General features: G+C 42.8%; 16 non-coding genes across 16 annotated transcripts; all 16 read right to left on the bottom strand.

Moving 5' to 3' along the window:
• Positions 1-37,423: 37,423 nt before the first annotated feature.
• LOC134988191 (U1 spliceosomal RNA) lies at positions 37,424-37,586 on the bottom strand. The gene has a single exon (XR_010193703.1). It is a non-coding gene; the product is annotated as a U1 spliceosomal RNA (small nuclear RNA).
• Positions 37,587-37,731: 145 nt separating this feature from the next.
• LOC134988196 (U1 spliceosomal RNA) lies at positions 37,732-37,895 on the bottom strand. The gene has a single exon (XR_010193708.1). It is a non-coding gene; the product is annotated as a U1 spliceosomal RNA (small nuclear RNA).
• Positions 37,896-38,555: 660 nt separating this feature from the next.
• On the bottom strand, positions 38,556-38,718 carry LOC134988193 (U1 spliceosomal RNA). The gene has a single exon (XR_010193705.1). It is a non-coding gene; the product is annotated as a U1 spliceosomal RNA (small nuclear RNA).
• A 152-nt stretch (positions 38,719-38,870) lies between these two features.
• LOC134988184 (U1 spliceosomal RNA) lies at positions 38,871-39,034 on the bottom strand. The gene has a single exon (XR_010193697.1). It is a non-coding gene; the product is annotated as a U1 spliceosomal RNA (small nuclear RNA).
• A 14,983-nt stretch (positions 39,035-54,017) lies between these two features.
• On the bottom strand, positions 54,018-54,180 carry LOC134988195 (U1 spliceosomal RNA). The gene has a single exon (XR_010193707.1). It is a non-coding gene; the product is annotated as a U1 spliceosomal RNA (small nuclear RNA).
• Positions 54,181-54,332: 152 nt separating this feature from the next.
• On the bottom strand, positions 54,333-54,496 carry LOC134988185 (U1 spliceosomal RNA). The gene has a single exon (XR_010193698.1). It is a non-coding gene; the product is annotated as a U1 spliceosomal RNA (small nuclear RNA).
• A 671-nt stretch (positions 54,497-55,167) lies between these two features.
• LOC134988197 (U1 spliceosomal RNA) lies at positions 55,168-55,330 on the bottom strand. The gene has a single exon (XR_010193709.1). It is a non-coding gene; the product is annotated as a U1 spliceosomal RNA (small nuclear RNA).
• Positions 55,331-55,482: 152 nt separating this feature from the next.
• Positions 55,483-55,646, bottom strand: LOC134988186 (U1 spliceosomal RNA). The gene has a single exon (XR_010193699.1). It is a non-coding gene; the product is annotated as a U1 spliceosomal RNA (small nuclear RNA).
• Positions 55,647-56,317: 671 nt separating this feature from the next.
• LOC134988194 (U1 spliceosomal RNA) lies at positions 56,318-56,480 on the bottom strand. Its single transcript, XR_010193706.1, has one exon. It is a non-coding gene; the product is annotated as a U1 spliceosomal RNA (small nuclear RNA).
• A 152-nt stretch (positions 56,481-56,632) lies between these two features.
• LOC134988198 (U1 spliceosomal RNA) lies at positions 56,633-56,796 on the bottom strand. Its single transcript, XR_010193710.1, has one exon. It is a non-coding gene; the product is annotated as a U1 spliceosomal RNA (small nuclear RNA).
• Positions 56,797-57,466: 670 nt separating this feature from the next.
• On the bottom strand, positions 57,467-57,629 carry LOC134988192 (U1 spliceosomal RNA). The gene has a single exon (XR_010193704.1). It is a non-coding gene; the product is annotated as a U1 spliceosomal RNA (small nuclear RNA).
• Positions 57,630-57,781: 152 nt separating this feature from the next.
• Positions 57,782-57,945, bottom strand: LOC134988199 (U1 spliceosomal RNA). The gene has a single exon (XR_010193711.1). It is a non-coding gene; the product is annotated as a U1 spliceosomal RNA (small nuclear RNA).
• Positions 57,946-58,615: 670 nt separating this feature from the next.
• On the bottom strand, positions 58,616-58,778 carry LOC134988189 (U1 spliceosomal RNA). The gene has a single exon (XR_010193701.1). It is a non-coding gene; the product is annotated as a U1 spliceosomal RNA (small nuclear RNA).
• A 152-nt stretch (positions 58,779-58,930) lies between these two features.
• Positions 58,931-59,094, bottom strand: LOC134988187 (U1 spliceosomal RNA). Its single transcript, XR_010193700.1, has one exon. It is a non-coding gene; the product is annotated as a U1 spliceosomal RNA (small nuclear RNA).
• Positions 59,095-59,769: 675 nt separating this feature from the next.
• LOC134988190 (U1 spliceosomal RNA) lies at positions 59,770-59,932 on the bottom strand. Its single transcript, XR_010193702.1, has one exon. It is a non-coding gene; the product is annotated as a U1 spliceosomal RNA (small nuclear RNA).
• A 152-nt stretch (positions 59,933-60,084) lies between these two features.
• LOC134988200 (U1 spliceosomal RNA) lies at positions 60,085-60,248 on the bottom strand. The gene has a single exon (XR_010193712.1). It is a non-coding gene; the product is annotated as a U1 spliceosomal RNA (small nuclear RNA).
• Between the last annotated feature and the right edge of the window lie 9,704 nt (positions 60,249-69,952).

Genomic DNA, 69,952 nt, shown 5'->3' with positions numbered 1-69,952 from the left:
GCCTGTGAGTACTATTACATGGGGGGGGGGGCAGTGTGTGTGCCATTAGTGTGTGTGTGGGGGGGAGGGGGGGCAGTGTGAATTAGTGTGGGGGTCAGTGTGGTTTTTTTCCCCGTGGGTAACTGATAGCGTGCCTTGAGAATTTTAAAGGCTTGTTAGGCGTGCCGCGAGTCGAGAAAGGTTGAAAATCACTGGCCTAACAGGAGGCTTTAAAATGTTATTTCTAGTGTCCTTCGTTTGGGAGAAAAATGCAAAGGTACAAGACAGCTTTTCCTTGCCAATATCTCTCTTTTGCAAAGAGCTACGCATTGGAAAATTCAGGGCTATACCATGTAGATGAAGCACTAACAGGAGGCTTTAAAATTTTCATTCTAGTGTCCTTCGTTTGGGAGAAAAATCCAATGGTACAAGACAGTTTTTCCTTGCCAATATCTCTCTTTTACAAAGATCTGCGCATTGGAAAATTCAGGGCTATGCCGTGTAGATGATGGCCTAACAGGAGGCTTTAAAATTTTCTTTCTAGTTTCCTTCGTTTGGGAGAAAAATGCAAAGGTACAAGACAGCTTTTCCTTGCCAATATCTCTCTTTTGCAAAGAGCTACGCATTGGAAAATTCAGGGCTATACCGTGTAGATGAAGCACTAACAGGAGGCTTTAAAATTTTCATTCTAGTGTCCTTCATTTGGGAGAAAAATCCATTGGTACAAGACAGCTTTTCCTTGCCAATATCTCTCTTTTGCACAAAGCTGCGCATTGGAAAATTCAGGGCTATGCCGTGTAGATGATGGCCTAACAGGAGGCTTTAAAATTTTCTTTGTAGTGTCCTTCGTTTGGGAGAAAAATGCAAAGGTACAAGACAGCTTTTCCTTGCCAATATCTCTCTTTTGCAAAGAGCTGCGCATTGGAAAATTCAGGGCTATGCCGTGTAGACGATGGCCTAACTGGAGGCTTTAAAATTTTCTTTCTAGTGTCCTTCGTTTGGGAGAAAAATGCAAAGGTACAAGACAGCTTTTCCTTGCCAATATCTCTCTTTTGCAAAGAGCTGCGCATTGGAAAATTCAGGGCTATGCCGTGTAGATGATGGCCTAACAGGAGGCTTTAAAATTTTCATTCTAGTGTCCTTCGTTTGGGAGAAAAATCCAATGGTACAAGACAGTTTTTCCTTGCCAATATCTCTCTTTTACAAAGAGCTGCGCATTGGAAAATTCAGGGCTATGCCGTGTAGATGATGGCCTAACAGGAGGCTTTAAAATTTTCTTTCTAGTTTCCTTCGTTTGGGAGAAAAATGCAAAGGTACAAGACAGCTTTTCCTTGCCAATATCTCTCTTTTGCAAAGAGCTACGCATTGGAAAATTCAGGGCTATACCGTGTAGATGAAGCACTAACAGGAGGCTTTAAAATTTTCATTCTAGTGTCCTTCATTTGGGAGAAAAATCCATTGGTACAAGACAGCTTTTCCTTGCCAATATCTCTCTTTTGCAAAGAGCTACGCATTGGAAAATTCAGGGCTATACCGTGTAGATGAAGCACTAACAGGAGGCTTTAAATTTTCATTCTAGTGTCCTTCGTTTGGGAGAAAAATCCAATGGTACAAGACAGCTTTACCTTGCCAATATCTCTCTTTCGCAAAGAGCTGCGCATTGGAAAATTCAGGGCTATGCCGTGTAGATGATGGCCTAACAGGAGGCTTTAAAATTTTCTTTCTAGTGTCCTTCGTTTGGGAGAAAAATGCAAAGGTACAAGACAGCTTTTCCTTGCCAATATCTCTCTTTTGCAAAGAGCTGCGCATTGGAAAATTCAGGGCTATGCCGTGTAGATGATGGCCTAACAGGAGGTTTTAAAATTTTCTTTCTAGTGTCCTTCGTTTGGGAGAAAAATGCAAAGGTACAAGACAGCTTTTCCTTGCCAATATCTCTCTTTTGCAAAGAGCTGCGCATTGGAAAATTCAGGGCTATGCCGTGTAGATGATGGCCTAACAGGAGGCTTTAAAATTTTCTTTCTAGTGTCCTTCGTTTGGGAGAAAAACGCAAAGGTACAAGACAGCTTTTCCTTGCCAATATCTCTCTTTTGCAAAGAGCTGCGCATTGGAAAATTCAGGGCTATGCCTTGTAGATGATGGCCTAACAGGAGGCTTTACAATTTTATTTCTAGTGTCCTTCGTTTGGGAGAAAAATGCAAAGTACAAGACAGCTTTTCATTGCCAATATCTCTCTTTTGCAAAGAGCTACGCATTGGAAAATTCAGGGCTATACCATGTAGATGAAGCACTAACAGGAGGCTTTAAAATTTTCAATCTAGTGTCCTTCGTTTGGGAGAAAAATCCAATGGTACAAGACAGTTTTTCCTTGCCAATATCTCTCTTTTACAAAGAGCTGCGCATTGGAAAATTCAGGGCTATGCCGTGTAGATGATGGCCTAACAGGAGGCTTTAAAATTTTCATTCTAGTATCCTTCGTTTGGGAGAAAAATGCAAAGGTACAAGACAGCTTTTCCTTGCCAATATCTCTCTTTTGCAAAGAGCTGCGCATTGGAAAATTCAGGGCTATGCCGTGTAGATGATGGCCTAACAGGAGGCTTTAAAATTTTATTTCTAGTGTCCTTCGTTTGGGAGAAAAATGCAAAGGTACAAGACAGCTTTTCCTTGCCAATATCTCTCTTTTGCAAAGAGCTGCGCATTGGAAAATTCAGGGCTATGCCGTGTAGATGATGGCCTAACTGGAGGCTTAAAAATTTTCTTTCTAGTGTCCTTCGTTTGGGAGAAAAATGCAAAGATACAAGACAGCTTTTCCTTGCCAATATCTCTCTTTTGCAAAGAGCTGCGCATTGGAAAATTCAGGGCTATGCCGTGTAGATGATGGCCTAACAGGAGGCTTTAAAATTTTCTTTCTAGTGTCCTTCGTTTGGGAGAAAAATGCAAAGGTACAAGACAGCTTTTCCTTGCCAATATCTCTCTTTTGCAAAGAGCTGCGCATTGGAAAATTCAGGGCTATGCCGTGTAGATGATGGCCTAACAGGAGGCTTTAAAATTTTCTTTCTAGTGTCCTTCGTTTGGGAGAAAAATGCAAAGGTACAAGACAGCTTTTCCTTGCCAATATCTCTCTTTTACAAAGAGCTACGCATTGGAAAATTCAGGGCTATACCGTGTAGATGAAGCACTAACAGGAGGCTTTAAAATTTTCATTCTAGTGTCCTTCATTTGGGAGAAAAATCCATTGGTACAAGACAGCTTTTCCTTGCCAATATCTCTCTTTTGCACAAAGCTGCGCATTGGAAAATTCAGGGCTATGCCGTGTAGATGATGGCCTAACAGGAGGCTTTAAAATTTTCTTTGTAGTGTCCTTCGTTTGGGAGAAAAATGCAAAGGTACAAGACAGCTTTTCCTTGCCAATATCTCTCTTTTGCAAAGAGCTGCGCATTGGAAAATTCAGGGCTATGCCGTGTAGATGATGGCCTAACTGGAGGCTTTAAAATTTTCTTTCTAGTGTCCTTCGTTTGGGAGAAAAATGCAAAGGTACAAGACAGCTTTTCCTTGCCAATATCTCTCTTTTGCAAAGAGCTGCGCATTGGAAAATTCAGGGCTATGCCGTGTAGATGATGGCCTAACAGGAGGCTTTAAAATTTTCTTTCTAGTGTCCTTCGTTTGGGAGAAAAATGCAAAGGTACAAGACAGCTTTTCCTTGCCAATATCTCTCTTTTGCAAAGAGCTACGCATTGGAAAATTCAGGGCTATACCGTGTAGATGAAGCACTAACAGGAGGCTTTAAAATTTTCATTCTAGTGTCCTTCGTTTGGGAGAAAAATCCAATGGTACAAGACAGCTTTTCCTTGCCAATATCTCTCTTTTGCAAAGAGCTGCGCATTGGAAAATTCAGGGCTATGCCGTGTAGATGATGGCCTAACAGGAGGCTTTAAAATTTTCTTTCTAGTGTCCTTCGTTTGGGAGAAAAATGCAAAGGTACAAGACAGCTTTTCCTTGCCAATATCTCTCTTTTGCAAAGAGCTACGCATTGGAAAATTCAGGGCTATACCGTGTAGATGAAGCACTAACAGGAGGCTTTAAAATTTTCATTCTAGTGTCCTTCGTTAGGGAGAAAAATCCAATGGTACAAGACAGCTTTTCCTTGCCAATATCTCTCTTTTGCAAAGAGCTGCGCATTGGAAAATTCAGGGCTATGCCGTGTAGATGATGGCCTAACAGGAGGCTTTAAAATTTTCTTTCTAGTGTCCTTCGTTTGGGAGAAAAATGCAAAGGTACAAGACAGCTTTTCCTTGCCAATATCTCTCTTTTGCAAAGAGCTGCGCATTGGAAAATTCAGGGCTATGCCGTGTAGATGATTGCCTAACAGGAGGTTTTAAAATTTCTTTCTAGTGTCCTTCTTTTGGGAGAAAAATGCAAAGGTACAAGACAACTTTTCCTTGCCAATATCTCTCTTTTGCAAAGAGCTGCGCATTGGAAAATTCAGGGCTATGCCGTGTAGATGATGGCCTAACAGGAGGCTTTAAAATTTTCTTTCTAGTGTCCTTCGTTTGGGAGAAAAACGCAAAGGTACAAGACAGCTTTTCCATGCCAATATCTCTCTTTTGCAAAGAGCTGCGCATTGGAAAATTCAGGGCTATGCCGTGTAGATGATGGCCTAACAGGAGGCTTAAAAATTTTCTTTCTAGTGTCCTTCGTTTGGGAGAAAAACGCAAAGGTACAAGACAGCTTTTCCTTGCCAATATCTCTCTTTTGCAAAGAGCTACGCATTGGAAAATTCAGGGCTATACCATGTAGATGAAGCACTAACAGGAGGCTTTAAAATTTTCATTCTAGTGTCCTTCGTTTGGGAGAAAAATGCAAAGGTACAAGACAGCTTTTCCTTGCCAATATCTCTCTTTTGCACAAAGCATCGCATTGGAAAATTCAGGGCTATGCCGTGTAGATGATGGCCTAACAGGAGGCTTTAAAATTTTCTTTGTAGTGTCCTTCGTTTGGGAGAAAAATGCAAAGGTACAAGACAGCTTTTCCTTGCCAATATCTCTCTTTTGCAAAGAGCTGCGCATTGGAAAATTCAGGGCTATGCCGTGTAGATGATGGCCTAACTGGAGGCTTTAAAATTTTCTTTCTAGTGTCCTTCGTTTGGGAGAAAAATGCTAAGGTACAAGACAGCTTTTCCTTGCCAATATCTCTCTTTTGCAAAGAGCTGCGCATTGGAAAATTCAGGGCTATGCCGTGTAGATGATGGCCTAACTGGAGGCTTTAAAATTTTCTTTCTAGTGTCCTTCGTTTGGGAGAAAAATGCAAAGGTACAAGACAGCTTTTCCTTGCCAATATCTCTCTTTTGCAAAGAGCTGCGCATTGGAAAATTCAGGGCTATGCCGTGTAGATGATGGCCTAACTGGAGGCTTTAAAATTTTCTTTCTAGTGTCCTTCGTTTGGGAGAAAAATGCTAAGGTACAAGACAGCTTTTCCTTGCCAATATCTCTCTTTTGCAAAGAGCTGCGCATTGGAAAATTCAGGGCTATGCCGTGTAGATGATGGCCTAACAGGAGGCTTTAAAATTTTCGTTCGAGTGTCCTTCGTTTGGGAGAAAAATGCAAAGGTACAAGACAGCTTTTCCTTGCCAATATCTCTCTTTTGCAAAGAGCTGCGCATTGGAAAATTCAGGGCTATGCCGTGTAGATGATGGCCTAACAGGAGGCTTTACAATTTTATTTCTAGTGTCCTTCGTTTGGGAGAAAAATGCAAAGGTACAAGACAGCTTTTCCTTGCCAATATCTCTCTTTTGCAAAGAGCTGCGCATTGGAAAATTCAGGGCTATGCCGTGTAGATGATGGCCTAACAGGAGGCTTTAAAATGTTATTTCTAGTGTCCTTCGTTTGGGAGAAAAATGCAAAGGTACAAGACAGCTTTTCCTTGCCAATATCTCTCTTTTGCAAAGAGCTACGCATTGGAAAATTCAGGGCTATACCATGTAGATGAAGCACTAACAGGAGGCTTTAAAATTTTCATTCTAGTGTCCTTCGTTTGGGAGAAAAATCCAATGGTACAAGACAGTTTTTCCTTGCCAATATCTCTCTTTTACAAAGAGCTACGCATTGGAAAATTCAGGGCTATACCGTGTAGATGAAGCACTAACAGGAGGCTTTAAAATTTTCATTCTAGTGTCCTTCATTTGGGAGAAAAATCCATTAGTACAAGACAGCTTTTCCTTGCCAATATCTCTCTTTTGCACAAAGCTGCGCATTGGAAAATTCAGGGCTATGCCGTGTAGATGATGGCCTAACAGGAGGCTTTAAAATTTTCTTTGTAGTGTCCTTCGTTTGGGAGAAAAATGCAAAGGTACAAGACAGCTTTTCCTTGCCAATATCTCTCTTTTGCAAAGAGCTGCGCATTGGAAAATTCAGGGCTATGCCGTGTAGATGATGGCCTAACTGGAGGCTTTAAATTTTTCTTTCTAGTGTCCTTCGTTTGGGAGAAAAATGCAAAGGTACAAGACAGCTTTTCCTTGCCAATATCTCTCTTTTGCAAAGAGCTGCGCATTGGAAAATTCAGGGCTATTCCGTGTAGATGATGGCCTAACTGGAGGCTTTAAAATTTTCTTTCTAGTGTCCTTCGTTTGGGAGAAAAATGCAAAGGTACAAGACAGCTTTTCCTTGCCAATATCTCTCTTTTGCAAAGAGCTACGCATTGGAAAATTCAGGGCTATACCGTGTAGATGAAGCACTAACAGGAGGCTTTAAAATTTTCATTCTAGTGTCCTTCGTTTGGGAGAAAAATGCAAAGGTACAAGACAGCTTTTCCTTGCCAATATCTCTCTTTTGCAAAGAGCTGCGCATTGGAAAATTTAGGGCTATGCCGTGTAGATGATGGCCTAACAGGAGGCTTTACAATTTTATTTCTAGTGTCCTTCGTTTGGGAGAAAAATGCAAAGGTACAAGACACCTTTTCCTTGCCAATATCTCTCTTTTGCAAAGAGCTGCGCATTGGAAAATTCAGGGCTATGCCGTGTAGATGATGGCCTAACACAGCGTTTTTCAACCGCTGTGCCGCGGCACACTAGTGTGCCGTCAGCGGTTGCCAGGTGTGCCGCAGCCTGCCGCTCACCGACCACCAGCGATGCCCTGCACAGTGCTCCGCCGCCCGCCCACCAGTGCTCCACTGCCGCACTCCAGAGATACCTGGGTCCTCCTCCTCTTGCCGTCATCCACGGGCAGCACATTCAGCTCTCCTGCTGCCCGGCCTGTGACCTATGATGACATGCTGTGACACGCTGCCTTCCCGCCCGTGCTTGGTGCTGGTGTGTGCTGCAGCCTGCCCTGCTCTGCTCGTCCTATTCCAGCTGGGATATACACGACTCCAGGCTGACATTACAGTGGGGGCTGTGAGTACTTTTACAGGGGAGGGGGGGGGAGTGTGCGTGTGCGTGCCATTACTGTGGGCCTGTGAGTACTATTACATGGGGGGGGGGCAGTGTGTGTGCCATTAGTGTGTGTGTGGGGGGGAGGGGGGGCAGTGTGAATTAGTGTGGGGGTCAGTGTGGTTTTTTTCCCCGTGGGTAACTGATAGCGTGCCTTGAGAATTTTAAAGGCTTGTTAGGCGTGCCGCGAGTCGAGAAAGGTTGAAAATCACTGGCCTAACAGGAGGCTTTAAAATGTTATTTCTAGTGTCCTTCGTTTGGGAGAAAAATGCAAAGGTACAAGACAGCTTTTCCTTGCCAATATCTCTCTTTTGCAAAGAGCTACGCATTGGAAAATTCAGGGCTATACCATGTAGATGAAGCACTAACAGGAGGCTTTAAAATTTTCATTCTAGTGTCCTTCGTTTGGGAGAAAAATCCAATGGTACAAGACAGTTTTTCCTTGCCAATATCTCTCTTTTACAAAGATCTGCGCATTGGAAAATTCAGGGCTATGCCGTGTAGATGATGGCCTAACAGGAGGCTTTAAAATTTTCTTTCTAGTTTCCTTCGTTTGGGAGAAAAATGCAAAGGTACAAGACAGCTTTTCCTTGCCAATATCTCTCTTTTGCAAAGAGCTGCGCATTGGAAAATTCAGGGCTATGCCGTGTAGATGATGGCCTAACAGGAGGCTTTAAAATTTTATTTCTAGTGTCCTTCGTTTGGGAGAAAAATGCAAAGGTACAAGACAGCTTTTCCTTGCCAATATCTCTCTTTTGCAAAGAGCTACGCATTGGAAAATTCAGGGCTATACCGTGTAGATGAAGCACTAACAGGAGGCTTTAAAATTTTCATTCTAGTGTCCTTCATTTGGGAGAAAAATCCATTGGTACAAGACAGCTTTTCCTTGCCAATATCTCTCTTTTGCACAAAGCTGCGCATTGGAAAATTCAGGGCTATGCCGTGTAGATGATGGCCTAACAGGAGGCTTTAAAATTTTCTTTGTAGTGTCCTTCGTTTGGGAGAAAAATGCAAAGGTACAAGACAGCTTTTCCTTGCCAATATCTCTCTTTTGCAAAGAGCTGCGCATTGGAAAATTCAGGGCTATGCCGTGTAGACGATGGCCTAACTGGAGGCTTTAAAATTTTCTTTCTAGTGTCCTTCGTTTGGGAGAAAAATGCAAAGGTACAAGACAGCTTTTCCTTGCCAATATCTCTCTTTTGCAAAGAGCTGCGCATTGGAAAATTCAGGGCTATGCCGTGTAGATGATGGCCTAACAGGAGGCTTTAAAATTTTCATTCTAGTGTCCTTCGTTTGGGAGAAAAATCCAATGGTACAAGACAGTTTTTCCTTGCCAATATCTCTCTTTTACAAAGAGCTGCGCATTGGAAAATTCAGGGCTATGCCGTGTAGATGATGGCCTAACAGGAGGCTTTAAAATTTTCTTTCTAGTTTCCTTCGTTTGGGAGAAAAATGCAAAGGTACAAGACAGCTTTTCCTTGCCAATATCTCTCTTTTGCAAAGAGCTACGCATTGGAAAATTCAGGGCTATACCGTGTAGATGAAGCACTAACAGGAGGCTTTAAAATTTTCATTCTAGTGTCCTTCATTTGGGAGAAAAATCCATTGGTACAAGACAGCTTTTCCTTGCCAATATCTCTCTTTTGCAAAGAGCTACGCATTGGAAAATTCAGGGCTATACCGTGTAGATGAAGCACTAACAGGAGGCTTTAAAATTTTCATTCTAGTGTCCTTCGTTTGGGAGAAAAATCCAATGGTACAAGACAGCTTTACCTTGCCAATATCTCTCTTTCGCAAAGAGCTGCGCATTGGAAAATTCAGGGCTATGCCGTGTAGATGATGGCCTAACAGGAGGCTTTAAAATGTTATTTCTAGTGTCCTTCGTTTGGGAGAAAAATGCAAAGGTACAAGACAGCTTTTCCTTGCCAATATCTCTCTTTTGCAAAGAGCTGCGCATTGGAAAATTCAGGGCTATGCCGTGTAGATGATGGCCTAACAGGAGGTTTTAAAATTTTCTTTCTAGTGTCCTTCGTTTGGGAGAAAAATGCAAAGGTACAAGACAGCTTTTCCTTGCCAATATCTCTCTTTTGCAAAGAGCTGCGCATTGGAAAATTCAGGGCTATGCCGTGTAGATGATGGCCTAACAGGAGGCTTTAAAATTTTCTTTCTAGTGTCCTTCGTTTGGGAGAAAAACGCAAAGGTACAAGACAGCTTTTCCTTGCCAATATCTCTCTTTTGCAAAGAGCTGCGCATTGGAAAATTCAGGGCTATGCCGTGTAGATGATGGCCTAACAGGAGGCTTTACAATTTTATTTCTAGTGTCCTTCGTTTGGGAGAAAAATGCAAAGTACAAGACAGCTTTTCATTGCCAATATCTCTCTTTTGCAAAGAGCTACGCATTGGAAAATTCAGGGCTATACCATGTAGATGAAGCACTAACAGGAGGCTTTAAAATTTTCAATCTAGTGTCCTTCGTTTGGGAGAAAAATCCAATGGTACAAGACAGTTTTTCCTTGCCAATATCTCTCTTTTACAAAGAGCTGCGCATTGGAAAATTCAGGGCTATGCCGTGTAGATGATGGCCTAACAGGAGGCTTTAAAATTTTCTTTCTAGTTTCCTTAGTTTGGGAGAAAAATGCAAAGGTACAAGACAGCTTTTCCTTGCCAATATCTCTCTTTTGCAAAGAGCTGCGCATTGGAAAATTTAGGGCTATGCCGTGTAGATGATGGCCTAACAGGAGGCTTTAAAATTTTATTTCTAGTGTCCTTCGTTTGGGAGAAAAATGCAAAGGTACAAGACAGCTTTTCCTTGCCAATATCTCTCTTTTGCAAAGAGCTACGCATTGGAAAATTCAGGGCTATACCGTGTAGATGAAGCACTAACAGGAGGCTTTAAAATTTTCATTCTAGTGTCCTTTATTTGGGAGAAAAATCCATTGGTACAAGACAGCTTTTCCTTGCCAATATCTCTCTTTTGCACAAAGCTGCGCATTGGAAAATTCAGGGTTATGCCGTGTAGATGATGGCCTAACAGGAGGCTTTAAAATTTTCTTTGTAGTGTCCTTCGTTTGGGAGAAAAATGCAAAGGTACAAGACAGCTTTTCCTTGCCAATATCTCTCTTTTGCAAAGAGCTGCGCATTGGAAAATTCAGGGCTATGCCGTGTAGATGATGGCCTAACTGGAGGCTTTAAAATTTTCTTTCTAGTGTCCTTCGTTTGGGAGAAAAATGCAAAGGTACAAGACAGCTTTTCCTTGCCAATATCTCTCTTTTGCAAAGAGCTACGCATTGGAAAATTCAGGGCTATACCGTGTAGATGAAGCACTAACAGGAGGCTTTAAAGTTTTCATTCTAGTGTCCTTCATTTGGGAGAAAAATCCATTGGTACAAGACAGCTTTTCCTTGCCAATATCTCTCTTTTGCACAAAGCTGCGCATTGGAAAATTCAGGGCTATGCCGTGTAGATGATGGCCTAACAGGAGGCTTTAAAATTTTCTTTGTAGTGTCCTTCGTTTGGGAGAAAAATGCAAAGGTACAAGACAGCTTTTCCTTGCCAATATCTCTCTTTTGCAAAGAGCTGCGCATTGGAAAATTCAGGGCTATGCCGTGTAGATGATGGCCTAACTGGAGGCTTTAAAATTTTCTTTCTAGTGTCCTTCGTTTGGGAGAAAAATGCAAAGGTACAAGACAGCTTTTCCTTGCCAATATCTCTCTTTTGCAAAGAGCTGCGCATTGGAAAATTCAGGGCTATGCCGTGTAGATGATGGCCTAACTGGAGGCTTTAAAATTTTCTTTCTAGTGTCCTTCGTTTGGGAGAAAAATGCAAAGGTACAAGACAGCTTTTCCTTGCCAATATCTCTCTTTTGCAAAGAGCTACGCATTGGAAAATTCAGGGCTATACCGTGTAGATGAAGCACTAACAGGAGGCTTTAAAATTTTCATTCTAGTGTCCTTCGTTTGGGAGAAAAATGCAAAGGTACAAGACAGCTTTTCCTTGCCAATATCTCTCTTTTGCAAAGAGCTGCGCATTGGAAAATTCAGGGCTATGCCGTGTAGATGATGGCCTAACAGGAGGCTTTAAAATTTTCTTTCTAGTGTCCTTCGTTTGGGAGAAAAATGCAAAGGTACAAGACAGCTTTTCCTTGCCAATATCTCTCTTTTGCAAAGAGCTGCGCATTGGAAAATTTAGGGCTATGCCGTGTAGATGATGGCCTAACAGGAGGCTTTACAATTTTATTTCTAGTGTCCTTCGTTTGGGAGAAAAATGCAAAGGTACAAGACAGCTTTTCCTTGCCAATATCTCTCTTTTGCAAAGAGCTGCGCATTGGAAAATTCAGGGCTATGCCGTGTAGATGATGGCCTAACAGGAGGCTTTAAAATGTTATTTCTAGTGTCCTTCGTTTGGGAGAAAAATGCAAAGGTACAAGACAGCTTTTCCTTGCCAATATCTCTCTTTTGCAAAGAGCTACGCATTGGAAAATTCAGGGCTATACCATGTAGATGAAGCACTAACAGGAGGCTTTAAAATTTTCATTCTAGTGTCCTTCGTTTGGGAGAAAAATCCAATGGTACAAGACAGTTTTTCCTTGCCAATATCTCTCTTTTACAAAGAGCTGCGCATTGGAAAATCCAGGGCTATGCCGTGTAGATGATGGCCTAACAGGAGGCTTTAAAATTTTCTTTCTAGTTTCCTTCGTTTGGGAGAAAAATGCAAAGGTACAAGACAGCTTTTCCTTGCCAATATCTCTCTTTTGCAAAGAGCTGCGCATTGGAAAATTCAGGGCTATGCCGTGTAGATGATGGCCTAACTGGAGGCTTTAAAATTTTCTTTCTAGTGTCCTTCGTTTGGGAGAAAAATGCAAAGGTACAAGACAGCTTTTCCTTGCCAATATCTCTCTTTTGCAAAGAGCTACGCATTGGAAAATTCAGGGCTATACCGTGTAGATGAAGCACTAACAGGAGGCTTTAAAATTTTCATTCTAGTGTCCTTCATTTGGGAGAAAAATCCATTGGTACAAGACAGCTTTTCCTTGCCAATATCTCTCTTTTGCACAAAGCTGCGCATTGGAAAATTCAGGGCTATGCCGTGTAGATGATGGCCTAACAGGAGGCTTTAAAATTTTCTTTGTAGTGTCCTTCGTTTGGGAGAAAAATGCAAAGGTACAAGACAGCTTTTCCTTGCCAATATCTCTATTTTGCAAAGAGCTGCGCATTGGAAAATTCAGGGCTATGCCGTGTAGATGATGGCCTAACTGGAGGCTTTAAAATTTTCTTTCTAGTGTCCTTCGTTTGGGAGAAAAATGCAAAGGTACAAGACAGCTTTTCCTTGCCAATATCTCTCTTTTACAAAGAGCTGCGCATTGGAAAATTCAGGGCTATGCCGTGTAGATGATGGCCTAACTGGAGGCTTTAAAATTTTCTTTCTAGTGTCCTTCGTTTGGGAGAAAAATGCAAAGGTACAAGACAGCTTTTCCTTGTCAATATCTCTCTTTTGCAAAGAGCTACGCATTGGAAAATTCAGGGCTATACCGTGTAGATGAAGCACTAACAGGAGGCTTTAAAATTTTCATTCTAGTGTCCTTCGTTTGGGAGAAAAATGCAAAGGTACAAGACAGCTTTTCCTTACCAATATCTCTCTTTTGCAAAGAGCTGCGCATTGGAAAATTCAGGGCTATGCCGTGTAGATGATGGCCTAACAGGAGGCTTTAAAATTTTCTTTCTAGTGTCCTTCGTTTGGGAGAAAAATGCAAAGGTACAAGACAGCTTTTCCTTGCCAATATCTCTCTTTTGCAAAGAGCTGCGCATTGGAAAATTTAGGGCTATGCCGTGTAGATGATGGCCTAACAGGAGGCTTTACAATTTTATTTCTAGTGTCCTTCGTTTGGGTGAAAAATGCAAAGGTACAAGACACCTTTTACTTGCCAATATCTCTCTTTTGCAAAGAGCTGCGTATTGGAAAATTCAGGGCTATGCCGTGTAGATGATGGCCTAACAGGAGGCTTTAAAATGTTATTTCTAGTGTCCTTCGTTTGGGAGAAAAATGCAAAGGTACAAGACAGCTTTTCCTTGCCAATATCTCTCTTTTGCAAAGAGCTACGCATTGGAAAATTCAGGGCTATACCATGTAGATGAAGCACTAACAGGAGGCTTTAAAATTTTCATTCTAGTGTCCTTCGTTTGGGAGAAAAATCCAATGGTACAAGACAGTTTTTCCTTGCCAATATCTCTCTTTTACAAAGAGCTGCGCATTGGAAAATTCAGGGCTATGCCGTGTAGATGATGGCCTAACAGGAGGCTTTAAAATTTTCTTTCTAGTTTCCTTCGTTTGGGAGAAAAATGCAAAGGTACAAGACAGCTTTTCCTTGCCAATATCTCTCTTTTGCAAAGAGCTGCGCATTGGAAAATTCAGGGCTATGCCGTGTAGATGATGGCCTAACAGGAGGCTTTAAAATTTTATTTCTAGTGTCCTTCGTTTGGGAGAAAAATGCAAAGGTACAAGACAGCTTTTCCTTGCCAATATCTCTCTTTTGCAAAGAGCTACGCATTGGAAAATTCAGGGCTATACCGTGTAGATGAAGCACTAACAGGAGGCTTTAAAATTTTCATTCTAGTGTCCTTCATTTGGGAGAAAAATCCATTGGTACAAGACAGCTTTTCCTTGCCAATATCTCTCTTTTGCACAAAGCTGCGCATTGGAAAATTCAGGGCTATGCCGTGTAGATGATGGCCTAACAGGAGGCTTTAAAATTTTCTTTGTAGTGTCCTTCGTTTGGGAGAAAAATGCAAAGGTACAAGACAGCTTTTCCTTGCCAATATCTCTCTTTTGCAAAGAGCTGCGCATTGGAAAATTCAGGGCTATGCCGTGTAGATGATGGCCTAACTGGAGGCTTTAAAATTTTCTTTCTAGTGTCCTTCGTTTGGGAGAAAAATGCAAAGGTACAAGACAGCTTTTCCTTGCCAATATCTCTCTTTTGCAAAGAGCTGCGCATTGGAAAATTCAGGGCTATGCCGTGTAGATGATGGCCTAACAGGAGGCTTTAAAATTTTCTTTCTAGTGTCCTTCGTTTGGGAGAAAAATGCAAAGGTACAAGACAGCTTTTCCTTGCCAATATCTCTCTTTTGCAAAGAGCTGCGCATTGGAAAATTTAGGGCTATGCCGTGTAGATGATGGCCTAACAGGAGGCTTTACAATTTTATTTCTAGTGTCCTTCGTTTGGGTGAAAAATGCAAAGGTACAAGACACCTTTTCCTTGCCAATATCTCTCTTTTGCAAAGAGCTGCGTATTGGAAAATTCAGGGCTATGCCGTGTAGATGATAGCCTAACAGGAGGCTTTAAAATGTTATTTCTAGTGTCCTTCGTTTGGGAGAAAAATGCAAAGGTACAAGACAGCTTTTCCTTGCCAATATCTCTCTTTTGCAAAGAGCTACGCATTGGAAAATTCAGGGCTATACCATGTAGATGAAGCACTAACAGGAGGCTTTAAAATTTTCATTCTAGTGTCCTTCGTTTGGGAGAAAAATCCAATGGTACAAGACAGTTTTTCCTTGCCAATATCTCTCTTTTACAAAGAGCTGCGCATTGGAAAATTCAGGGCTATGCCGTGTAAATGATGGCCTAACAGGAGGCTTTAAAATTTTCTTTCTAGTTTCCTTCGTTTGGGAGAAAAATGCAAAGGTACAAGACAGCTTTTCCTTGCCAATATCTCTCTTTTGCAAAGAGCTGCGCATTGGAAAATTCAGGGCTATGCCGTGTAGATGATGGCCTTACTGGAGGCTTTAAAATTTTCTTTCTAGTGTCCTTCGTTTGGGAGAAAAATGCAAAGGTACAAGACAGCTTTTCCTTTCCAATATCTCTCTTTTGCAAAGAGCTACGCATTGGAAAATTCAGGGCTATACCGTGTAGATGAAGCACTAACAGGAGGCTTTAAAATTTTCATTCTAGTGTCCTTCATTTGGGAGAAAAATCCATTGGTACAAGACAGCTTTTCCTTGCCAATATCTCTCTTTTGCACAAAGCTGCGCATTGGAAAATTCAGGGCTATGCCGTGTAGATGATGGCCTAACAGGAGGCTTTAAAATTTTCTTTGTAGTGTCCTTCGTTTGGGAGAAAAATGCAAAGGTACAAGACAGCTTTTCCTTGCCAATATCTCTCTTTTGCAAAGAGCTGCGCATTGGAAAATTCAGGGCTATGCCGTGTAGATGATGGCCTAACAGGAGGCTTTAAAATTTTCTTTCTAGTGTCCTTCGTTTGGGAGAAAAATGCAAAGGTACAAGACAGCTTTTCCTTGCCAATATCTCTCTTTTGCAAAGAGCTGCGCATTGGAAAATTTAGGGCTATGCCGTGTAGATGATGGCCTAACAGGAGGCTTTACAATTTTATTTCTAGTGTCCTTCGTTTGGGTGAAAAATGCAAAGGTACAAGACAGCTTTTCCTTGCCAATATCTCTCTTTTGCAAAGAGCTGCGTATTGGAAAATTCAGGGCTATGCCGTGTAGATGATGGCCTAACAGGAGGCTTTAAAATGTTATTTCTAGTGTCCTTCGTTTGGGAGAAAAATGCAAAGGTACAAGACAGCTTTTCCTTGCCAATATCTCTCTTTTGCAAAGAGCTACGCATTGGAAAATTCAGGGCTATACCATGTAGATGAAGCACTAACAGGAGGCTTTAAAATTTTCATTCTAGTGTCCTTCGTTTGGGAGAAAAATCCAATGGTACAAGACAGTTTTTCCTTGCCAATATCTCTCTTTTACAAAGAGCTGCGCATTGGAAAATTCAGGGCTATGCCGTGTAGATGATGGCCTAACAGGAGGCTTTAAAATTTTCTTTCTAGTTTCCTTCGTTTGGGAGAAAAATGCAAAGGTACAAGACAGCTTTTCCTTGCCAATATCTCTTTTGCACAGAGCTGCGCATTGGAAAATTCAGGGCTATGCCGTGTAGATGATGGCCTAACAGGAGGCTTTAAAATTTTATTTCTAGTGTCCTTCGTTTGGGAGAAAAATGCAAAGGTACAAGACAGCTTTTCCTTGCCAATATCTCTCTTTTGCAAAGAGCTACGCATTGGAAAATTCAGGGCTATACCGTGTAGATGAAGCACTAACAGGAGGCTTTAAAATTTTCATTCTAGTGTCCTTCATTTGGGAGAAAAATCCATTGGTACAAGACAGCTTTTCCTTGCCAATATCTCTCTTTTACAAAGAGCTGCGCATTGGAAAATTCAGGGCTATGCCGTGTAGATGATGGACTAACAGGAGGCTTTAAAATTTTCTTTCTAGTTTCCTTCGTTTGGGAGAAAAATGCAAAGGTACAAGACAGCTTTTCCTTGCCAATATCTCTCTTTTACAAAGAGCTGCGCATTGGAAAATTCAGGGCTATGCCGTGTAGATGATGGCCTAACAGGAGGCTTTAAAATTTTCTTTCTAGTTTCCTTCGTTTGGGAGAAAAATGCAAAGGTACAAGACAGCTTTTCCTTGCCAATATCTCTTTTGCAAAGAGCTGCGCATTGGAAAATTCAGGGCTATGCCGTGTAGATGATGGCCTAACAGGAGGCTTTAAAATTTTCTTTGTAGTGTCCTTCGTTTGGGAGAAAAATCCAATGGTACAAGACAGTTTTTCCTTGCCAATATCTCTCTTGCAAAGAGCTACGCATTGGAAAATTCAGGGCTATACCATGTAGATGAAGCACTAACAGGAGGCTTTAAAATTTTCATTCTAGTGTCCTTCGTTTGGGAGAAAAATCCAATGGTACAAGACAGTTTTTCCTTGCCAATATCTCTCTTTTACAAAGAGCTGCGCATTGGAAAATTCAGGGCTATGCCGTGTAGATGATGGCCTAACAGGAGGCTTTAAAATTTTCTTTCTAGTTTCCTTCGTTTGGGAGAAAAATGCAAAGGTACAAGACAGCTTTTCCTTGCCAATATCTCTTTTGCAAAGAGCTGCGCATTGGAAAATTCAGGGCTATGCCGTGTAGATGATGGCCTAACAGGAGGCTTTAAAATTTTCTTTGTAGTGTCCTTCGTTTGGGAGAAAAATGCAAAGGTACAAGACAGCTTTTCCTTGCCAATATCTCTCTTTTGCAAAGAGCTGCGCATTGGAAAATTCAGGGCTATGCCGTGTAGATGATGGCCTAACTGGAGGCTTTAAAATTTTCTTTCTAGTGTCCTTCGTTTGGGAGAAAAATGCAAAGGTACAAGACAGCTTTTCCTTGCCAATATCTCTCTTTTGCAAAGAGCTGCGCATTGGAAAATTCAGGGCTATGCCGTGTAGATGATGGCCTAACAGGAGGCTTTAAAATTTTCATTCTAGTGTCCTTCGTTTGGGAGAAAAATCCAATGGTACAAGACAGTTTTTCCTTGCCAATATCTCTCTTTTACAAAGAGCTGCGCATTGGAAAATTCAGGGCTATGCCGTGTAGATGATGGCCTAACAGGAGGCTTTAAAATTTTCTTTCTAGTTTCCTTCGTTTGGGAGAAAAATGCAAAGGTACAAGACAGCTTTTCCTTGCCAATATCTCTCTTTTGCAAAGAGCTACGCATTGGAAAATTCAGGGCTATACCGTGTAGATGAAGCACTAACAGGAGGCTTTAAAATTTTCATTCTAGTGTCCTTCATTTGGGAGAAAAATCCATTGGTACAAGACAGCTTTTCCTTGCCAATATCTCTCTTTTGCACAAAGCTGCGCATTGGAAAATTCAGGGCTATGCCGTGTAGATGATGGCCTAACAGGAGGCTTTAAAATTTTCTTTGTAGTGTCCTTCGTTTTGGAGAAAAATGCAAAGGTACAAGACAGCTTTTCCTTGCCAATATCTCTCTTTTGCAAAGAGCTGCGCATTGGAAAATTCAGGGCTATGCCGTGTAGATGATGGCCTAACTGGAGGCTTTAAAATTTTCTTTCTAGTGTCCTTCGTTTGGGAGAAAAATGCAAAGGTACAAGACAGCTTTTCCTTGCCAATATCTCTCTTTTGCAAAGAGCTGCGCCTTGGAAAATTCAGGGCTATGCCGTGTAGATGATGGCCTAACAGGAGGCTTTAAAATTTTCTTTCTAGTGTCCTTCGTTTGGGAGAAAACTGCAAAGGTACAAGACAGCTTTTCCTTGCCAATATCTCTCTTTTGCAAAGAGCTACGCATTGGAAAATTCATGACTATACCGTGTAGATGAAGCACTAACAGGAGGCTTTAAAATTTTCATTCTAGTGTCCTTCGTTTGGGAGAAAAATCCAATGGTACAAGACAGCTTTTCCTTGCCAATATCTCTCTTTTACAAAGAGCTGCGCATTGGAAAATTCAGGGCTATGCCGTGTAGATGATGGCCTAACAGGAGGCTTTAAAATTTTCTTTCTAGTTTCCTTCGTTTGGGAGAAAAATGCAAAGGTACAAGACAGCTTTTCCTTGCCAATATCTCTCTTTTGCAAAGAGCTACGCATTGGAAAATTCAGGGCTATACCGTGTAGATGAAGCACTAACAGGAGGCTTTAAAATTTTCATTCTAGTGTCCTTCGTTTGGGAGAAAAATGCAAAGGTACAAGACAGCTTTTCCTTGCCAATATCTCTCTTTTGCAAAGAGCTGCGCATTGGAAAATTCAGGGCTATGCCGTGTAGATGATGGCCTAACAGGAGGCTTTAAAATTTTCTTTCTAGTGTCCTTCGTTTGGGAGAAAAATGCAAAGGTACAAGACAGCTTTTCCTTGCCAATATCTCTCTTTTGCAAAGAGCTGCGCATTGGAAAATTTAGGGCTATGCCGTGTAGATGATGGCCTAACAGGAGGCTTTACAATTTTATTTCTAGTGTCCTTCGTTTGGGTGAAAAATGCAAAGGTACAAGACACCTTTTCCTTGCCAATATCTCTCTTTTGCAAAGAGCTGCGTATTGGAAAATTCAGGGCTATGCCGTGTAGATGATGGCCTAACAGGAGGCTTTAAAATGTTATTTCTAGTGTCCTTCGTTTGGGAGAAAAATGCAAAGGTACAAGACAGCTTTTCCTTGCCAATATCTCTCTTTTGCAAAGAGCTACGCATTGGAAAATTCAGGGCTATACCATGTAGATGAAGCACTAACAGGAGGCTTTAAAATTTTCATTCTAGTGTCCTTCGTTTGGGAGAAAAATAAAATGGTACAAGACAGTTTTTCCTTGCCAATATCTCTCTTTTACAAAGAGCTGCGCATTGGAAAATTCAGGGCTATGCCGTGTAAATGATGGCCTAACAGGAGGCTTTAAAATTTTCTTTCTAGTTTCCTTCGTTTGGGAGAAAAATGCAAAGGTACAAGACAGCTTTTCCTTGCCAATATCTCTCTTTTGCAAAGAGCTGCGCATTGGAAAATTCAGGGCTATGCCGTGTAGATGATGGCCTAACTGGAGGCTTTAAAATTTTCTTTCTAGTGTCCTTCGTTTGGGAGAAAAATGCAAAGGTACAAGACAGCTTTTCCTTGCCAATATCTCTCTTTTGCAAAGAGCTACGCATTGGAAAATTCAGGGCTATACCGTGTAGATGAAGCACTAACAGGAGGCTTTAAAATTTTCATTCTAGTGTCCTTCATTTGGGAGAAAAATCCATTGGTACAAGACAGCTTTTCCTTGCCAATATCTCTCTTTTGCACAAAGCTGCGCATTGGAAAATTCAGGGCTATGCCGTGTAGATGATGGCCTAACAGGAGGCTTTAAAATTTTCTTTGTAGTGTCCTTCGTTTGGGAGAAAAATGCAAAGGTACAAGACAGCTTTTCCTTGCCAATATCTCTCTTTTGCAAAGAGCTGCGCATTGGAAAATTCAGGGCTATGCCGTGTAGATGATGGCCTAACTGGAGGCTTTAAAATTTTCTTTCTAGTGTCCTTCGTTTGGGAGAAAAATGCAAAGGTACAAGACAGCTTTTCCTTGCCAATATCTCTCTTTTGCAAAGAGCTGCGCATTGGAAAATTCAGGGCTATGCCGTGTAGATGATTGCCTAACTGGAGGCTTTAAAATTTTCTTTCTAGTGTCCTTCGTTTGGGAGAAAAATGCAAAGGTACAAGACAGCTTTTCCTTGTCAATATCTCTCTTTTGCAAAGAGCTACGCATTGGAAAATTCAGGGCTATACCGTGTAGATGAAGCACTAACAGGAGGCTTTAAAATTTTCTTTCTAGTGTCCTTCGTTTGGGAGAAAAATGCAAAGGTACAAGACAGCTTTTCCTTGCCAATATCTCTCTTTTGCAAAGAGCTGCGCATTGGAAAATTTAGGGCTATGCCGTGTAGATGATGGCCTAACAGGAGGCTTTACAATTTTATTTCTAGTGTCCTTCGTTTGGGTGAAAAATGCAAAGGTACAAGACACCTTTTCCTTGCCAATATCTCTCTTTTGCAAAGAGCTGCGTATTGGAAAATTCAGGGCTATGCCGTGTAGATGATGGCCTAACAGGAGGCTTTAAAATGTTATTTCTAGTGTCCTTCGTTTGGGAGAAAAATGCAAAGGTACAAGACAGCTTTTCCTTGCCAATATCTCTCTTTTGCAAAGAGCTACGCATTGGAAAATTCAGGGCTATACCATGTAGATGAAGCACTAACAGGGGGCTTTAAAATTTTCATTCTAGTGTCCTTCGTTTGGGAGAAAAATCCAATGGTACAAGACAGTTTTTCCTTGCCAATATCTCTCTTTTACAAAGAGCTGCGCATTGGAAAATTCAGGGCTATGCCGTGTAGATGATGGCCTAACAGGAGGCTTTAAAATTTTCTTTCTAGTTTCCTTCGTTTGGGAGAAAAATGCAAAGGTACAAGACAGCTTTTCCTTGCCAATATCTCTCTTTTGCAAAGAGCTGCGCATTGGAAAATTCATGGCTATACCGTGTAGATGAAGCACTAACAGGAGGCTTTAAAATTTTCATTCTAGTGTCCTTCGTTTGGGAGAAAAATCCAATGGTACAAGACAGTTTTTCCTTGCCAATATCTCTCTTTTACAAAGAGCTGCGCATTGGAAAATTCAGGGCTATGCCGTGTAGATGATGGCCTAACAGGAGGCTTTAAAATTTTCTTTCTAGTTTCCTTCGTTTGGGAGAAAAATGCAAAGGTACAAGACAGCTTTTCCTTGCCAATATCTCTTTTGCAAAGAGCTGCGCATTGGAAAATTCAGGGCTATGCCGTGTAGATGATGGCCTAACAGGAGGCTTTAAAATTTTCTTTGTAGTGTCCTTCGTTTGGGAGAAAAATGCAAAGGTACAAGACAGCTTTTCCTTGCCAATATCTCTCTTTTGCAAAGAGCTGCGCATTGGAAAATTCAGGGCTATGCCGTGTAGATGATGGCCTAACTGGAGGCTTTAAAATTTTCTTTCTAGTGTCCTTCGTTTGGGAGAAAAATGCAAAGGTACAAGACAGCTTTTCCTTGCCAATATCTCTCTTTTGCAAAGAGCTGCGCATTGGAAAATTCAGGGCTATGCCGTGTAGATGATGGCCTAACAGGAGGCTTTAAAATTTTCATTCTAGTGTCCTTCGTTTGGGAGAAAAATCCAATGGTACAAGACAGTTTTTCCTTGCCAATATCTCTCTTTTACAAAGAGCTGCGCATTGGAAAATTCAGGGCTATGCCGTGTAGATGATGGCCTAACAGGAGGCTTTAAAATTTTCTTTCTAGTTTCCTTCGTTTGGGAGAAAAATGCAAAGGTACAAGACAGCTTTTCCTTGCCAATATCTCTCTTTTGCAAAGAGCTACGCATTGGAAAATTCAGGGCTATACCGTGTAGATGAAGCACTAACAGGAGGCTTTAAAATTTTCATTCTAGTGTCCTTCATTTGGGAGAAAAATCCATTGGTACAAGACAGCTTTTCCTTGCCAATATCTCTCTTTTGCACAAAGCTGCGCATTGGAAAATTCAGGGCTATGCCGTGTAGATGATGGCCTAACAGGAGGCTTTAAAATTTTCTTTGTAGTGTCCTTCGTTTTGGAGAAAAATGCAAAGGTACAAGACAGCTTTTCCTTGCCAATATCTCTCTTTTGCAAAGAGCTGCGCATTGGAAAATTCAGGGCTATGCCGTGTAGATGATGGCCTAACTGGAGGCTTTAAAATTTTCTTTCTAGTGTCCTTCGTTTGGGAGAAAAATGCAAAGGTACAAGACAGCTTTTCCTTGCCAATATCTCTCTTTTGCAAAGAGCTGCGCCTTGGAAAATTCAGGGCTATGCCGTGTAGATGATGGCCTAACAGGAGGCTTTAAAATTTTCTTTCTAGTGTCCTTCGTTTGGGAGAAAACTGCAAAGGTACAAGACAGCTTTTCCTTGCCAATATCTCTCTTTTGCAAAGAGCTACGCATTGGAAAATTCATGACTATACCGTGTAGATGAAGCACTAACAGGAGGCTTTAAAATTTTCATTCTAGTGTCCTTCGTTTGGGAGAAAAATCCAATGGTACAAGACAGCTTTTCCTTGCCAATATCTCTCTTTTACAAAGAGCTGCGCATTGGAAAATTCAGGGCTATGCCGTGTAGATGATGGCCTAACAGGAGGCTTTAAAATTTTCTTTCTAGTTTCCTTCGTTTGGGAGAAAAATGCAAAGGTACAAGACAGCTTTTCCTTGCCAATATCTCTCTTTTGCAAAGAGCTACGCATTGGAAAATTCAGGGCTATACCGTGTAGATGAAGCACTAACAGGAGGCTTTAAAATTTTCATTCTAGTGTCCTTCGTTTGGGAGAAAAATGCAAAGGTACAAGACAGCTTTTCCTTGCCAATATCTCTCTTTTGCAAAGAGCTGCGCATTGGAAAATTCAGGGCTATGCCGTGTAGATGATGGCCTAACAGGAGGCTTTAAAATTTTCTTTCTAGTGTCCTTCGTTTGGGAGAAAAATGCAAAGGTACAAGACAGCTTTTCCTTGCCAATATCTCTCTTTTGCAAAGAGCTGCGCATTGGAAAATTTAGGGCTATGCCGTGTAGATGATGGCCTAACAGGAGGCTTTACAATTTTATTTCTAGTGTCCTTCGTTTGGGTGAAAAATGCAAAGGTACAAGACACCTTTTCCTTGCCAATATCTCTCTTTTGCAAAGAGCTGCGTATTGGAAAATTCAGGGCTATGCCGTGTAGATGATGGCCTAACAGGAGGCTTTAAAATGTTATTTCTAGTGTCCTTCGTTTGGGAGAAAAATGCAAAGGTACAAGACAGCTTTTCCTTGCCAATATCTCTCTTTTGCAAAGAGCTACGCATTGGAAAATTCAGGGCTATACCATGTAGATGAAGCACTAACAGGAGGCTTTAAAATTTTCATTCTAGTGTCCTTCGTTTGGGAGAAAAATAAAATGGTACAAGACAGTTTTTCCATGCCAATATCTCTCTTTTACAAAGAGCTGCGCATTGGAAAATTCAGGGCTATGCCGTGTAAATGATGGCCTAACAGGAGGCTTTAAAATTTTCTTTCTAGTTTCCTTCGTTTGGGAGAAAAATGCAAAGGTACAAGACAGCTTTTCCTTGCCAATATCTCTCTTTTGCAAAGAGCTGCGCATTGGAAAATTCAGGGCTATGCCGTGTAGATGATGGCCTAACTGGAGGCTTTAAAATTTTCTTTCTAGTGTCCTTCGTTTGGGAGAAAAATGCAAAGGTACAAGACAGCTTTTCCTTGCCAATATCTCTCTTTTGCAAAGAGCTACGCATTGGAAAATTCAGGGCTATACCGTGTAGATGAAGCACTAACAGGAGGCTTTAAAATTTTCATTCTAGTGTCCTTCATTTGGGAGAAAAATCCATTGGTACAAGACAGCTTTTCCTTGCCAATATCTCTCTTTTGCACAAAGCTGCGCATTGGAAAATTCAGGGCTATGCCGTGTAGATGATGGCCTAACAGGAGGCTTTAAAATTTTCTTTGTAGTGTCCTTCGTTTGGGAGAAAAATGCAAAGGTACAAGACAGCTTTTCCTTGCCAATATCTCTCTTTTGCAAAGAGCTGCGCATTGGAAAATTCAGGGCTATGCCGTGTAGATGATGGCCTAACTGGAGGCTTTAAAATTTTCTTTCTAGTGTCCTTCGTTTGGGAGAAAAATGCAAAGGTACAAGACAGCTTTTCCTTGCCAATATCTCTCTTTTGCAAAGAGCTGCGCATTGGAAAATTCAGGGCTATGCCGTGTAGATGATTGCCTAACTGGAGGCTTTAAAATTTTCTTTCTAGTGTCCTTCGTTTGGGAGAAAAATGCAAAGGTACAAGACAGCTTTTCCTTGTCAATATCTCTCTTTTGCAAAGAGCTACGCATTGGAAAATTCAGGGCTATACCGTGTAGATGAAGCACTAACAGGAGGCTTTAAAATTTTCTTTCTAGTGTCCTTCGTTTGGGAGAAAAATGCAAAGGTACAAGACAGCTTTTCCTTGCCAATATCTCTCTTTTGCAAAGAGCTGCGCATTGGAAAATTTAGGGCTATGCCGTGTAGATGATGGCCTAACAGGAGGCTTTACAATTTTATTTCTAGTGTCCTTCGTTTGGGTGAAAAATGCAAAGGTACAAGACACCTTTTCCTTGCCAATATCTCTCTTTTGCAAAGAGCTGCGTATTGGAAAATTCAGGGCTATGCCGTGTAGATGATGGCCTAACAGGAGGCTTTAAAATGTTATTTCTAGTGTCCTTCGTTTGGGAGAAAAATGCAAAGGTACAAGACAGCTTTTCCTTGCCAATATCTCTCTTTTGCAAAGAGCTACGCATTGGAAAATTCAGGGCTATACCATGTAGATGAAGCACTAACAGGGGGCTTTAAAATTTTCATTCTAGTGTCCTTCGTTTGGGAGAAAAATCCAATGGTACAAGACAGTTTTTCCTTGCCAATATCTCTCTTTTACAAAGAGCTGCGCATTGGAAAATTCAGGGCTATGCCGTGTAGATGATGGCCTAACAGGAGGCTTTAAAATTTTCTTTCTAGTTTCCTTCGTTTGGGAGAAAAATGCAAAGGTACAAGACAGCTTTTCCTTGCCAATATCTCTCTTTTGCAAAGAGCTGCGCATTGGAAAATTCATGGCTATACCGTGTAGATGAAGCACTAACAGGAGGCTTTAAAATTTTCATTCTAGTGTCCTTCGTTTGGGAGAAAAATCCAATGGTACAAGACAGTTTTTCCTTGCCAATATCTCTCTTTTACAAAGAGCTGCGCATTGGAAAATTCAGGGCTATGCCGTGTAGATGATGGCCTAACAGGAGGCTTTAAAATTTTCTTTCTAGTTTCCTTCGTTTGGGAGAAAAATGCAAAGGTACAAGACAGCTTTTCCTTGCCAATATCTCTTTTGCAAAGAGCTGCGCATTGGAAAATTCAGGGCTATGCCGTGTAGATGATGGCCTAACAGGAGGCTTTAAAATTTTCTTTGTAGTGTCCTTCGTTTGGGAGAAAAATGCAAAGGTACAAGACAGCTTTTCCTTGCCAATATCTCTCTTTTGCAAAGAGCTGCGCATTGGAAAATTCAGGGCTATGCCGTGTAGATGATGGCCTAACTGGAGGCTTTAAAATTTTCTTTCTAGTGTCCTTCGTTTGGGAGAAAAATGCAAAGGTACAAGACAGCTTTTCCTTGCCAATATCTCTCTTTTGCAAAGAGCTGCGCATTGGAAAATTCAGGGCTATGCCGTGTAGATGATGGCCTAACAGGAGGCTTTAAAATTTTCATTCTAGTGTCCTTCGTTTGGGAGAAAAATCCAATGGTACAAGACAGTTTTTCCTTGCCAATATCTCTCTTTTACAAAGAGCTGCGCATTGGAAAATTCAGGGCTATGCCGTGTAGATGATGGCCTAACAGGAGGCTTTAAAATTTTCTTTCTAGTTTCCTTCGTTTGGGAGAAAAATGCAAAGGTACAAGACAGCTTTTCCTTGCCAATATCTCTCTTTTGCAAAGAGCTACGCATTGGAAAATTCAGGGCTATACCGTGTAGATGAAGCACTAACAGGAGGCTTTAAAATTTTCATTCTAGTGTCCTTCATTTGGGAGAAAAATCCATTGGTACAAGACAGCTTTTCCTTGCCAATATCTCTCTTTTGCACAAAGCTGCGCATTGGAAAATTCAGGGCTATGCCGTGTAGATGATGGCCTAACAGGAGGCTTTAAAATTTTCTTTGTAGTGTCCTTCGTTTTGGAGAAAAATGCAAAGGTACAAGACAGCTTTTCCTTGCCAATATCTCTCTTTTGCAAAGAGCTGCGCATTGGAAAATTCAGGGCTATGCCGTGTAGATGATGGCCTAACTGGAGGCTTTAAAATTTTCTTTCTAGTGTCCTTCGTTTGGGAGAAAAATGCAAAGGTACAAGACAGCTTTTCCTTGCCAATATCTCTCTTTTGCAAAGAGCTGCGCCTTGGAAAATTCAGGGCTATGCCGTGTAGATGATGGCCTAACAGGAGGCTTTAAAATTTTCTTTCTAGTGTCCTTCGTTTGGGAGAAAACTGCAAAGGTACAAGACAGCTTTTCCTTGCCAATATCTCTCTTTTGCAAAGAGCTACGCATTGGAAAATTCATGACTATACCGTGTAGATGAAGCACTAACAGGAGGCTTTAAAATTTTCATTCTAGTGTCCTTCGTTTGGGAGAAAAATCCAATGGTACAAGACAGCTTTTCCTTGCCAATATCTCTCTTTTACAAAGAGCTGCGCATTGGAAAATTCAGGGCTATGCCGTGTAGATGATGGCCTAACAGGAGGCTTTAAAATTTTCTTTCTAGTTTCCTTCGTTTGGGAGAAAAATGCAAAGGTACAAGACAGCTTTTCCTTGCCAATATCTCTCTTTTGCAAAGAGCTACGCATTGGAAAATTCAGGGCTATACCGTGTAGATGAAGCACTAACAGGAGGCTTTAAAATTTTCATTCTAGTGTCCTTCGTTTGGGAGAAAAATGCAAAGGTACAAGACAGCTTTTCCTTGCCAATATCTCTCTTTTGCAAAGAGCTGCGCATTGGAAAATTCAGGGCTATGCCGTGTAGATGATGGCCTAACAGGAGGCTTTAAAATTTTCTTTCTAGTGTCCTTCGTTTGGGAGAAAAATGCAAAGGTACAAGACAGCTTTTCCTTGCCAATATCTCTCTTTTGCAAAGAGCTGCGCATTGGAAAATTTAGGGCTATGCCGTGTAGATGATGGCCTAACAGGAGGCTTTACAATTTTATTTCTAGTGTCCTTCGTTTGGGTGAAAAATGCAAAGGTACAAGACACCTTTTCCTTGCCAATATCTCTCTTTTGCAAAGAGCTGCGTATTGGAAAATTCAGGGCTATGCCGTGTAGATGATGGCCTAACAGGAGGCTTTAAAATGTTATTTCTAGTGTCCTTCGTTTGGGAGAAAAATGCAAAGGTACAAGACAGCTTTTCCTTGCCAATATCTCTCTTTTGCAAAGAGCTACGCATTGGAAAATTCAGGGCTATACCATGTAGATGAAGCACTAACAGGAGGCTTTAAAATTTTCATTCTAGTGTCCTTCGTTTGGGAGAAAAATAAAATGGTACAAGACAGTTTTTCCATGCCAATATCTCTCTTTTACAAAGAGCTGCGCATTGGAAAATTCAGGGCTATGCCGTGTAAATGATGGCCTAACAGGAGGCTTTAAAATTTTCTTTCTAGTTTCCTTCGTTTGGGAGAAAAATGCAAAGGTACAAGACAGCTTTTCCTTGCCAATATCTCTCTTTTGCAAAGAGCTGCGCATTGGAAAATTCAGGGCTATGCCGTGTAGATGATGGCCTAACTGGAGGCTTTAAAATTTTCTTTCTAGTGTCCTTCGTTTGGGAGAAAAATGCAAAGGTACAAGACAGCTTTTCCTTGCCAATATCTCTCTTTTGCAAAGAGCTACGCATTGGAAAATTCAGGGCTATACCGTGTAGATGAAGCACTAACAGGAGGCTTTAAAATTTTCATTCTAGTGTCCTTCATTTGGGAGAAAAATCCATTGGTACAAGACAGCTTTTCCTTGCCAATATCTCTCTTTTGCACAAAGCTGCGCATTGGAAAATTCAGGGCTATGCCGTGTAGATGATGGCCTAACAGGAGGCTTTAAAATTTTCTTTGTAGTGTCCTTCGTTTGGGAGAAAAATGCAAAGGTACAAGACAGCTTTTCCTTGCCAATATCTCTCTTTTGCAAAGAGCTGCGCATTGGAAAATTCAGGGCTATGCCGTGTAGATGATGGCCTAACTGGAGGCTTTAAAATTTTCTTTCTAGTGTCCTTCGTTTGGGAGAAAAATGCAAAGGTACAAGACAGCTTTTCCTTGCCAATATCTCTCTTTTGCAAAGAGCTGCGCATTGGAAAATTCAGGGCTATGCCGTGTAGATGATTGCCTAACTGGAGGCTTTAAAATTTTCTTTCTAGTGTCCTTCGTTTGGGAGAAAAATGCAAAGGTACAAGACAGCTTTTCCTTGTCAATATCTCTCTTTTGCAAAGAGCTACGCATTGGAAAATTCAGGGCTATACCGTGTAGATGAAGCACTAACAGGAGGCTTTAAAATTTTCTTTCTAGTGTCCTTCGTTTGGGAGAAAAATGCAAAGGTACAAGACAGCTTTTCCTTGCCAATATCTCTCTTTTGCAAAGAGCTGCGCATTGGAAAATTTAGGGCTATGCCGTGTAGATGATGGCCTAACAGGAGGCTTTACAATTTTATTTCTAGTGTCCTTCGTTTGGGTGAAAAATGCAAAGGTACAAGACACCTTTTCCTTGCCAATATCTCTCTTTTGCAAAGAGCTGCGTATTGGAAAATTCAGGGCTATGCCGTGTAGATGATGGCCTAACAGGAGGCTTTAAAATGTTATTTCTAGTGTCCTTCGTTTGGGAGAAAAATGCAAAGGTACAAGACAGCTTTTCCTTGCCAATATCTCTCTTTTGCAAAGAGCTACGCATTGGAAAATTCAGGGCTATACCATGTAGATGAAGCACTAACAGGAGGCTTTAAAATTTTCATTCTAGTGTCCTTCGTTTGGGAGAAAAATGCAAAGGTACAAGACAGTTTTTCCTTGCCAATATCTCTCTTTTACAAAGAGCTGCGCATTGGAAAATTCAGGGCTATGCCGTGTAGATGATGGCCTAACAGGAGGCTTTAAAATTTTATTTCTAGTGTCCTTCGTTTGGGAGAAAAATGCAAAGGTACAAGACAGCTTTTCCTTGCCAATATCTCTCTTTTGCAAAGAGCTACGCATTGGAAAATTCAGGGCTATACCGTGTAGATGAAGCACTAACAGGAGGCTTTAAAATTTTCATTCTAGTGTCCTTCATTTGGGAGAAAAATCCATTGGTACAAGACAGCTTTTCCTTGCCAATATCTCTCTTTTGCACAAAGCTGCGCATTGGAAAATTCAGGGCTATGCCGTGTAGATGATGGCCTAACAGGAGGCTTTAAAATTTTCTTTGTAGTGTCCTTCGTTTGGGAGAAAAATGCAAAGGTACAAGACAGGTTTTCCTTGCCAATATCTCTCTTTTGCAAAGAGCTGCGCATTGGAAAATTCAGGGCTATGCCGTGTAGATGATGGCCTAACTGGAGGCTTTAAAATTTTCTTTCTAGTGTCCTTCGTTTGGGAGAAAAATGCAAAGGTACAAGACAGCTTTTCCTTGCCAATATCTCTCTTTTGCAAAGAGCTGCGCATTGGAAAATTCAGGGCTATGCCGTGTAGATGATGGCCTAACTGGAGGCTTTAAAATTTTCTTTGTAGTGTCCTTCGTTTTGGAGAAAAATGCAAAGGTACAAGACAGCTTTTCCTTGCCAATATCTCTCTTTTGCAAAGAGCTGCGCATTGGAAAATTCAGGGCTATGCCGTGTAGATGATGGCCTAACTGGAGGCTTTAAAATTTTCTTTCTAGTGTCCTTCGTTTGGGAGAAAAATGCAAAGGTACAAGACAGCTTTTCCTTGCCAATATCTCTCTTTTGCAAAGAGCTGCGCCTTGGAAAATTCAGGGCTATGCCGTGTAGATGATGGCCTAACAGGAGGCTTTAAAATTTTCTTTCTAGTGTCCTTCGTTTGGGAGAAAACTGCAAAGGTACAAGACAGCTTTTCCTTGCCAATATCTCTCTTTTGCAAAGAGCTACGCATTGGAAAATTCATGACTATACCGTGTAGATGAAGCACTAACAGGAGGCTTTAAAATTTTCATTCTAGTGTCCTTCGTTTGGGAGAAAAATCCAATGGTACAAGACAGCTTTTCCTTGCCAATATCTCTCTTTTACAAAGAGCTGCGCATTGGAAAATTCAGGGCTATGCCGTGTAGATGATGGCCTAACAGGAGGCTTTAAAATTTTCTTTCTAGTTTCCTTCGTTTGGGAGAAAAATGCAAAGGTACAAGACAGCTTTTCCTTGCCAATATCTCTCTTTTGCAAAGAGCTACGCATTGGAAAATTCAGGGCTATACCGTGTAGATGAAGCACTAACAGGAGGCTTTAAAATTTTCATTCTAGTGTCCTTCGTTTGGGAGAAAAATGCAAAGGTACAAGACAGCTTTTCCTTGCCAATATCTCTCTTTTGCAAAGAGCTGCGCATTGGAAAATTCAGGGCTATGCCGTGTAGATGATGGCCTAACAGGAGGCTTTAAAATTTTCTTTCTAGTGTCCTTCGTTTGGGAGAAAAATGCAAAGGTACAAGACAGCTTTTCCTTGCCAATATCTCTCTTTTGCAAAGAGCTGCGCATTGGAAAATTTAGGGCTATGCCGTGTAGATGATGGCCTAACAGGAGGCTTTACAATTTTATTTCTAGTGTCCTTCGTTTGGGTGAAAAATGCAAAGGTACAAGACACCTTTTCCTTGCCAATATCTCTCTTTTGCAAAGAGCTGCGTATTGGAAAATTCAGGGCTATGCCGTGTAGATGATGGCCTAACAGGAGGCTTTAAAATGTTATTTCTAGTGTCCTTCGTTTGGGAGAAAAATGCAAAGGTACAAGACAGCTTTTCCTTGCCAATATCTCTCTTTTGCAAAGAGCTACGCATTGGAAAATTCAGGGCTATACCATGTAGATGAAGCACTAACAGGAGGCTTTAAAATTTTCATTCTAGTGTCCTTCGTTTGGGAGAAAAATAAAATGGTACAAGACAGTTTTTCCATGCCAATATCTCTCTTTTACAAAGAGCTGCGCATTGGAAAATTCAGGGCTATGCCGTGTAAATGATGGCCTAACAGGAGGCTTTAAAATTTTCTTTCTAGTTTCCTTCGTTTGGGAGAAAAATGCAAAGGTACAAGACAGCTTTTCCTTGCCAATATCTCTCTTTTGCAAAGAGCTGCGCATTGGAAAATTCAGGGCTATGCCGTGTAGATGATGGCCTAACTGGAGGCTTTAAAATTTTCTTTCTAGTGTCCTTCGTTTGGGAGAAAAATGCAAAGGTACAAGACAGCTTTTCCTTGCCAATATCTCTCTTTTGCAAAGAGCTACGCATTGGAAAATTCAGGGCTATACCGTGTAGATGAAGCACTAACAGGAGGCTTTAAAATTTTCATTCTAGTGTCCTTCATTTGGGAGAAAAATCCATTGGTACAAGACAGCTTTTCCTTGCCAATATCTCTCTTTTGCACAAAGCTGCGCATTGGAAAATTCAGGGCTATGCCGTGTAGATGATGGCCTAACAGGAGGCTTTAAAATTTTCTTTGTAGTGTCCTTCGTTTGGGAGAAAAATGCAAAGGTACAAGACAGCTTTTCCTTGCCAATATCTCTCTTTTGCAAAGAGCTGCGCATTGGAAAATTCAGGGCTATGCCGTGTAGATGATGGCCTAACTGGAGGCTTTAAAATTTTCTTTCTAGTGTCCTTCGTTTGGGAGAAAAATGCAAAGGTACAAGACAGCTTTTCCTTGCCAATATCTCTCTTTTGCAAAGAGCTGCGCATTGGAAAATTCAGGGCTATGCCGTGTAGATGATTGCCTAACTGGAGGCTTTAAAATTTTCTTTCTAGTGTCCTTCGTTTGGGAGAAAAATGCAAAGGTACAAGACAGCTTTTCCTTGTCAATATCTCTCTTTTGCAAAGAGCTACGCATTGGAAAATTCAGGGCTATACCGTGTAGATGAAGCACTAACAGGAGGCTTTAAAATTTTCTTTCTAGTGTCCTTCGTTTGGGAGAAAAATGCAAAGGTACAAGACAGCTTTTCCTTGCCAATATCTCTCTTTTGCAAAGAGCTGCGCATTGGAAAATTTAGGGCTATGCCGTGTAGATGATGGCCTAACAGGAGGCTTTACAATTTTATTTCTAGTGTCCTTCGTTTGGGTGAAAAATGCAAAGGTACAAGACACCTTTTCCTTGCCAATATCTCTCTTTTGCAAAGAGCTGCGTATTGGAAAATTCAGGGCTATGCCGTGTAGATGATGGCCTAACAGGAGGCTTTAAAATGTTATTTCTAGTGTCCTTCGTTTGGGAGAAAAATGCAAAGGTACAAGACAGCTTTTCCTTGCCAATATCTCTCTTTTGCAAAGAGCTACGCATTGGAAAATTCAGGGCTATACCATGTAGATGAAGCACTAACAGGAGGCTTTAAAATTTTCATTCTAGTGTCCTTCGTTTGGGAGAAAAATGCAAAGGTACAAGACAGTTTTTCCTTGCCAATATCTCTCTTTTACAAAGAGCTGCGCATTGGAAAATTCAGGGCTATGCCGTGTAGATGATGGCCTAACAGGAGGCTTTAAAATTTTATTTCTAGTGTCCTTCGTTTGGGAGAAAAATGCAAAGGTACAAGACAGCTTTTCCTTGCCAATATCTCTCTTTTGCAAAGAGCTACGCATTGGAAAATTCAGGGCTATACCGTGTAGATGAAGCACTAACAGGAGGCTTTAAAATTTTCATTCTAGTGTCCTTCATTTGGGAGAAAAATCCATTGGTACAAGACAGCTTTTCCTTGCCAATATCTCTCTTTTGCACAAAGCTGCGCATTGGAAAATTCAGGGCTATGCCGTGTAGATGATGGCCTAACAGGAGGCTTTAAAATTTTCTTTGTAGTGTCCTTCGTTTGGGAGAAAAATGCAAAGGTACAAGACAGGTTTTCCTTGCCAATATCTCTCTTTTGCAAAGAGCTGCGCATTGGAAAATTCAGGGCTATGCCGTGTAGATGATGGCCTAACTGGAGGCTTTAAAATTTTCTTTCTAGTGTCCTTCGTTTGGGAGAAAAATGCAAAGGTACAAGACAGCTTTTCCTTGCCAATATCTCTCTTTTGCAAAGAGCTGCGCATTGGAAAATTCAGGGCTATGCCGTGTAGATGATGGCCTAACAGGAGGCTTTAAAATTTTCATTCTAGTGTCCTTCGTTTGGGAGAAAAATCCAATGGTACAAGACAGTTTTTCCTTGCCAATATCTCTCTTTTACAAAGAGCTGCGCATTGGAAAATTCAGGGCTATGCCGTGTAGATGATGGCCTAACAGGAGGCTTTAAAATTTTCTTTCTAGTTTCCTTCGTTTGGGAGAAAAATGCAAAGGTACAAGACAGCTTTTCCTTGCCAATATCTCTCTTTTGCAAAGAGCTACGCATTGGAAAATTCAGGGCTATACCGTGTAGATGAAGCACTAACAGGAGGCTTTAAAATTTTCATTCTAGTGTCCTTCATTTGGGAGAAAAATCCATTGGTACAAGACAGCTTTTCCTTGCCAATATCTCTCTTTTGCACAAAGCTGCGCATTGGAAAATTCAGGGCTATGCCGTGTAGATGATGGCCTAACAGGAGGCTTTAAAATTTTCTTTGTAGTGTCCTTCGTTTTGGAGAAAAATGCAAAGGTACAAGACAGCTTTTCCTTGCCAATATCTCTCTTTTGCAAAGAGCTGCGCATTGGAAAATTCAGGGCTATGCCGTGTAGATGATGGCCTAACTGGAGGCTTTAAAATTTTCTTTCTAGTGTCCTTCGTTTGGGAGAAAAATGCAAAGGTACAAGACAGCTTTTCCTTGCCAATATCTCTCTTTTGCAAAGAGCTGCGCCTTGGAAAATTCAGGGCTATGCCGTGTAGATGATGGCCTAACAGGAGGCTTTAAAATTTTCTTTCTAGTGTCCTTCGTTTGGGAGAAAACTGCAAAGGTACAAGACAGCTTTTCCTTGCCAATATCTCTCTTTTGCAAAGAGCTACGCATTGGAAAATTCATGGCTATACCGTGTAGATGAAGCACTAACAGGAGGCTTTAAAATTTTCATTCTAGTGTCCTTCGTTTGGGAGAAAAATCCAATGGTACAAGACAGCTTTTCCTTGCCAATATCTCTCTTTTACAAAGAGCTGCGCATTGGAAAATTCAGGGCTATGCCGTGTAGATGATGGCCTAACAGGAGGCTTTAAAATTTTCTTTCTAGTTTCCTTCGTTTGGGAGAAAAATGCAAAGGTACAAGACAGCTTTTCCTTGCCAATATCTCTCTTTTGCAAAGAGCTACGCATTGGAAAATTCAGGGCTATACCGTGTAGATGAAGCACTAACAGGAGGCTTTAAAATTTTCATTCTAGTGTCCTTCATTTGGAAGAAAAATCCATTGGTACAAGACAGCTTTTCCTTGCCAATATCTCTCTTTTGCACAAAGCTGCGCATTGGAAAATTCAGGGCTATGCCGTGTAGATGATGGCCTAACAGGAGGCTTTAAAATTTTCTTTGTAGTGTCCTTCGTTTGGGAGAAAAATGCAAGGGTACAAGACAGCTTTTCCTTGCCAATATCTCTCTTTTGCAAAGAGTTGCGCATTGGAAAATTCAGGGCTATGCCGTGTAGATGATGGCCTAACTGGAGGCTTTAAAATTTTCTTTCTAGTGTCCTTCGTTTGGGAGAAAAATGCAAAGGTACAAGACAGCTTTTCCTTTCCAATATCTCTCTTTTGCAAAGAACTGCGCATTGGAAAATTCAGGGCTATGCCGTGTAGATGATGGCCTAACAGGAGGCTTTAAAATTTTCTTTCTAGTGTCCTTCGTTTGGGAGAAAAATGCAAAGGTACAAGACAGCTTTTCCTTGCCAATATCTCTCTTTTGCAAAGAGCTGCGCATTGGAAAATTCAGGGCTATGCCGTGTAGATGATGGCCTAACAGGAGGCTTTAAAATTTTCTTTCTAGTGTCCTTCGTTTGGGAAAAAAATGCAAAGGTACAAGACAGCTTTTCCTTGCCAATAACTCTCTTTTGCAAAGAGCTACGCATTGGAAAATTCAGGGCTATACCGTGTAGATGAAGCACTAACAGGAGGCTTTAAAATTTTCATTCTAGTGTCCTTCGTTTGGGAGAAAAATGCAAAGGTACAAGACAGCTTTTCCTTGCCAATATCTCTCTTTTGCAAAGAGCTGCGCATTGGAAAATTCAGGGCTATGCCGTGTAGATGATGGCCTAACAGGAGGCTTTAAAATTTTCTTTCTAGTGTCCTTCGTTTGGGAGAAAAATGCAAAGGTACAAGACAGCTTTTCCTTGCCAATATCTCTCTTTTGCAAAGAGCTGCGCATTGGAAAATTCAGGGCTATGCCGTGTAGATGATGGCCTAACAGGAGGCTTTAAAATTTTCTTTCTAGTGTCCTTCGTTTGGGAGAAAAATCCAATGGTACAAGACAGCTTTTCCTTGCCAATATCTCTCTTTTGCACAAAGCTGCGCATTAGAAAATTCAGGGCTATGCCGTGTAGATGATGGCCTAACAGGAGGCTTTAAAATTTTCTTTCTAGTGTCCTTAGTTTGGGAGAAAAATGCAAAGGTACAAGACAGCTTTTCCTTGCCAATATCTCTCTTTTGCAAAGAGCTGCGCATTGGAAAATTCAGGGCTATGCCGTGTAGATGATGGCCTAACAGGAGGCTTTAAAATTTTCTTTCTAGTGTCCTTCGTTTGGGAGAAAAATGCAAAGGTACAAGACAGCTTTTCCTTGCCAATATCTCTCTTTTGCAAAGAGCTGCGCATTGGAAAATTCAGGGCTATGCCGTGTAGATGATGGCCTAACAGGAGGCTTTAAAAAAAATTTTCTAGTGTCCTTCGTTTGGGAGAAAAATGCAAAGGTACAAGACAGCTTTTCCTTGCCAATATCTCTCTTTTGCAAAGAGCTGCGCATTGGAAAATTCAGGGCTATGCCGTGTAGATGATGGCCTAACTGGAGGCTTTAAAATTTTCTTTCTAGTGTCCTTCGTTTGGGAGAAAAATGCAAAGGTACAAGACAGCTTTTCCTTGCCAATATCTCTCTTTTGCAAAGAGCTACGCATTGGAAAATTCAGGGCTATACCGTGTAGATGAAGCACTAACAGGAGGCTTTAAAATTTTCATTCTAGTGTCCTTCGTTTGGGAGAAAAATGCAAAGGTACAAGACAGCTTTTCCTTGCCAATATCTCTCTTTTGCAAAGAGCTGCGCATTGGAAAATTCAGGGCTATGCCGTGTAGATGATGGCCTAACAGGAGGCTTTAAAAAAAATGTTCTAGTGTCCTTCGTTTGGGAGAAAAATGCAAAGGTACAAGACAGCTTTTCCTTGCCAATATCTCTCTTTTGCAAAGAGCTGCGCATTGGAAAATTCAGGGCTATGCCGTGTAGATGATGGCCTAACAGGGCTGGGGAGGGCCGCTGCTCAGGCACATCTCTGTCAAGTAAAGAAGATTCAACTGAGGCAGCACAAGGGAACTCTCATCTGGGGACAACAACTGCAGGGAGAACACATATTTTCAGATGAACATGGGAGGGCAGAAGGCTGCCTAATACTGAAGCACCCCAAAACAACAAACCAAATGCAACAACTAGTGCAAGCATTCCTGGGGGAAGGCTGCAGCAGATGGATTTGCATATGGTGATGTCATCCAAGCAGTGGGTCAAAGTTGGCTTCAACCCTCGTCTGCATATGAAAAGAGAAAAGGGGCGTGCAGGGCATGGCGGCCTTTTGCGGCGATTGGATGACCCCTAGTTCGCATTAAACACATCCACCCTCCTTCGGTGTGGGGCTCATGTTGGCTATGCCCCAGCCCCTGAAGCATTCAAGCTGATTTCTTGCAGCAGCTAGGCACTGTAACAGCTCCAGAGCTGCTCTGTAAGGCAAGTAAAAGGGCGTGGGCCCTGCAGCACTACCTGTAGTTCGCATTGTGCGTTGGAAGGCACAAATTAAGCAGACGGGAGAAGTCAGGATAGTGCGCAAGGGCATAGAAGGGAGCGGCTCAAGAAAAAAGAAGTGGAAATAGACAGCAAACTAGGCTGGAGAGAGACCTGAGACAAAGAGATCTGAATTATACGAGAGCCGACCAGGGGAAACACAAATTATGCAGTCAAGTTTCCCACATTTGGGGAAATCGCAGGAGCAGCACACCCAGAGTGCAATGGGTGAGACTTGCCCTGGGAGAAGCACCTTCATGATCATAGTATCTCACCTGGCAGGTAAGTAGGATTTGGGATAGTTCTGGGGAGGGTCGCTGCTCGGGCTGTCAAGTGAAGTAGATCCAACTGAGGCAGCACAAGGAAACTCTCGATAGAAGAACAAGGCTAGAGGAAGATCTGAGACAAATAAATCTGACTTTTACCAGAGCTGACCAGAGGAAAGAACAAACACAGTCCCCCACTACCACAAATAATGCAGTCGAGTTTCCCACATTTGGGGAAATCATAGGGGTCAGCATACCCAGAATGCAATGAATGAACCTCACCCTGGGAGAACAATCTTCATGACCATGGTATCTCCTATGCAAAATAAGTATGACTTAGGATAGGGCTGGGGAGGGCCGCTGCTAAGGCACATCTCTGTCAAGTAAAGGAGATTCAACTGAGGCAGCACAAGGGAACTCTCATCTGGGGACAACAACTGCAGGGAGAACACATATTTTCAGATGAACATGGGAGGGCAGAAGGCTGCCTAATACTGAAGCACCCCCAAACAACAAACCAAATGCAACAACTAGTGCAAGCATTCCTGGGGGAAGGCCTGCAGCAGATGGATTTGCATATGGTGATGTCATCCAAGCAGTGGGTCAAAGTTGGCTTCAACCCTCGTCTGCATATGAAAAGAGAAAGGGGCGTGCAGGGCATGGCGGCCTTTTGCGGCGCTTGGATGACCCCTAGTTCGCATTAAACACCTCCACCCTACTTCGGTGTGGGGCTATGCCCCAGCCCCTGAAGCATTCAAGCTGATTTCTTGCAGCAGCTGGGCACTGTAACAGCTCCAGAGCTGCTCTGTAAGGCAAGTAAAAGGGTGTGGGCCCTGCAGCACTACCTGTAGTTTGCATTGTGCGTTGGAAGGCACAAAGTAAGCAGACGGGAGAAGTCAGGATAGTGCGCAAGGGCATAGAAGGGAGCAACTCAAGAAAAGAGAAGTGGAAACAGACAGCAAACTAGGCTGGAGAGAGACCTGAGACAAAGAGATCTGAATTATACGAGAGCTGACCAGGGGAAACACAAATTATGCAGTCAAGTGTCCAACATTTGGGGAAACCGCAGGAGCAGCACACCCAGAGTGCAATGGGTGAGCCTTGCCCTGGGAGAAGCACCTTCATGATCATAGTATCTCACCTGGCAGGTAAGTAGGAGTTGGGCTAGAGCTGGGGAGGGTCGCTGCTCGGGCACCCCCCTGTCAAGTGAAGGAGATCCAACTGAGGCAGCACATGGAAACTCTCGAAAGAAGAACAAGGCTAGAGGAAGATCTGAGACAAATAAATCTGACTTTTACCAGAGCTGACCAGAGGAAAGCACAAACACAGTCCCCCACTACCACAAATAATGCAGTCGAGTTTCCCACATTTGGGGAAATCACAGGGGTCAGCATACCCAGAATGCAATGAATGAACCTCACCCTGGGAGAACAATCTTCATGACCATGGTATCTCCTATGCAAAATAAGTATGATTTGGGATAGGGCTGGGGAGGGCCGCTGCTCAGGCACATCTCTGTCAAGAATTTATAAAGTCTATACATATATATAACCAAATGTCAATATATATATATAGAACCCAGCGCTCCTATCAAAACTTATCTATTTCACCAATTTGTTGCTTTTTTAATCTTTATACATCTATTAATTTTCACCATATATTATAAAATGCTGCTCCCATAGGTAGTACTGTTCTACCAATAATAAACCAAATTTTAAAGATAATCACACTTGTTATCAAGGGAGCGCAAAAAATAAAATATACAAGCTCCTTATTTTTAAAAAATATATATAGACAGAAGAAACCCACATTCAATAAAATACAATGGAGTCAACATATATAGGCACCACTATCCATATCTAAATGTAATCAGGATCTATTTCATATTGCCCTTGATGACAACGGAATGTTTATTAAAGGGTCCAAAAAATCCTACTGGATACAGCTGTTGTAATTTAATCGTTTGTAACCCTACCTTGAACGAGAGCTGTCTATGTATTCTATTAAGGGATGGTTACCTAATAGCTGTGCCTCCACTCAAGCTATGTGTAGTATTTAACTACCGTTAAGGCTTGCTTGAGTAAGCCTGATCTCTATCCTTAGGGGATGATTCCCTTATATCATAGATATATTATCTAATATACCTGTCTCTTTCTTCCAGGATCTTCAGATCAACTTCCAGACGGACCAGACACACATGGAAAGTATAACACTTTAATGACCAGTACCAAATGGATTAAGTATACATTAACATTTCATCAATTACACATTCCCCTTTAAGTCATTAATCCATGCTAACCCCCTGTCAATTAGGCCTATACACAGTACCTGCATGCAATACAACAAATCCTTTTTCTTTTCAAGACACCCTTAGGTGTTAGAGTGACCCGGGTACTCTTAATATGATAGTGCACTATAAGGGCCCATAAACTTCCTAAAAATAACAGCAGTTAATACAGAATGTCTGACACTATGTTTTAGTATCAACTATCAGTTCTCCCTTCAGTTAAAGAGAAAGATGTTTGGCTCAGTCTACTTATGGTAGCGATTACTTTCTCCTATAAGGTTACTTATAGTTCCTCCTTGGCAGATAACAGAAAGTATCTATTTAGCTCATAGATAGTAACATCAACAGTTGATTACCAAGGAATCTGTATCCTTTCCTCAGTAAAAATGTTACTGTAGTTGTCCAGTATTAAACTAAACTCCTAAGAAGCTGGTATGATAAACCATTGTTATGCTGCGTCCTTGTGTCCATTTGAAGTAGCTGATGCTTTCTATATTTCAGAGCATATATAGCTTTTCGATTCCTGTATGCCTCAAATTATTGTTGTCTCTTAGGATGAGTCTATATTAAATATATCTGCAAGAGATGGTTTCTCTTATCATAGTCACAGCGAGCTCAAATCCTTTAACTTTATAACTAATAGTCTCTTACGTGTCAGTCCTTCTTACGGGTTCACGAATATACATATAACACAGTTGTATTAAAGTGCCACAAGCTAGTCCTTGAATCGGGATGATATTCTAATCCTTTGTGGCTAAGAGGCTTTAACATCCATCCAATGTCACTGTAGTATGGCTACCTTTAATGTCCTTGACTCTAATTCTGCTAATTCAGGGGCATAAATACACACATTAGGTGGCAGCTTTAGGGTGTTACTTTCTATTTAGCGCTGCGGAACAATGTCTCTGGCTCTCCTTTGACTGATGTGATGCTGATATATGGGGGAGTTTTAAAACTATTTATGAAGCGTTAAACAGTTCAAGTTTCACTCCACTCCACCTGTTACATATATATACCCAGTGCTTTCTACCTTCTCCTTAGCACTATGATTAAGCCATACATGGAACTGTAATTATAGGTCACTCTGACTACTGTGACCCATTACTATCCTCCTGCTTAATAGCCATTATTGCGGCCTAGCCCTGGAGTACTTAGTCCCAATATGAAATTGACTATGTACAATAGTCACCTATGGCTTGCTGTGCTTAGTGTAGGGGTAATATAAATGGCTGGATTATGCACTCACACTTCTACCATCTAGTGATGCTGCTGCCGGATGCTCCCCCGACTCCTCCCTTACACTTACAGCCACACAGAATGGAGCCTCTGCTGCTGGTCCTGGCTTCTTTGTTGTGGCTGTCAGAGTCTGTGCCGGTAATAGGTAGGAAGGAACCCTCTCTGTGTCCCTGTCACAGATGTGCCCTTCCAATACTGCTGGGTGAGTTGACTAGCGCTGATCTTGGGTTCTATGAACAGTTCTGAGTCTCAATGCTGCTGTCACCACCTTTACAGTAAGGAAGCCCTGTTCTGGCTTCACACACTAAGCCCCCTCCGGCCGCCGCAATGTATACCGCTCAGCTCTAATGCGGGCGACGGCCGGAGCAGCAAAAAACTATGTCCTCTCACCAAGGGATATGCAGTCTCTATCTCAGCTACACTCACAGCACCTCTCCACTCCTCTCTAGTAGTCACATGACCCACTCTGAGGTGACGCCCCGCCCACTGGCAATCACCTCACTAGGTGATTGACAGTTAGGAGCACAAGGACATTAACCCTTTAGATACACTGTGAAACCATAAAATAAGCCTTCATTTTATTCACCACTACATTTACATCAATGTACATACAATTACATATATGTGAACTGTATTATTTACCTCACAACATGCATACAGTATTACAACATCCATTAACTTTTATATGAATAATATATATGCTTATACTCCATTTTAGTCACCATATTATAACTACCTCAGTATAAGTGTTGTTTAAACCCTAAATCAGGGTTACATTTCTCCCCCTGGTGCATTGTCACTGTTTAACATCTTTAGGTGCCAATGCACCATCTACCTTACTCACTATGCTAAAATAGTATATATTCATTCACATCCATTAGCAAGCCACCTCATCTCAACCATTTTAACTGTTGGCCAAATAGGGAGGGATGGAACTACATAGCCTTCATGCCTCCCAGGGATAGTGTTCTCTGATCGTGCTGGTTTCCCTTGCTCTTCTACACCTGATTTATTGACTTCTTTTAGTACTGGACTTCGGATGGAAGATTTAAGAGATTGTGCTAGGGTAAAGTTATCATGTACCTCACTACGATTTTCACTGAGACTAGTTTCTTTCTCTGACGAAGCTTCTAAAGTTATCAAGTCTTTAGCATCTGAATTTTCCGTTTCTTGATCCTGGGACTGATTTACTCTACCATTGAATCTCGAGAGAGGTCGGTAATGTAAGGTTGTAGAAGGATGACATGGAGCTGGATCTCTCCCTTGCCTTTGTTCTGAATATGCACTTCCTTCATCAACCACTTTTTCTCGTGGTTGATAACAATAACTGTATGATCCTCGTCGGTTTGGAGCAAATCGACTCCCTTTGACTGGTACTCCACCTATGCCAGTCACATTTGCTGCATGTACACCCTTTTCCCCTTCCAACACTTCAAATTCTACTTTCTCTCCATCTCCTACACTGTACAACAGTTTTAGGGGGTTATTCTTCGTTATGGATGTCCAATGTACAAATATGTCTTCTCCGGTGTCATGCCTTTTAATGAAGCCATAGCCTTTCTTCACATGGAACCATATTACTGTGCCAGTCATTTTAAGAGACATATACTGTGTCCCTTTACTATCAACTTTATTCATAGAAGATTGTCTCAGCAATATACCATCCACTACCTCAGTCTGTAATGCTATGTCCTTAGTATCCGGTCGCATAGAAAATTCATGGATACGGTCTTCAGGACAGTTGTTTAGGAAGTTGGCATCCTTGAGTATTTTATTCTCAGATTCTAGCTGAGACAGTCTTTCTTTCATTTCATTCAGACTGAGGTAGTGGATGGTATATTGATCCTCCTTTTCAGTTTCTTTACCCACTTCCAATAATTCAGACAACTCAGTTATTTTTGATTCCAGAGAATGAATATTGTCTTCCTGCTGCTGGTACATTATCAACTTTTGTTGCTCCTGATCCACTCTGGTTTGTCTTTCATCAGATGCCATGGTTTCCATCTCTCTCTGTATAAACCAAAGTTCTCTCTCAAGCTCTTTGTTCCTCTCATCAATTTTGGTGTTAAACATCTGTTCTTCTTTTAGCTTCCATTGGGTTTCATCTAGAACCTCCAACAACTGATGTTTAGACCTGTCCAGTGCTATATGTCTTATCACCTCTATCGGGGTCTGTAGATCCACTGGGCTATCTCTTCTTGTTGGTTCCTCAATGGAAGTTGGAAACCGGGAAAGCAGGTCCTTCTGTTGATCTTTTGGAAGAGCTAATACTAATTGTCCATGTTTCTTATAATCCTCAGCTATTTGCTTTAGCACAGTTTCTAATCTCTGTATACCTACATCTATCTTCACTTCCCCTGGAACTCTCTCTTTCAGTGGTAGAACATTCTTATCTCCTTTCATTCCATAATCCATGTTAGCGACCAAAGTATGAGCAAGGTTGTCACTAACACCTCCCTCACTATCCTTTAGGTGGGGATCAAGTTTGACTTTCTTGTCCTTTGATTTTTTCTTTCTCTTCTCCAACTCTACAGGGACATCTAATATTTTTTCATTTTTCACACCTAGGTTATTTACAAAAGTTCCCACAAACTTGCATGTCACCTCTTCCTTTAAGCCTGGTCCCTTACGGTACTCTTGTTTGTCCATACTTTTACATTCTCTAATGGCTTCAACTCTCCCAACTGATACAGCAATGGCTTTATGTCCAACCTTCTCCCTGTTCCTTTGCTTCTTTCCCATATTTGTATTTTATTTTTAGGGATGTGAGGACTTTATCAATAATAATTAATGGCAGCTGACACCTGTGGTGTAACAGGGCCTGAGTGTAACTTCTATCTCACGCGGTGCCTCCAAATGTAACCCTACCCTCATTACCTTGAACGAGAGCTGTCTATGTATTCTATTAAGGGATGGTTACCTAATAGCTGTGCCTCCACTCAAGCTATGTGTAGTATTTAACTACCGTTAAGGCTTGCTTGAGTAAGCCTGATCTCTATCCTTAGGGGATGATTCCCTTATATCATAGATATATTATCTAATATACCTGTCTCTTTCTTCCAGGATCTTCAGATCAACTTCCAGATGGACCAGACACACATGGAAAGTATAACACTTTAATGACCAGTACCAAATGGATTAAGTATACATTAACATTTCATCAATTACACATTCCCCTTTAAGTCATTAATCCATGCTAACAGCCTGTCAATTAGGCCTATACACAGTACCTGCATGCAATACAACAAATCCTTTTTCTTTTCAAGACACCCTTAGGTGTTAGAGTGACCCGGGTACTCTTAATATGATAGTGCACTATAAGGGCCCATAAACTTCCTAAAAATAACAGCAGTTAATACAGAATGTCTGACACTATGTTTTAGTATCAACTATCAGTTCTCCCTTCAGTTAAAGAGAAAGATGTTTGGCTCAGTCTACTTATGGTAGCGATTACTTTCTCCTATAAGGTTACTTATAGTTCCTCCTTGGCAGATAACAGAAAGTATCTATTTAGCTCATAGATAGTAACATCAACAGTTGATTACCAAGGAATCTGTATCCTTTCCTCAGTAAAAATGTTACTGTAGTTGTCCAGTATTAAACTAAACTCCTAAGAAGCTGGTATGATAAACCTTTGTTATGCTGCGTCCTTGTGTCCATTTGAAGTAGCTGATGCTTTCTATATTTCAGAGCATATATAGCTTTTCGATTCCTGTATGCCTCAAATTATTGTTGTCTCTTAGGATGAGTCTATATTAAATATATCTGCAAGAGATGGTTTCTCTTATCATAGTCACAGCGAGCTCAAATCCTTTAACTTTATAACTAATAGTCTCTTACGTGTCAGTCCTTCTTACGGGTTCACGAATATACATATAACACAGTTGTATTAAAGTGCCACAAGCTAGTCCTTGAATCGGGATGATATTCTAATCCTTTGTGGCTAAGAGGCTTTAACATCCATCCAATGTCACTGTAGTATGGCTACCTTTAATGTCCTTGACTCTAATTCTGCTAATTCAGGGGCATAAATACACACATTAGGTGGCAGCTTTAGGGTGTTACTTTCTATTTAGCGCTGCGGAACAATGTCTCTGGCTCTCCTTTGACTGATGTGATGCTGATATATGGGGGAGTTTTAAAACTATTTATGAAGCGTTAAACAGTTCAAGTTTCACTCCACTCCTCCTGTTACATATATATACCCAGTGCTTTCTACCTTCTCCTTAGCACTATGATTAAGCCATACATGGAACTGTAATTATAGGTCACTCTGACTACTGTGACCCATTACTATCCTCCTGCTTAATAGCCATTATTGCGGCCTAGCCCTGGAGTACTTAGTCCCAATATGAAATTGACTATGTACAATAGTCACCTATGGCTTGCTGTGCTTAGTGTAGGGGTAATATAAATGGCTGGATTATGCACTCACACTTCTACCATCTAGTGATGCTGCTGCAGGATGCTCCCCCGACTCCTCCCTTACACTTACAGCCACACAGAATGGAGCCTCTGCTGCTGGTCCTGGCTTCTTTGTTGTGGCTGTCAGAGTCTGTGCCGGTAATAGGTAGGAAGGAACCCTCTCTGTGTCCCTGTTACAGATGTGCCCTTCCAATACTGCTGGGTGAGTTGACTAGCGCTGATCTTGGGTTCTATGAACAGTTCTGAGTCTCAATGCTGCTGTCACCACCTTTACAGTAAGGAAGCCCTGTTCTGGCTTCACACACTAAGCCCCCTCCGGCCGCCGCAATGTATACCGCTCAGCTCTAATGCGGGCGACGGCCGGAGCAGCAAAAAACTATGTCCTCTCACCAAGGGATATGCAGTCTCTCTCTCAGCTACACTCACAGCACCTCTCCACTCCTCTCTAGTAGTCACATGACCCACTCTGAGGTGATGCCCCGCCCACTGGCAATCACCTCACTAGGTGATTGACAGTTAGGAGCACAAGGACATTAACCCTTTAGATACACTGTGAAACAATAAAATAAGCCTTCATTGTATTCACCACTACATTTACATCAATGTACATACAATTACATATATGTGAACTGTATTATTTACCTCACAACATGCATACAGTATTACAACATCCATTAACTTTTATATGAATAATATATATGCTTATACTCCATTTTAGTCACCATATTATAACTACCTCAGTATAAGTGTTGTTTAAACCCTAAATCAGGGTTACACATTACTTTCCAATTGTAATTGATACATTAAATTCCTTCTTGTGGATGAACAGCAACAGTTGTAACCAACGCCTCTTTTCTCTAACGTCCTAAGTGGATGCTGGGGACTCCGTAAGGACCATGGGGAATAGCGGCTCCGCAGGAGACTGGGCACATCTAAAGAAAGCTTTAGGACTATGTGGTGTGCACTGGCTCCTCCCCCTATGACCCTCCTCCAAGCCTCAGTTAGATTTCTGTGCCCGACGAGAAGGGTGCACACTAGGGGCTCTCCTGAGCTTCTTAGTGAAAGTTTTAGTTTAGGGTTGTTATTTTCAGTGAGACCTGCTGGCAACAGGCTCACTGCATCGAGGGACTAAGGGGAGAAGAAGCGAACTCACCTGCGTGCAGAGTGGATTGGGCTTCTTGGCTACTGGACATTAGCTCCAGAGGGACGATCACAGGCCCAGCCTGGATGGGTCCCGGAGCCTCGCCGCCGGCCCCCTTACAGAGCCAGAAGAGCGAAGAGGTCCGGAAAAATCGGCGGCAGAAGACGTTCCTGTCTTCAATAAGGTAGCGCACAGCTGTGCGCCATTGCTCTCAGCACACTTCATACTCCGGTCACTGAGGGTGCAGGGCGCTGGGGGGGGCGCCCTGAGACGCAATAAAACATGATAAAAATACCTTACATGGCAAAAAATACATCACATATAGCTCCTGGGCTATATGGATGCATTTAACCCCTGCCAGAATATACAGAAAAATGGGAGATAAGGCCGCCGAAAAGGGGGCGAAGACTATCTCCTCAGCACACTGGCGCCATTTTCCCTCACAGCTCAGTTGGACGGAAGCTCCCTGGCTCTTCCCTGCAGTCACTACACTACAGAAAGGGTTAAAAAAAGAGAGGGGGGCACTAATTAGGCGCAGTATTAAAACATACAGCAGCTATAAGGGGAAAAACACTTATATAAGGTTATCCCTGTATATATATATATAGCGCTCTGGTGTGTGCTGGCATACTCTCCCTCTGTCTCCCCAAAGGGCTAGTGGGGTCCTGTCCTCTATCAGAGCATTCCCTGTGTGTGTGCTGTGTGTCGGTACGTTTGTGTCGACATGTATGAGGAGAAAAATGATGTGGAGACGGAGCAGAGTGTCTGTAACAGTGATGTCACCACCTAGGGGGTCGACACCTGAGTGGATGTACTGTTGAAAATTACATGACAGTGTCAGCTCTGTATAAAAAAACAAAAACAAAAAACAGTGGTTGACATGAGACAGCCGGCTACTCAGCTTGTGCCTGTCCAGACGTCTCATAGGCCGTCAGGGGCTCTAAAGCGCCCGTTACCTCAGATGGCAGATACAGACGCCGACACGGATACTGACTCCTGTGTCGACGGTGAAGAGACAACCGTGATTTCCAGTAGGGCCACACGTTACATGATTGAGACAATGGAAAATGTTTTATACATTTCTGATAATACGAGTACCACCAAAAAGGGGTATTATGTTCGGTGAGGGAAAAACTACCTGTAGTTTTCCTGAATCTGAGAAATAAAATGAGGTGTGTGATGATGCGTGGGTTTCCCCCCGATAACAATTGATAATTTCTTAAAAAGTATTGGCTGTATACCCTTTCCCGCCAGAGGTTAGGGTGCGTTGGGAAACACCCCCTAGGGGGGATAAGGCGCTCACACGCTTGTAAGAACAAGGGCTCTACCCTCTCATGAGATGGCCGCCCTTAAGGATCCTGCTGATAGAAAGCAGGAGGGTATCCAAAAATGTATTCACACACATACTGGTGTTATACTGCGACCAGCAATCGCCTCAGCCTGGAGGTGCAGTGCTGGGTTGGCATGGTCGGATTCCCTGACTGGAAATATTGATATCCTAGATAAGGATAGTATATTATTGCCTATAGAGCATTTAAAAGATGCATTTCTATATATGCATGATGCACAGTGGAATATTTGCCGACTGGCATCAAGTATAAGTGCGTTGTCCAATTCTACCAGTAAAATGGTCAGGTGATGCGGATTCCAAACGGCATTTGGAAGTATTGCCTTTGAAAGGGGACATTTGGGGTCGGTATTTTAGACCTGGTGGCCACGGCAACAACTGGGAAATCCACGTTTGTACCCCAGGTCGCCTCTCAAAATAAGACGCCGTATTATCAGGCGCAGTCCTTTGTTGGCAAGCGGACAAAAGGTTCCTCTTTTCTGCTCGTGACAGAGGGAGAGGAAAAAGGCTGAAGAGATTAGCCAGTTCCCAGGAACAGAAACCCTTTCCCGCCTCTGCCAAGCCCTCAGTATGACGCTAGGGCCTTACAAGCTCAGGCACGGTGGGGGCCCGTTTTCAATGAATTTCAGTGCGCAGTGGGCTCACTCGCAAGTAGACCCCTGGATCCTTCAGGTAATATCTCAAGGGTACATATTGGAATTCGAGACGTCTCCCCCTCGCCGTTTCCAAAAGTCGGCTTTACCGACGTCTCCCTCTGACAGGGAGGCAGTTTTGGAAGCCATTCACAAGCTGTATTCCCAGCAGGTGATAATCAAGGTACCCCTCCTGCAACAGGGAACGGGGTATTATTCCACACTATTGTGGTACCGAAGCCAGACGGCTCGGTGAGACCGATTCTAAATCTAAAATCTAAAATCTTTGAACACTTACATACAGAGGTTCAAATTCAAGATTGAGTCACTCAGAGCAGTGATTGCGAACCTGGAAGAAGGGGACTACATGATGTCTCGGGACATCAAGGATGCTTACCTTCATGTCAAAATTTACCCTTCTCACCAAGGGTACCTCAGGTTATGGTACAGAACTGTCACTATCAGTTCAGACGCTGCCGTAGGGATGGTCCACGGCACCCCGGGTCTTTACCAAGGTAATGGCCGAAATGATATCCCTTCGAAGGAAGGGAATTTTAGTTATCCCTTACTTGGACGATTCCCTGATAAGGGTAAGATCCAGGGAACAGTTGGAAGTCGGTGTAGCACTATCTCAGGTAGTGATGCGGCAGCACGATTGGATTCTCAATATTCCAAAATCGCAGCTGGTTCCGACGACTTGTCTTCTGTTTCCTAGGGATGTTCCTGGACACAGTCCAGAAAAAAGGTGTTTCTCCCGGAAGAGAAAGCCAGGGAGTTATCCGAGCTAGTCAGGAACCTCCTAAAACCGAACCAAGTCTCAGTGCATCAATGCACAAGGGTTCTGGGTAAAAATGGTGGCTTCCTACGAAGCAATCCCATTCGTTAGATTCCACGCAAGAACTTTCCAGTGGAACCTACTGGACAAATGGTCCGGGTCGCATTTTCAGATGCATCAGCGGATAACCCTGTCACCAAGGACAAGGGTATCCATCCTGTGGTGGTTGCAGAGTGCTCATCTTCTAGAGGGCCGCAGATTCGGCATTCAGGACTGGGTCCTGGTGACCACGGATGCCAGCCTGCGAGGCTGGTGAGCAGTCACACAGGGAAGGAATATCCAGGGCTTAGGGTCAAGCCTGGATACATCACTTCACATAAATATCCTGAAGCTAAGGGCCATTTACAATGCTCTAAGCTTAGCAAGACCTCTGCTTCAAGGTCAGCCGGTGTTGATCCAGTCGGACAACATCATGGCAGTCACCCACGTAAACAGACAGGGTGGCACAAGAAGCAGGAGGGCAATGGCAGAAGCTGCAGGGATTCTTCGCTGGGCGGAAAATCATGTGATAGCACTGTCAACAGTATTCATTCCGGGAGTGGACAACTGGGAAGCAGACTTCCTCAGCACGACCTCCACCCGGGAGAGTGGGGACTTCACCCAGAAGTCGTCCACATGATTAAAAAACTCGACAGGTATTGCGCCAGGTCAAGAGACCCTCAGGCAATAGTTGTAGACGCTCTGGTAACACCGTGGGTGTACCAGTCAGTGTATGTGTTCCCTCCTCTGCCTCTCATACCCAAGGTACTGAGATTGATAAGATGGAGAGGAGAAAGCACTATATTCGTGGCTCCGGATTGGCCAAGAAGGACTTGGTAACCGGAACTTCAAGAGATGCTCACGGAGGATCCGTGGCCTCTACCTCTAAGAAGGGACCTGCTCCAGCAAGGACCCTGTCTGTTCCAAGACTTACCGCGGCTGCGTTTGACGGCATGCCGGTTGAACACCGGATCCTGAAGGAAAAAAGGCATTCCGGATGAAGTCATCCATATCCTGATCTAAAGCCAGGAAGGATGTAACCGCAAAAACATTATCACCGCAATTGGCGAAAATATGTTGCGTAGTGCGAGGCCAGTAAGGCCCGATGGAGGAAATTCAACTGGGTCGATTCCTACATTTCCTGCAAACAGGAGTGTCTATGGGCCTGAAATTGGGGTCCATTAAGGTTCAGATTTCGGCCCTGTCAATTTTCTTCCAAAAAAGAACTAGCTTCAGTCCCTGAAGTTTAGACGTTTGTAAAAGGGGTACTGCATATACAGCCTCCTTTTGTGCCTCCAGTGGCAATTTGGGATCTCAATGTAGTTTGGGTTCCAAAAGTCACATTGGTTTGAACCACTTAAATCTGTGGAGTTAAAATATCTCACATGGAAAGTGGTCATGCTGTTGGCCCTGGCCTGGGCCAGGCGCGTGTCAGAATTGGCGGCTTTATCCTGTAAAAGCCCTTATCTGATTTTCCATTCGGACAGGGCGGAATTGAGGACTCGTCCTCAGTTTCTCCCTAAGGTGGTTCCAGCGTTTTCACCTGAACCAACCTATTGTGGTGCCTGCGGCTACTAGGGACTTGGAGGAATCCAAGTTGCTGGATGTTGTCAGGGCCCTGAAAATATGTTTCCAGGACGGCTGGAGTCAGGAAATCTGACTCGCTGTTTATCCTGTATGCACCCAACAAGCTGGGTGCTCCTGCTTCTAAGCAGACTATTGCTCGTTGGATTTGTAGTACAATTCAGCTTGCACATTCTGTGGCAGGCCTGCCACAGCTAAAATCTGTAAAAGCCCGTTCCACAAGGAAAGTGGGCTCATCTTGGGCGGCTGCCCGAGGGGTCTCGGCTTTACAACTTTGCCGAGCAGCTACTTGGTCAGGGGCAAACACGTTTGCTAAATTCTACAAATTTGATACCCTGGCTGAGGAGGACCTGGAGTTCTCTCATTCGGTGCTGCAGAGTCATCCGCACTCTCCCGCCCGTTTGGGAGCTTTGGTATAATCCCCATGGTCCTTACGGAGTCCCCAGCATCCACTTAGGACGTCAGAGAAAATAAGAATTTACTTACCGATAATTCTATTTCTCATAGTCCGTAGTGGATGCTGGGCGCCCATCCCAAGTGCGGATTGTCTGCAATACTTGTACATAGTTATTGTTACAAAAATCGGGTTATTATTGTTGGGAGCCATCTTTTCAGAGGCTCCTCTGTTATCATGCTGTTAACTGGGTTCAGATCACAGGTTGTACGGTGTGATTGGTGTGGCTGGTATGAGTCTTACCCGGGATTCAAAATCCTTCCTTATTGTGTACGCTCGTCCGGGCAAAGTATCCTAACTGAGGCTTGGAGGAGGGTCATAGGGGGAGGAGCCAGTGCACACCACATAGTCCTAAAGCTTTCTTTAGATGTGCCCAGTCTCCTGCGGAGCCGCTATTCCCCATGGTCCTTGCGGAGTCCCCAGCATCCACTACGGACTATGAGAAATAGAATTATCGGTAAGTAAATTCTTATTATTTACTGCAGTTAAAGTTCATATGTAACTCACGTGAGTAATGAAAGAAAACAGGGGGAGAGCGCTGTGATGGTTGGTGAAACACAGCGGTATGCTACGACCCCCGTTAACCGTGGCTGGATCTTATTGGCACTCGCGGTCGGGATATTTCTCCCTGCCGTGGGGTAGATACCTCCTTTTGCTCGGTCTCAAATTGCTTTTTCCCCTTCACCGCTGTCTTTACATCAGACGTCCGCCGTGATGTAGCTCGTTCATGAACGGGCTTATATCTCAGCAATCAGAGTGTCCGGTAATCACCTTTCTTACGCGTTTATCCGCTGTTATCCAAGAGCGGTTTCGTCAAAGGATACATCAGCAGCCTAGCAGGCTCTTTTTAAAATGCACCGGACCAATAGCATTACTAATTAGTTGATTGGATACATACATGTACTAATTGGATGCATACATGTAATGACTCACATATGGAACAACTTTCTAATTGCAATTGCACATATAAAGGCATTTCATAATATAAAAATAAGCAACATGGTGATTAAAAATAATAATAAAATAAGCAACATGGTGGTTTAAAAAATAACAGAAAATATATAATCTATATACAGATTAACCTATAATCTTTCAATCAATACCTCATATCTATAATCACATATACATAATTCAGAGACTCAGCACTAAGGATCCCCATTTACTTATATAAAACCTTTTAGGGTAACATAAATCCATGCCACTACTAAAGCAGTTCTTGTGGCGCAGGGGAAACATCAAATGCACTCTATGCAGCTAGTCCCATGTTCGAATCCAACCCGCTCAGCTTAACATCCATATTATTTATTTACTTTTAATGGGATCATTCTATCAATTCATTTTTACCTTTAATTTTTGTTAATATTATTTCTATATTTCATTATTTTAACCCCTGGAATAACTACATTGCTGTTTAAACAACAAAAAGAATTGAAGAAAAAATTAATATTAAACAGACAATTTAAGGATTCGAAGATTTAAATATTTAAAGATTTTAAAATTTAAAACAGGGAGGGGGGGGAGGGAGGGGGGCCTTTTGGGAGAAGGAGGGGAAAAAAATAAAAATAGAAAAAAAAAATATATATAGAACCAAGAGAAAGTGTAAAAAGAGGATGGAGGAAGAAATCTGATGTTCATCATTACTAGTGGATTTTACTAAAGAACTTTAAAGGAACACACACAACAGGATTATACAGTTTCATCCTAAGAGGAAAGCTGTTTCCAAAATAGCTACTTCTAATAATTTTGTTTATTTATTAAACATACAATAAATGGATATTCAATAAATAATATATTAGGTAAATCAATAGATAAAATCTTCAGAGACTGCCAATGTTGTTCAGTTCGATGCTCTCATTCAGACCATCAGGTGTAAGGGTACCCAAAGAAAAAATCCAAAATGCCTCCCTTGTCAAGTAAAGGAGATTCAACTGAGGCAGCACAAGGGAACTCTCATCTGGGGACAACAACTGCAGGGAGAACACATATTTTCAGATGAACATGGGAGGGCAGAAGGCTGCCTAATACTGAAGCACCCCCAAACAACAAACCAAATGCAACAACTAGTACAAGCATTCCTGGGGGAAGGCCTGCAGCAGATGGATTTGCATATGGTGATGTCATCCAAGCAGTGGGTCAAAGTTGGCTTCAACCCTCGTCTGCATATGAAAAGAGAAAAGGGGCGTGCAGGGCATGGCGGCCTTTTGCGGCGCTTGGATGACCCCTAGTTCGCATTAAACACCTCCACCCTACTTCGGTGTGGGGCTCATGTTGGCTATGCCCCAGCCCCTGAAGCATTCAAGCTGATTACTTGCAGCAGCTGGGCACTGTAATAGCTCCAGAGCTGCTCTGTAAGGCAACTAAAAGGGTGTGGGCCCTGCAGCACTACCTGTAGTTCGCATTGTGCGTTGGAAGGCACAAAGTAAGCAGACGGGAGAAGTCAAGATAGTGCGCAAGGGCATAGAAGGGAGTGGCTCAAGAAAAGAGAAGTGTAAACAGACAGCAAACTAGGCTGGAGAAATACATGAGACAAAGAGATCTGAATTATACGAGAGCCGACCAGGGGAAACACAAATTATGCAGTCAAGTTTCCCACATTTGGGGATATCGCAGGAGCAGCACACCCAGAGTGCAATTGGTGAGCCTTGCCCTGGGAGAAGCACCTTCATGATCATAGTATCTCACCTAGCAGGTAAGTAGGAGTTGGGCTAGAGCTGGGGAGGGTCGCTGCTCGGGCACCCCCCTGTCAAGTGAAGGAGATCCAACTGAGGCAGCACAAGGGAACTCTCGAAAGAAGAACAAGGCTAGAGGAAGATCTGAGACAAAGAAATCTGACTTTTACCAGAGCTGACCAGAGGAAAGCACAAACACAGTCCCCCACTACCACAAATAATGCTGTCAAGTTTACCACATTTGGGAAAATAACAGGGGTCAGCATACCCAGAATGCAATGAATGAACCTCACCCTGGGAGAACAATCTTCATGACCATGGTATCTCCTATGCAAAATAAGTATGATTTGGGATAGGGCTGGAGAGGGCCGCTGCTCAGGCACATCTCTGTCAAGTAAAGGAGATTCAACTGAGGCAGCACAAGGGAACTCTCATCTGGGGACAACAACTGCAGGAGGTACACATATTTTCAGATGAACATGGGAGGGCAGAAGGCTGCCTAATACTGAAGCACCCCCAAACAACAAACCAAATGCAACAACTAGTGCAAGCATTCCTGGGGGAAGGCCTGCAGCATATGGATTTGCATATGGTGAAGTCATCCAAACAGTGGGTCAAAGTTGGCTTCAACCCTCGTCTGCATATGAAAAGATAAAATTGGCATGCAGGGCATGGCGGCCTTTTGCGGTGCTTGGATGACCCCTAGTTCGCATTAAACACCTCCACCCTCCTTCGGTGTGGGGCTCATGATGGCTATGCCCCAGCCCCTGAAGCATTCAAGCTGATTTCTTGCAGCAGCTGGGCACTGTAACAGCTCCAGAGCTGCTCTGTAAGGCAAGTAAAAGGGTGTGGGCCCTGCAGCACTACCTGTAGTTTGCATTGTGTGTTGGAAGGCACAAAGTAAGCAGACGGGAGAAGTCAGGATAGTGCGCAAGGGCATAGAAGGGAGCAACTCAAGAAAAGAGAAGTGGAAACAGACTGCAAATTAGGCTGGAGAGAGACCTGAGACAAAGAGATCTGAATTATACGAGAGCCGACCAGGTGAAACACAAATTATGCAGTCAAGTGTCCAACATTTGGGGAAACCGCAGGAGTAGCACACAAAGAGTGCAATGGGTGAGCCTTGCCCTGGGAGAAGCACCTTCATGATCATAGTATCTCACCTGGCAGGTAAGTAGGAGCTGGGCTAGAGCTGGGGAGGGTCGCTGCTCGGGCACCCCCCTGTCAAGTGAAGGAGATCCAACTGAGGCAGCACAAGGGAACTCTCGAAAGAAGAACAAGGCTAGAGGAAGATCTGAGACAAAGAAATCTGACTTTTACCAGAGCTGACCAGAGGAAAGCACAAACACAGTCCCTCACTACCACAAATAATGCAGTCCAGTTTCCCACATCTGGGGAAATCACAGGGGTCAGCATACCCAGAATGCAATGAATGAACCTCACCCTGGGAAAACAATCTTCATGACCATGGTATCTCCTATGCAAAATAAGTATGATTTGGGATAGAGCTGGGGAGGGCCGCTGCTCAGGCACATCTCTGTCAAGTAAAGGAGATTCAACTGAGGCAGCACAAGGGAACTCTCATCGGGGGACAACAACTGCAGGGAGAACACATATTTTCAGATGAACATAGGAGGGCAGAAGGCTGCCTAATACTGAAGCACCCCCAAACAACAAACCAAATGCAACAACTAGTGCAAGCATTCCTGGGGGAAGGCCTGCAGCAGATGGATTTGCATATGGTGATGTCATCCAAGCAGTGGGTCAAAGTTGGCTTCAACACTCATCTGCATATGAATAGAGAAGAGGGGCGTGCAGGGCATGGCGGCCTTTTGCGGCGCTTGGATGACCCCTAGTTCGCATTAAACACCTCCACCCTCCTTCGGTGTGGGGCTCATGTTGGCTATGCCCCAGCCCCTGAAGCATTCAAGCTGATTTCTTGCAGCAGCTGGGCACTGTAACAGCTCCAGAGCTGCTCTGTAAGGCAAGTAAAAGGGTGTGGGCCCTGCAGCACTACCTGTAGTTCGCATTGTGCGTTGGAAGGCACAAAGTAAGCAGACGGGAGAAGTCAGGATAGTGCGCAAGGGCATAGAAGGGAGCGGCTCAAGAAAAGAGAAGTGGAAACAGACAGCAAACTAGGCTGGAGAGAGACCTGAGACAAATACATCTGAATTATACGAGAGCCGACCAGGGGAAACACAAATTATGCAGTCAAGTTTCCCACATTTGGGGAAATCACAGGGGCAGCACACCCAGAGTGCGATGGGTGAGCCTTGCCCTGGGAGAAGCACCTACATGATCATAGGATCTCACCTGGCAGGTAAGTAGGAGTTGGGCTAGAGCTGGGGAGGGTCGCTGCTCGGGCACCCCCCTGTCAAGTGAAGGAGATCCAACTGAGGCAGCACAAGGGAACTCTCGAAAGAAGAACAAGGCTAGAGGAAGATCTGAGACAAAGAAATCTGACTTTTACCAGAGCTGACCAGAGGAAAGCACAAACACAGCCCCCCACTACCACAAATAATGCAGTCGAGTTTCCAACATTTGGGGAAATCACAGGGGTCAGCATAACCAGAATGCAATGAATGAACCTCACCCTGGGAGAACAATCTTCATGACCATGGTATCTCCTATGCAAAATAAGTATGATTTGGGATAGGGCTGGGGAGGGCCGCTGCTCAGGCACATCTCTGTCAAGTAAAGGCGATTCAACTGAGGCAGCACAAGGGAACTCTCATCTTGGGACAACAACTGCAGGGAGAACACATATTTTCAGATGAACATGGGAGGGCAGAAGGCTGCCTAATACTGAAGCACCCCCAAACAACAAACCAAATGCAACAACTAGTGCAAGCATTCCTGGGGAAGGCCTGCAGCAGATGGATTTGCATATGGTGATGTCATCCAAGCAGTGGGTCAAAGTTGGCTTCAACCCTCGTCTGCATATGAAAAGAAAAAAGGGATGTGCAGGGAATGGCGGCCTTTTGCGGCGCTTGGAAGACCCCTAATTCGCATTAAACATCTCCACCCTCCTTCGGTGTGGGGCTCATGATGGCTATGCCCCAGCCCCTGAAGCATTCAAGCTGATTTCTTGCAGCAGCTGGGCACTGTAACAGCTCCAGAGCTGCTCTGTAAAGCATGTAAAAGGGTGTGGGCCCTGCAGCACTACCTGTAGTTTGCATTGTGCGTTGGAAGGCACAAAGTATACAGACAGGAGAGGTCAGAATAGTGCGCAAGGGCATAGAAGGGAGCGGCTCAAGAAAAGAGAAGTGGAAACAGACAGCAAACTAGGCTGGAGAGAGACCTGAGACAAAGAGATCTGAATTATACGAGAGCCGACCAGGGGAAACACAAATTATGCAGTCAAGTTTCCCACATTTGGGGAAATCACAGGGGCAGCACACCCAGAGTGCAATGGGTGAGCCTTGCCCTGGGAGAAGCACCTACATGATCATAGTATCTCACCTGGCAGGTAAGTAGGAGTTGGGCTAGAGCTGGGGAGGGTCGCAGCTCGGGCACCCCCCTGTCAAGTGAAGGAGATCCAACTGAGGCAGCACAAGGGAACTCTCGAAAGAAGAACAAGGCTAGAGGAAGATCTGAGACAAAGAAATCTGACTTTTACCAGAGCTGACCAGAGGAAAGCACAAACACAGTCCCCCACTACCACAAATAATGCAGTCAAGTTTCCCACATTTGGGGAAATCACAGGGGTCAGCATACCCAGAATGCAATGAATGAACCTCAACCTGGGAGAACAATCTTCATGACCATGGTATCTCCTATGCAAAATAAGTATGATTTGGGATAGAGCTGGGGAGGGCCGCTGCTCAGGCACATCTCTGTCAAGTAAAGGAGATTCAACTGAGGCAGCACAAGGGAACTCTCATCTGGGGACAACAACTGCAGGGAGAACACATATTTTCAGATGAAAATGGGAGGGCAGAAGGCTGCCTAATACTGAAGCACCCCCAAACAATAAACCAAATGCAACAACTAGTGCAAGCATTCCTGGGGGAAGGCCTGCAGCAGATTGATTTGCATATGGTGATGTCATCCAAGCAGTGGGTCAAAGTTGGCTTCAACCCTCGTCTGCATATGAAAAGAAAAAAGGGATGTGCAGGGCATGGCGGCCTTTTGCGGCGCTTGGATGACCCCTAATTCACATTAATCACCTCCACCCTCCTTCGGTGTGGGGCTCATGTTGGCTATGCCCCAGCCCCTGAAGCATTCAAGCTGATTTCTTGCAGCAGCTGGGCACTGTAACAGCTCCAGAGCTGCTCTGTAAAGCATGTAAAAGGGTGAGGGCCCTGCAGCACTACCTGTAGTTTGCATTGACGTTGGAAGGCACAAAGTAAGCAGACAGGAGAGGTCATAATAGTGCGCAAGGGCATAGAAGGGAGCGGCTCAAGAAAAGAGAAGTGGAAACAGACAGCAAACTAGGCTGGAGAGAGACCTGAGACAAAGAGATCTGAATTATACGAGAGCCGACCAGGGGAAACACAAATTATGCAGTCAAGTTTCCCACATTTGGGGAAATCGCAAGAGCAGCACACCCAGAGTGCAATGGGTGAGCCTTGCCCTGGGAGAAGCACCTTCATGATCATAGTATCTCACCTGGCAGGTAAGTAGGAGTTGGGCTAGAGCTGGGTAGGGTCACTGCTCGGGCACTTCCCTGTCAAGTGAAGGAGATCCAAGTGAGTCAGCACAAGGGAACTCTCGAAAGAAGAACAAGGCTAGAGGAAGATCTGAGACAAATAAATCTGACTTTTACCAGAGCTGACCAGAGGAAAGCACAAACACAGTCCCCCACTACCACAAATAATGAAGTCGAGTTTCCCACATTTGGGGAAATCACAGGGGTCAGCATACCCAAAATGCAATGAATGAACCTCACCCTGGGATAACAGTCTTCATTACCATGATATCTCCTATGCAAAATAAGTATGATTTGGGATAGGGCTGGGGAGGGCCGCTGCTCAGGCACATCTCTGTCAAGTAAAGGAGATTCAACTGAGGCAGCACAAGGGAACTCTCATCTGGGGACAACAACTGCAGGGAGAACACATATTTTCAGATGAACATGGGAGGGCAGAAGGCTGCCTAATACTGAAGCACCCCCAAACAACAAACCAAATGCAACAACTAGTACAAGCATTCCTGGGGGAAGGTCTGCAGAAGACGGATTTGCATACAGTGATGTCATCCAAGCAGTGGGCCAAAGTTGGCTGGAACCCTCATCTGCATATGAAAAGAGAAAAGGGGTATGCAGGGAATGGCGGCCTTTTGCGGCGCTTGGATGACCCTTAGTTCGCATTAAACACCCCCACCCTCCTTCGGTGTGGGGCTCATGTTGGCAATGCCCCAGCCCCTGAAGCATTCAAGCTGATTTCTTGCAGCAGCTTGGCACTGTAACAGCTCCAGAGCTGCTCTGTAATGCAAGTAAAAGTTTGTGGGCCCTGCAGCACTACCTGTAGTTTGCATTGTGCATTGGAAGGCACAAAGTAAGCAGACAGGAGGAGAAGTCAGGATAGTGCACAAGGGTATAGAAGGGAGGGGCTCAAAAAAAGAAGAAGTGGAAACAGACTGCAAACTAGGCTGGAGAGAGACCTGAGACAAAGAGATCTGAATTATATGAAAGCCGACCAGTGGAAACACAAATTATGCAGTCAAGTTTCCCATATTTGGGGAAATCACAGGGGCAGCACACCCAGAGTGCAATGGGTGAGCCTTGCCCTGGGAGAAGCACCTTCATGATCATAGTATCTCACCTGGCAGGTAAGTAGGAGTTGGGCTAGAGCTGGGGAGGGTCGCTGCTTGGGCACCCCCCTGTCAAGTAAAGGAGATCCAACTGAGGCAGCACAAGGGAACTCTCGAAAGAAGAACAAGGCTAGAGGAAGATCTGAGATAAAGAAATCTGACTTTTACCAGAGCTGACCAGAGGAAAGCACAAACACAGTCCCCCACTACCACAAATAATGCAGTCAAGTTTCCCACATTTGGGGAAATCACAGGGGTCAGCATACCCAGAATGCAATGAATGAACCTCACCCTGGGAGAACGATCTTCATGACCATGGTATCTCCTATGTAAAATAAGTATGATTTGGGATAGGGCTGGGGAGGGCCGCTGCTCAGGCACATCTCTGTCAAGTAAAGAAGATTCAACTGAGGCAGCACAAGGGAACTCTCATCTGGGGACAACAACTGCAGGGAGAACACATATTTTCAGATGAACATGGGAGGGCAGAAGGCTGCCTAATACTGAAGCACCCCCAAACAACAAACCAAATGCAACAACTAGTGCAAGCATTCCTGGGGGAAGGCCTGCAGCAGATGGATTTGCATATGGTGATGTCATCCAAGCAGTGGGTCAAATTTGGCTTCAACCCTCGTCTGCATATGAAAAGAGAAAAGGGGCGTGCAGGGCATGGCGGCCTTTTGCGGCGCTTGGATGACCCCTAGTTCGCATTAAACACCTCCACCCTCCTTCGGTGTGGGGCTCATGTTGGCTATGCCCCAGCCCCTGAAGCATTCAAGCTGATTTCTTGCAGAAGCTGGGCACTGTAACAGCTCCAGAGCTGCTCTGTATGGCAAGTAAAAGGGTGTGGGCCCTGCAGCACTACCTGTAGTTCGCATTGTGCGTTGGAAGGCACAAAGTAAGCAGATGGGAGAAGTCAGGATAGTGCGCAAGGGCATAGAAGGGAGCGGCTCAAGAAAAGAGAAGTGGAAACAGACAGCAAACTAGGCTGGAGAGCTCTTCTGTCTATATTTTGCAAACCTGCTCTTGTCCTCTCCAGCTGCTCCATGTAGATTTGACGTCTGGAAAGGTGCATAACCCACTGACAAGCAGGCACACTCCTGCATGAGTTTTCTCTCTCACTAGCTGGATGATACACAATCATTTGCATGTGCTCCACCTCCGACACACCACCCACCCAACCACCCAGTGACCAGAGCCACCCACAAGCCAACTGGCTCCTTGATTTAATTTGCACAGTGTAGTCATCCAGGCAGCATGTCCTTCTCAATGGAAGGATCTCTGGTTCCATGGAATCTTCCACATTGGAATGCTGCGGAATAAAAAGGATTTAAATATTCAGCTTGCTAGCATTCAATGTACCTGCGGCTTGGCTTTAGCACATGGGTCTTCATCCTGTGGCCCTCCAGCTGCTGTGAAACTACACATCCCAGCATGCCCTGCCACAGTTTTGCTATTAAGGTATGCTAAAACTGAGGCAGGGCATGCTGGGATGTGTAGTTCCACAGCAGCTGGAGGGTCGCAGGTTGAAGACCCATGTTCTAGCATGCCTGTTCTATGATGCATGTACCGTGGTGTCACAATCAGCTTGGAATGGGGTGTCTAGCAGGCATTTGCTGACAGCCACTTGAGGGAGACACACATCAGGAGATGCAGCATATCGGAGGTCTTCGATGCCTTTCCAGCAAATGCACACCACCTGCTGCTGGTCTGGACACAAAACAATGCCCACAATCGAAGTCCCAAAATGCCCAACTACAGGATTCATGTAAGTAGTGAATTTAGGAATGAATTTAGAAGTAGGAAATGAAATTAGTTCACAAGTACATTCAAATTCAGATCTAAAGTCTAGGTAGGCCTCACGTCCTGGCAGCCCCCAGCACTTATAAATGCCTTGATTAGAGGTAGAGAATTAAATGTAGATAAAAAGTAGACACAAAATAAGACTCCACAGAGCAGTTATCAGGTGTCTTTATCAATTGTTGCATTTAAAAAATCAAGCAATTAGGGAACACAATGTTGCAACAATGTAACCCTATTTGCAAAATAGTACTAAATAAGTTTGTCGATGTAAGACATTTGCAAAGGCGCATCCAAAACACGCTGGAAAATGCAACTGAATCTGTTTTTGGAGGCTAGAATAGGAAATGTGCATCGGTCCTACAAGTACTGAAAGCTCTTCTACCATCTCCCTTTTCTGAAAAGCCATTTAATATATGGTTCCCAGATAGGGGACATATCAGATATTGCCTTTCAAAAGCAGCAAATATCATACCACTTCTATTGCCATCAAAGATAAACATTGATTGTTTTCAGATATTGGATTGAAAAAGCAGTCTTTATTGACATAAAGAAGCAAAAAAACATACATAAACATTACACACATAAGTACTGTGTTGCAGCACAGATAAAACACAATACAAATGCTGTCGGTATAGTACAGTTCAAGAACTACAGCACAGGCCAGCCTACACTATAAATCATGAACTGCACTATACATTTAAACAATACAATAATACAACAGTTAATAAGGCTATGGGTGTGGAGTGTAAGAGGGTGAGGGAATCACAAGCCCGAAGCTTTATTGAAAGACAGACACATATAAAGGGAGGATTAATAAATACAAAGATATCCTTTACTATAGAATGTAGTCCAATCCGGTCTTTCAACTCTTCCACAACTTAAAAACGGATAGTGTTCCCAAGCCTTCCATCCTGGAATATCTTCAGTCTCTCGCCAATGAAGAAAACAATCCCTCCAGCAGACTCTTCAACCACGATACAAGATCACAGCCAAAAGGGCGAGAAGCAACTACACTTGCGTTTAACCAAAACAGCTAAAACTTAGTGGAGGAAAGTGCAGTGCACCAAAACATAAGCTGACACAATCATGGAGAATGCGCCAGCATATATGCTCTTCTATCTATATTTTGCAAACCTGCTCTTGTCCCCTCCAGCTGCTCCATGTAGATTTGACGTCTGGCAAGGTGCATAACCCACTGACAAGCAGGCACACTCCTGCATGAGTTTTCACTCTCACTAGCTGGATGATACACATTCATTTGCATGTGCTCCACCTCCGACACACCGCCCACCCAACCACCCAGTCACCAGAGCCACCCACAAGCCAACTGGCTCCGTAACTTAATTTGCACAGTGCAGTCATCCAGGCAGCATGTCCTTCTCAATGGAATAATCTCTGGTTCCATGGAATCTTCCGCATTGGAATGCTGCGGAACAAAAAGGATTTAAACATTCAGCTTGCTAGCATTCAATGTACCTGCGGCTTGGCTCTAGCACATGGGTCTTCATCCTGTGGCCCTCCAGCTGCTGTGAAACTACACATCCCAGCATGCCCTGCCACAGTTTTGCTATTAAGGTATGCTAAAACTGAGGCAGGGCATGCTGGGATGTGTAGTTCCACAGCAGCTGGAGGGTCGCAGGTTGAAGACCCATGTTCTAGCATGCCTGTTCTATGATGCATGTTCCGTGAAGTCACAATCAGCTTGGAATGGGGTATCTAGCAGGCATTTGCTGACAGCCACTTGAGGTAGACACACATCAGGAGATGCAGCATATCGGAGGTCTTCGATGCCTTTCCAGCAAATGCACACCACCTGCTGCTGGTCTGGACACAAAACAATGCCCACAATCGAAGTCCCAAAATGCCCAACTACAGGATTCATGTAAGTAGTGAATTTAGGAATGAATTTAGAAGTAGGAAATTAAGTTAGTTCACAAGTACATTCAAATTCAGATCTAAAGTCTAGGTAGGCCTCACGTCCTGGCAGCCCCCAGCATTTAAAAATGCCTTGATTAGAGGTAGGGAATTAAATGTAGATAAGAAGTAGACGCAAAATAAGACTCCACAGAGCAGTTATCAGGTGTCTTTATCAATTGTTGCATTTAAAAAATCAAGCAATTAGGGAACACAATGTTGCAACAATGTAACCCTATTTGCAAAATAGTACTAAATAAGTTTGTCGATGTAAGACATTTGCAAAGGCGCATTTAAAACACACTGGAAAATGCAACTGAATCTGTTTTTGGAGGCTAGAATAGGAAATGTGCATCGGTCCAACGAGTACTGAAAGCTCTTCTACCATCTTCCTTTTCTGAAAAGCCATTTAATATATGGTTCCCAGATAGGGGACATATCAGATATTGCCTTTCAAAAGCAGCAAATATCATACCACTTCTATTGCCATCAAAGATAAACATTGATTGTTTTCAGATATTGGATTGAAAAAGCAGTCTTTATTGACATAAAGAAGCAAAAAAACATACATAAACATTACACACATAAGTACTGTGTTGCAGCACAGCCAAAACACAATACAAATGCTGTCGGTATAGTACAGTTCAAGAACTACAGCACAGGCCAGCCTACACCAGTGTTGCCAACTCTGAAATGGAAAACAAGCAACCGATGACTGAAAAATAAGCCCAAAACAAGCCCAAACCAATCCTAAAAAGCCCCAAAAAAAGCCCAACTCAAGGTTGTTGTTTTTTTATATATATATATATATATATATATATATATAAACAGACATTATTGTTTGTCTTATTAAAATACATATAATTATTTATATAATCTGCCTTTAAGGTCTTTACAATGATATTTATCAGCACAAAACTGGCTTTTAAAGAATACTGGAATTTTTATAAATATTATAGTTAGAGTTGTGAATTTAAGATACTATGCTTTCATGTTTCCTCTAAAGAAAAATCTCAAGTGAAAATTGCCAACTGTATATACTGTATCTGTGGTCATTTGTATTCACTGTGAAATATTTATTCTATGGAAAGATAAAACAAATAATCTTACAACATCCAACTTTGTACTTCTATTAAATAAATTAAGAGGCCAAATCAAGGTAACAAAACAAAAGATTATTAAGACAATTCAAAATAATAAATGCATATATAAATATTAAATAGTAACTCAATTCAATAAATAACAAAGGAATTACTGAGAGGTAAAGTGCATTGCAGATGGCACACTGTGAGGTAAAGTGCATGGTACACTGTGTGAAGTAAAGTGCATTGCAGATGGCATACTATGTGAGGTAAAGTGCATGGCACACTGTGTGAAGTATAGTGTATTGCAGATAGCACACTGGGGGTCATTCCGAGTTGTTCGCTCGTTGCCGATTTTTGCAACGGAACGATTAAGGCAAAAATGCGCATGCGTATGGTACGCAGTGCGCATGCGCTAAGTAATTTAGAACAAAACTTAGTAGATTTACTCACGTCCGAACGAAGAATTTTCATCATTGAAGTGATCGGAGTGTGATTGACAGGAAGTGGGTGTTTCTGGGCGGAAATTTACCGTTTTCTGGGAGTGTGCAGGATAAAACGCAGGAGTGTCTGGAGAAACGGGGGAGTGGCTGTCCGAACGCAGGGCGTGTTTGTGACTTCAAACCAGGAACGAAACGGGCTGAGCTGATCGCAGTGTAGGAGTAAGTCTCGAGCTACTCAGAAACTGAAAATAATTATTTATTCGCAATTCTGCTAATCTTTCGTTCGCAATTCTGCTAAGCGAAGATACACTCCCAGAGGGCGGCGGTCTAGCGTGTGCAATGCTGCTAAAAGCAGCTAGCGAGCGAACTCGGAATGACCCCCACTGTGTGAGGTAAAGTGCATGGCACACTGTGTGAAGTAAAGTGCATTGCAGATGGCATACTGCGAGGTAAAGTACATAGCACACTGAATTACAAAGGTTTTATGTAAAATGGATATAAGCAAATTCATCTGAGCTGTCTCCATCGTCTATAGAAGCTTCCATGTTATATATTCCTGAGTTGAAGCGCTGAAGCATATTGGTAGTTGGTTTAAAAATCCTTGCAACAAATACCCAAGCGTCTTAAACCATATCTGACATAAAGAATACCACATAAAGTGGTCCTAAATTGCTTCACTGTTGTGTGTCTGGTCAGTGTCTTTGTTGTTGTCATTGTTAAAAACAAATTAGCCCTACTGAATACACACAACCGGCAGTCGGCAACAATAGACATAATGAATGACTCATCATTTCTTTAAGACTCTATTCATCCACAACGTCTCACCTACAGTATGTCTGTGTGAGGATCTGTGTTATATGGATGAATGACTAATTATCTCTGGAAGTCGGTATCAGTGATACCTAAAAACAAAAGAAGCCCAAAAACAAGCAGCAAAAAAAATTATAAGCCCAAAAACAAGCAACAAGCAACCACCCCAAAAAATAAGCAACCAGAAGAAAAAACAAGCCCAATTCCGCTTGTTATAAACTGAATTGGCAACTATGGCCTACACTATAAATCATGAACTGCACTATACATTTAAACTATACAATAATACAACAGTTAATAAGGCTATGTGTGTGGAGTGTAAGAGGGTGAGGGAATCACAAGACCGAAGCTTTATTGTAACACAGACACATATAAGGGGAGGGGCAATAAATAGAAAGGTATCCTTTACTATAGAATGTAGTCCAATCCGACCTCTGTGCTCTTCCACAACTGAAAAACGGATAGTGTTCCCAAGCCTTCCATCCTGGAATATCTTTGGTCTTTCGCCAATGAAGAAAATAATCCCTCCCTCCAGCAGACCCTTCAACCACGATACAAGATCACAGCCAAAAGGCAGAGAAGCAACTACACTTGAGCTTAACAAAAATGGCTAAAACTTAGTGGAGGAAAGTGCAGTGCACCAAAACATAAGCTGTCACAATCATGGAGAATGTGCCAGCATATATGCTCTTCTATCTATATTTTGCAAACCTGCTCTTGTCCCCTCCAGCTGCTCTATGTAGATTTGACGTCTGGCAAGGTGCATAACCCACTGACAAGCAGGCACACTCCTGCATGAGTTTTCTCTCTCACTAGCTGGATGATACACAATCATTTGCATGTGCTCCACCTCCGACACACCACCCACCCAACCACCCAGTCACCAGAGCCACCCACAAACCAACTGGCTCCGTGATTTAATTTGCACAGTGTAGTCATCCAGGCAGCATGTCCTTCTCAATGGAAGGATCTCTGGTTCCATGGAATCTTCCACATTGGAATGCTGCGGAACAAAAAGGATTTAAATATTCAGCTTGCTAGCATTCAATGTACCTGCGGCTTGGCTCTAGCACATGGGTCTTCATCCTGTGGCCCTCCAGCTACTGTGAAACTACACATCCCAGCATGCCCTGCCACAGTTTTGCTATTAAGGTATGCTAAAACTGAGGCAGGGCATGCTGGGATGTGTAGTTCCACAGCAGCTGGAGGGTCGCAGGTTGAAGACCCATGTTCTAGCATGCCTGTTCTATGATGCATGTACCGTGATGTCACAATCAGCTTGGAATGGGGTGTCTAGCAGGCATTTGCTGACAGACACTTGAGGGAGACACACATCAGGAGATGCAGCATATCGGAGGTCTTCGATGCCTTTCCAGCAAATGCACACCACCTGCTGCTGGTCTGGACACAAAACAATGCCCACAATCGAAGTCCCAAAATGCCCAACTACAGGATTCATGTAAGTAGTGAATTTAGGAATGAATTTAGAAGTAGGAAATTAAGTTAGTTCACAAGTACATTCAAATTCAGATCTAAAGTCTAGGTAGGCCTCACGTCCTGGCAGCCCCCAGCATTTAAAAATGCCTTGATTAGAGGTAGAAAATTAAATGTAGATAAGAAGTAGACACAAAATAAGACTCCACAGAGCAGTTATCAGGTGTCTTTATCAATTGTTGCATTTAAAAAATCAAGCAATTAGGGAACACAATGTTGCAACAATGTAACCCTATTTGCAAAATAGTACTAAATAAGTTTGTCGATGTAAGACATTTGCAAAGGCGCATCCAAAACACGCTGGAAAATGCAACTGAATCTGTTTTTGGAGGCTAGAATAGGAAATGAGCATCGGTCCTACAAGTACTGAAAGCTCTTCTCCCATCTCCCTTTTCTGAAAAGCCATTTAATATATGGTTCCCAGATAGGGGACATATCAGATATTGCCTTTCAAAAGCAGCAAATATCATACCACTTCTATTGCCATCAAAGATAAACATTAATTGTTTTCAGATATTGGATTGAAAAAGCAGTCTTTATTGACATAAAGAAGCAAAAAAACATACATAAACATTACACACATAAGTACCGTGTTGCAGCACAGCCAAAACACAATACAAATGCTGTCGGTATAGTACAGTTCAAGAACTACAGCACAGGCCAGCCTACACTATAAATCATGAACTGCACTATACATTTAAACAATACAATAATACAACAGTTAATAAGGCTATGGGTGTGGAGTGTAAGAGGGTGAGGGAATCACAAGCCCAAAGCTTTATTGAAAGACAGACACATATAAAGGGAGGATTAATAAATACAAAGATATCCTTTACTATAGAATGTAGTCCAATCCGGTCTTTCAACTCTTCCACAACTGAAAAACGGATAGTGTTCCCAAGCCTTCCATCCTGGAATATCTTCAGTCTCTCGCCAATGAAGAAAACAATCCCTCCAGCAGACTCTTCAACCACGATACAAGATCACAGCCAAAAGGGCGAGAAGCCACTACACTTGCGTTTAACCAAAATGGCTAAAACTTAGTGAAGGAAAGTGCAGTGCACCAAAACATAAGCTGACACAATCATGGAGAATGCGCCAGCATATATGCTCTTCTATCTATATTTTGCAAACCTGCTCTTGTCCCCTCCAGCTGCTCCATGTAGATTTGACGCCTGGCAAGGTGCATAACCCACTGACAAGCAGGCACACTCCTGCATGAGTTTTCACTCTCACTAGCTGGATGATACACATACATTTGCATGTGCTTCACCTCCGACACACCGCCCACCCAACCACCCAGTCACCAGAGCCACCCACAAGCCAACTGGCTCCGTGATTTAATTTGCACAGTGCAGTCATCCAGGCAGCATGTCCTTCTCAATGGAATAATCTCTGGTTCCATGGAATCTTCCGCATTGGAATGCTGCGGAACAAAAATGATTTAAACATTCAGCTTGCTAGCATTCAATGTAGCTGCGGCTTGGCTCTAGCACATGGGTCTTCATCCTGTGGCCCTCCAGCTGCTGTGAAACTACACATCCCAGCATGCCCTGCCACAGTTTTGCTATTAAGGTATGCTAAAACTGAGGCAGGGCGTGCTGGTATATGTAGTTCCACAGCAGCTGGAGGGTCGCAGGTTGAAGACCCATATTCTAGCATGCCTGTTCTATGATGCATGTACCGTGATGTCACAATCAGCTTGGAATGGGGTGTCTAGCAGGCATTTGCTGACAGACACTTGAGGGAGACACACATCAGGAGATGCAGCATATCGGAGGTCTTCGATGCCTTTCCAGCAAATGCACACCACCTGCTGCTGGTCTGGACACAAAACAATGCCCACAATCGAAGTCCCAAAATGCCCAACTACAGGATTCATGTAAGTAGTGAATTTAGGAATGAATTTAGAAGTAGGAAATTAAGTTAGTTCACAAGTACATTCAAATTCAGATCTAAAGTCTAGGTAGGCCTCACGTCCTGGCAGCCCCCAGCATTTAAAAATGCCTTGATTAGAGGTAGAAAATTAATTGTAGATTAGAAGTAGACACAAAATAAGACTCCACAGAGCAGTTATCAGGTGTCTTTATCAATTGTTGCATTTAAAAAATCAAGCAATTAGGGAACACAATGTTGCAACAATGTAACCCTATTTGCAAAATAGTACTAAATAAGTTTGTCGATGTAAGACATTTGCAAAGGCGCATCCAAAACACGCTGGAAAATGCAACTGAATCTGTTTTTGGAGGCTAGAATAGGAAATGAGCATCGGTCCTACAAGTACTGAAAGCTCTTCTCCCATCTCCCTTTTCTGAAAAGCCATTTAATATATGGTTCCCAGATAGGGGACATATCAGATATTGCCTTTCAAAAGCAGCAAATATCATACCACTTCTATTGCCATCAAAGATAAACATTAATTGTTTTCAGATATTGGATTGAAAAAGCAGTCTTTATTGACATAAAGAAGCAAAAAAACATACATAAACATTACACACAT

Source organism: Pseudophryne corroboree, unplaced genomic scaffold (assembly GCF_028390025.1).
Source record: "Pseudophryne corroboree isolate aPseCor3 unplaced genomic scaffold, aPseCor3.hap2 scaffold_1030, whole genome shotgun sequence".
Lineage (NCBI taxonomy): Eukaryota > Metazoa > Chordata > Amphibia > Anura > Myobatrachidae > Pseudophryne > Pseudophryne corroboree.
The sequence above is the reverse complement of the archived record's forward strand: the minus strand, read 5'-3'. Positions and strand labels throughout refer to the sequence as shown.